The sequence below is a fragment of the Rhyacophila brunnea genome, unplaced genomic scaffold, assembly GCF_057557595.1.
Source record: "Rhyacophila brunnea isolate RB1 unplaced genomic scaffold, BYU_Rbru_1.0 scaffold_6, whole genome shotgun sequence".
NCBI lineage: Eukaryota > Metazoa > Arthropoda > Insecta > Trichoptera > Rhyacophilidae > Rhyacophila > Rhyacophila brunnea.
In genome coordinates, this window is record NW_028233276.1 from 42,117,755 (window position 1) to 42,189,843 (window position 72,089).

At 31.8% G+C, this 72,089-nt stretch overlaps 1 protein-coding gene across 1 annotated transcript; it reads left to right on the forward strand.

Annotated features, from left to right (window-relative positions):
* Positions 1–3,045: 3,045 nt before the first annotated feature.
* Positions 3,046–40,466, forward strand: LOC147065700 (uncharacterized). The gene is made up of 4 exons (XM_085956905.1): positions 3,046–3,163; positions 32,596–32,665; positions 35,308–38,885; positions 40,114–40,466. The coding sequence occupies exons 3-4, from the start codon at positions 35,353–35,355 to the stop codon at positions 40,292–40,294; spliced, it is 3,714 nt and encodes a 1,237-aa protein (XP_085813031.1). The 5' UTR covers positions 3,046–3,163; positions 32,596–32,665; positions 35,308–35,352; the 3' UTR covers positions 40,295–40,466.
* The last annotated feature ends 31,623 nt before the right edge of the window (positions 40,467–72,089 follow it).

Consider the following 72,089-nt stretch of genomic DNA (forward strand, 5'->3'; position numbering starts at 1 on the left):
AATGAGCTGAATATTTGTGACATAAACTCATATATTTTGTAAATAATAGATATTTATTCAAACGTATCTAACTCTGTTTTAGTTATTTGTTATTATATCTAATTAAAATTATACTTAATTAATTAATATACGTGTTTCGTAAACCGGTATGTCAAAGATGGTGTTTGTTTTAAACGAGAATATTGTGAAAAGTTATGTGCAAAAAAATCGGCCATTTTGGATCATCTGTCAAATCGATAGTTTTTTTTTTATTTTTCTCGATTATCGTCAAAGATTACCGACAATCACCGAAGACGCTTCGTTCCATAAATACGCCAAGCGCGTAGGCCGTATTTTGCGGCTGTCGGGTACCGTCTGGCTGATGGCAAGTGAGAATAACATTTTGAAATTTTCATCTTGTGTTTTTATTTTATAATCAGCAACTTGCGTACGAATATTTTCTTCTGGTGCTACTTTACGAGTCGGGCGCTCTCCACAAATAGCCGAGTGGAGTAGACTTTATTTTCGATTTCAACGGGCGGAGCTTTTAAAGTTATAATATTCATTATTATAATATAACGATTAATGCTTTAAAAAGTTTAATAAATTATTCAAGAATTTAAGTTCAAAATAGGTTATAGTATTATTAAATAATTTCGATGGAGAAAAATAGATACACGCAGTATTTATTTTACTTTTTAAATTAAAACATACCTTATCCTGAAAACGTTTTCTCAATTCTAAAATGCTACATATAAATGCCAATGTTGTATGCGTATGTTTTGCATATATGGGTGGTTCACAATAATAATTATGGATCAAGTCCATCAAAATAAATCCTCAGATATTTGGACCTAAAGTTAAAACTCCTTTTGTAGAATTCAGGAATGTTTTCACTGTATATTCTTACCATGTTTTGATAGTACCTACGTACATGGATCAATTTTAATAAATACCTAGTCGAAACATAAAGTAAGTAGATTCAGGCTTTATTAATATTAGAAAATTAATATTAGCAAATACCTCTTTATACTGCTGAAGGAACTGTCAAAATGGACATGATTGACATTCAGTTGTATGTCTTATCCGGTATTGATAAGACATAAAACTGTATTGTCATTTATGTGGAAAATTGAAGAGCTACGATTGTGATATTAACACACAAGATAGAAATCTGTTTTATCTTCTAGCCACTGAAACAAAAACAACGAATTTTATGAAAATTGCACTTAATCCATAATTATTGTGAGACATATATAACTACTTGTGACTGACACAAGTGGCTTCCATAAAGCTATATGAGGCTACTATTTGCAAAAACATAATTCGCGGGAAAATGAAATAAACTGTTTTACAGATTATTAAAAGACTAATTTGTTTATGTCTTAGTTTATTTGTAGTGTAGTACATTTAAAATAGAAAACAAAAGGAAACTTCTTCAATTCAATAAAAGAATCTATTATTTGCATTTAATGTTTGTATCACGCTCCGTTTGAAAGCGAATGTTGGATTGAGCCGTTTCTGCAACTTAACAATTTTAATTAATCGCCTATACAAGTATGACACCAATGATATACCATTAAAATGTTAGTCACATGACCCAAAAGCTTAATTTCTATTTGCAAACGTAAAATTAGCCGTATTTGAAACTATGTTTGTGGAATAAGCCACATTTGGAAGTTTCGCGTTACCTAAATTATCGACCTACCAACTTTTGGCAACAATCCTACGATTATCATTAAAATATTTATTGTCTCTAATTTGAAGGAGATTTATAATTATTAAATATATTTAAAAAAAATCTAAATATTGTCACATTAAGTGAAAAATGATTTCTTTTATTGTGTTAACTGTCAATTCGTGGTAGAATTGCATCGTATTATTGATTACTTTAATAAAACGCAATTTTTTTAGTACTTATTCCAATTTTATTATACTACACTTATTATTCAGTTAAAAATATCCCTCTGAGGCGGACGAAACTGGTCCAGATTTATTTAATAATAAAAGTGGAGTAAGTACTAAAAAATGCGTTTTATTAAATTAATCAATAATAAAAAATATTTTTTTGAATTGTCAGTATTTATTGTTGTGAACAGATGTGTGTTGGTAGACTGTTGCATAGTATTCCTTTCGTAAAAACAAACACTTATTAATACAACCTCCACACCGTCGAGGCCCATATTCATCATAGTAGGTAGTTAAATTTATAAAAACTTTATTTGCTATTAAGAAAAGCTAAATTAAAAATATATAAATCCTACTTAACCATAAGGGTGATAATATAAATCTCCAATGATAACTACTAAAATTTCTTTTATTCAATGAATAATTCACAAGATTTAAGGATGTACTATTCTAATTATTGAACATACATAATTCTGACGCACCACAGCAATGCACAGGGTGCGATACCCAAAAGACGCAGGTTCGATCCTGCCGGGCGTCTTATTTTTTTCGAAAAAAGATTTTTTCTATTGGCTATATTTTTTAATTTAGTTTTAGTTTTATTTTAGTTTTCAGATTTATAAATGTAAAATTTGTTTGTTTTTACTAATTAATCTATACAACAAAAACATAGAGAAGTGCTTGAAAATGGCCTGAAGTTTGTTAGTAAAAATCTTTGATCGATACTAATGTGGAATCCAAGACCGCCCCTGGTCCATTTCCCGGCGTATGGACGGAGGGCTTTGGGCGGGCGGGGAGTCGATCCAGGCAGCGATGGTCTCCACGCCGCCGTGCCCAGTCTCCGCCGGTCCAATCCGACTCGTCCGGATATCGATATTGACCAGTACCGTACACATTATATAAACCGATCGACCGAACGGCGTGCTCCTTACTTGCTACTAAAAAAACAAACACCTTACAATGAGATCCCGGAACCGCATTTCCGGACACGAGAACAACTAACACAAAACGCCTTAAAATATAAAAAAAAAAAACTAATAACACGAGAGATAATTATTTTAAAATGACATTAAAACTAACCAACCATCTATGATTTTTAATACATTATATTTTGTATAAGTTATAATAAAAATCAATATATTAAAAATAATAATATATAGTGTAGTTTCTTGTTAAATAATCCTTCGAACGTTATAAGTATACAATTCTAGGTACTTTATACCTAAGAAAACTTTCAAGAAACTTTGCACGTGAGGATATCAGTTTAGTGATTAAGGTAAGCTATACATATATAAATGAACTATTAAGAATTATTATTTTAATAATTTATCATTCAACTGTTTATGATAGTTATCACATTTTCTCTTGTGTTACCAGTTGTTTTTACCTTATCACAAGACATGTCAAATACATTTGTTTTGCTAGAGCGTGGCAACACAGTACCGATTTAGATTTCGACTATTTATAATTATGTTATTACCCATTATTTGTTTATTATAGATTTATAATTTATATATTATTTCAACCATAGTTTTGTTGTATTCTAAAAACAACCATATTATTTGATACCTAATTTTGCAGACATATTGTATAAAGCGCGCCAAAATTAATAAAAATATTAAGCTTAGAATATTGTTACTAGTTTTCGATATAGCATTTCCAAGATGTTAATAACACTATTCAAAAAAATATTATAATTTAATTTAATTTTAAATATACTTATGCCAAAATAAATGTAATACAAAAATAATAATTCTTATTTATATACAATGTTTTTTTTATATAAAACTTAAAATGCTTTCCATTCGATGTTTATTTATTAAATTCACATTGAAATCTCTAAAAGTAGATAGGTATTAAAATTTTATTTTTAGCTTGCCTATTAAAAAAATATGTATGGAGAATAATGATAATAATTTTGCATTTATTCAAATTATTTTGCTTTTATTTAAAAATGCTATCCGTTTCAGCTATTTATGCGTATTATTATTATCATATAAACAGTAGGTATATAAATAGTGATTTAGAAAAAAATATCGCGTTTGTCTAAATGCAGACCATTTTCATAAGGATTTTAATTATATTTATATATATATAATATAAAACACGATAACAACAAATAAATCAACAGACAAAAATATATAACATGTCAATTTGAAAGATTTTTTTAAAATAAAACGCTATTATATGAATAGTATTTGATGCATTACATTTGAAACAAAATTGTCCACTCAATTATTTCCATTAATATAATATAATCAATGATTATCTCAATATCATAGACTTATTGTCCACAAACGCATATTGAAATATAAATAATAGCTCGTTTTTTGTTGATAATAATTGTGAAAGTTAAGAAACTTAACTCAGAAATGGACAGAGATATTTTCAAGATACATTAAAACCGAAAAAACAATATACACGAATACACTTCTAAAACTTTAACCTTTCTTTAATCTTTTAATGCTTGGATTTTTACACCAGACTAAAGCTATTGTGACCATTAAAACACTTTTAAAATAGTATTTTTAATGACAGAAGAAGAAGCGTTCTGCGGATGGATTAATGGTGTCTACTTATAGGATTGTATCGCATAGATAAAAGCTCGGAAATTATTTTATTATAAGTAAAGTCACTTTTCGTTTTCTTTAAAATTGAGGGAAGTAATAATAATATTGTGATTTTTTTTTTTTGATATTGTTGACGGCAAAAATATTCGTCCTACAATCGTCTTTGAAAATACACAGAGAAAACAGGTGGCCGTTTTTTTTATCATACGTCAGTATAATGAACTGTATTTAACAATTTGACCATGCTTGTACATTGTGGTTTAAAAATATTGTACAACAAAATAGTTAATAACAATGCTCTCTTGTATTTAACTTATATTTATACAATCTTATTTAGAATAATAATTGGAGGACAACCAAATTATTGTGTCAGTCAGTCCTCGGCTGTTCTTCTTCAATTATTCATCAGAAACATTTCCTTAACATCCTCCCCCAGATTATCTTAACGACTAAACCTTGGTGTACCACTATAACTTTTCCACTTACGGTTTCCATACAGTTAATAATAGTTATTTATAATTATCGTCATTCATATTTTTGTTCCTCATTCATTAAATGATCCGCCCATCTCAGTCGGTGTGTATTAAATGTATTTTATGGAGAGTCGAGGATCCTTGTACAGTTTTGTTTATTCTAAAATATGTATAGAATTCGCACAATTTCCGTTTAAATTTTTATTAGATAAAGATTTAATTTTAGTTATTATTCAATCAGTTTTGTTTTGACTATTATAATAAGTAATGCATTTGCAATCTTGTCATTTGATTGACAAATACGCATTTGAAATGTTATTATTATGATTTGAATTTAATAGTTTTATAAAATTAGAAACTAGCTTTGATTGAAAACTCATATTTTTAATAATATAATAAAGTAATAAGTAGGTCATTCATTACATTATTTAATCAAAATATAAAAAAAAACTGAACTGTCATTGCAAATATAAAACTTGGAGAAGTTTCGAAGTTTATTAGAAAAATCCTAGAACATATTATTTTCTTAGATCAAGGGATTCGATCATACTTACTCTTTGGACGGTTCTTTAATCAATTAAGCCCCGAATTCAGTAATCAAGTTTTTTTTTCAGAAGATACAACATTAATACGGGACTAATTTGTAATGTGTCTATGGTCGTAATAACCGATAGTCTTTACATCGATTCTGTTATATCAGATTGTCTCGCTCGGCTCATATCCCATTATTTTTTGTTACCCGTTTCAACTATTAAACCTTTTTTTTTGCAGTGTGTTGCATTCATTTATACAGCCAATTTATTATTACAGAAAAATACGTCATACTAAATTAAAATTCGCCTTTATAGCATAACTATAAGTAACAGTGGCGAGCGGTGGGTTTTGCTTGTAGGGATATTATCTGAAAGAGACATAAGTAATATACATACACTTTATTACATCAGTGCTTCACGAAGTCATGGTTCGCAGGGGTATTGGAGTTTTGCAGATGGCCACGAAATGTCTCCATAGAACTAGAAATATTTATTTATGAATATTTTTTACAATTATATTATATATATATATTATATTTAAGCTCAAGAATAATTAATCGAGAGGATATCAGACAGTTCATACAGTTCATATTTATATTAAAACATGCAACCACGTCATTATTATTAAATCATTTTTGTGGACTTCACGCGCACCTATCGTATATTTTTCGTATTTTATTTTGATTGTTGAGGGGGTCAAGATGTTTTTTAAGTTTGGGAAGCACTGTAACTACATACTTATAATATTTTTACGGTTTTATATTCTATAAAAAGGTCGCTAGTAGTCAACCATAAACAACAAACATTAAGAACCCAATAGTTAGAGCAATATATTATAATATATATTTTTTAAAGTATAGTTAAGTTAAATTTATTATAAAATTGTGCAATAATATAAGTAATCGTATTATATTGTAATTTATTTAATATTTCTGGAGATGCTTCGCATTTAAAGTATCTATTAACCGTACGTCACTGATAAATAGATGCACAATGGTTTAAAACTGTGTATAATGTACGATAAAAAAACTTCATACAAACGCAAACAATAATATCAATTATTATAAATCCAATCAACAAACAAACACCACAAAAAAAATATACCACAAGCACCAATTAAAATTAAATACACGGAAATAAAAATACAAAATAACACTACTAATTATGTACAAAAACCAAGCGAGCCGAATAATTTGCGCTGAATGTGTTTATTCAAACAAAATCTCCATTAATTTAATTATGCAGTTACATAAAGTATGTCAAACGAGTTTGAATATGCTTGGAAGCTTCTATAAATAATCTCTCTATACACAACTACAATAGACTTCACAAAAAAGTCTTTGGAAATGCGCCAATATTTCCGGGCCTAGTGATCGGACCGGCCGCAAGTATTTACACAACTTTCTAGCCTGGAACTATAAAAAATCTCCCGATGAAATTCCCGTATTTTTAGTGGGGAATTGTGACATTGAATTCGATGAAATTGGGACACAATGACGGATAGCGTAACCCAATTAATGAAGTTTTACGTATTTTTCAATGCTAGAGCCCTTTCGTAAACACATTTGATAAATGTAAATAATATTGACATGTTTGTTTTGAAATAGATTATATTATGCAGAAAATATTTTTAGATTAATAATTCATATTATTAATCTAAAAATATTTGGATGAATTTTCTCTTCTTGGTCGTACACTCATGGCTGAGGATTGTGGCCACTTTTTAATTTTGGCATCCTTTGAGCGACCAAGACTTTCCATCCTTCTCGATCGACCGCTTCTCTCAGGGCAGACCTAGTCAGTTCTTTTACTTGGGTTGCTCCAGCGCGCAGGCGCTCTTCCTCTGTTTTTCCTTCCCTGGAGGCCATCCAAAACCACCAGTATCTCCAGGTTGTCTAGTCCACGCTAGAAAATAATATGTCAAAAAAACTGCAGAATGCTTCTTATACATACTGTCGAGAGCCGTTCCTTTATCTGCAGTCTCTGGATGGTTGACAGGTTCGTCCTGTGTTCCGTCCAAGAAATACGAAGCATTTGGCACCAACACCACATCATAAAGGCATCGATTGCCTTCCGCTCCCTTCCCTTCAGGGTACATGACTCGACTTCGTATAAAAATATAGAGAACACTAATGTTTGTATATGCATCATTTTTTTGACAATATAATGAATCGATAAAATTTAAAGGGATGTTTTATAATTTATGTAATATTAATAATTTTAATGCTGACAATTGAATAGATACAAGTGCACCAGTAATCAAGTTGAGTAAATCGACTTCAAAATTATATAAGTATGCGATTTTGTAAATGTGTCTTATAATTAATTATGTTTGATTTCATTTCCACAATAATATGAACATCTCTTTATCTTGGAAGAAAGGCAAGTACAATCAAAACATTAAAAGTGTATACGTTGGTATGAAAAGATTAATTCAATTTTATACACCACGTCTTTTTTTACAAATTATAAGTTCAAGACGTTCACAACTTTATATGGGGGACGACGAAGAAATATATAATAGTATTTGCAATGTTTATATAAAAACGAGAAACATAAAAAAGTACACTGAATGAGCTGAGTGGACCCTATTTTAAGAATTTATAATACAACGTCCACCTCCCCCAATCAGCCACTCCCAACCCAAACCTCCATTCAACCCTATATAAGTGGAATATATATCCGAAGCGATTTGGTTGAACACGATTTAAATGATGTTCGATCCTCAGTATTATACCGTCATTTGGTTCTCTACAGAGTGGAAGTTGTATTAACAGATATTTGTTTTTACAAGAAATGGATGTTAGCAACGCTCTCAACCTATTGGGTCCATATTCTGGATGCAAACACACATTAAAAAACAACATGTGTTATTTTTTTTTTGCCAGACTCGGTATTCGAACCCGAAATCCATGACGATGTAGGACGACACAGTTACTGCCTTTCCAATTGACATTGCCAACGGCATATTAGTTCTGCATCTGATGCTTTTCCTGCTATCAGGCATACACCTGTCAATACTACAAAGCGTGGCAGATTTATCATTTAAAGCGAGTATAAGTCGAAAACCACCCACGGTGGCCGCGCGGCTTAATCGTTGGACTATGAAGCCGTGGGTCCCAGGTTCGAATCCTGGGTCTGGCAAGCACACAATATATTGTTTTTCAATTTGTGTGTGCCAGGGTATGGACCCAATAGGTTGAGCAAGTGGCTGACATCCATTTCTCGTAAAAAAACAAAATCTGTCAATACAAACATCCACTCTGTGGAGGCCCATATGATCCTATCAGACATGGTCGGAAAAAAATGTCGAAAAAATACGTAGTCAAATATAGAAAACTGCAGGGATTCCCAACACCGTGCCCCGCCACTATTCAACCATGACAGAATTTTTTAAATTTCAATTTTATTAATTACAATAAATTTGCCTTAAAAAGAATAGGTGGCGCCCGCCGCCCTACCGATATTTTAAAATGTGCTCTAGGTTAAAAACAGATTGGGAACCACTAAGGTTTATAATACATACAGTATCTAATTAAAATTATATAATAGTCCAATGTTGGAAATAATATGGGTATATTATTAAATTACATTTTTATATTATAACGCAATTACTTACATGTTTGAATCGTGCTTTATGCACATAAATATTATTGCATGCATGCAGTAATGTGAGAATAGTACCTAACTATTTTTTATACTTGTTTTATTAAGCACTTAAATAAATGTCAATCACAATAAATATAGATTATGAATTAATTATTGAGAAACAGATACGGGTGTATTAGTTAATGGTTCATATTTAGTTGTATTTAGATCCGTGCTACATTTGGTTGTAAATATATAATAATCTAATACAACAATTTGAAAGTACCTACTTGTTATTTAATTGAAATATATTATTTGGTTGATTTCCATTTTATGAAATTATAATATCAATATTATTATTAAATCAACAATTTTGGTTGTTTAGGTGATAGAAAATAAATAAATTGAGCGCAGAATTTTTAATACCTCGTTACTATACGAAAGAATTTGTAAAAAATAACATTTTAATGTATTTTCAATTATTGCTAATGCCTTGGGCAGTGTTTACAGTATATTGGTAAATGCGCATCTGTTCTTTTTTACATAAACCGTGATTAATTTTGTTTATTTCAAACATTATTTTCGTTTGTTAAAATCTCTCGCATGTCCGATTCTAAATGAATGTATTGTATGCTTAAAATTACATGTCAAAATATTTATTACAGGCCGTGTTTTATTTTCGGCAACGGGCGTGTGAATTGTTTGAAATAAAAATGGCCACGCTGATGTGGGTTAATGCATCGGTGGACGTAATTGCGGGGTGAGGGAGCAGGGTGCATTTTGTAATTTGATATTAAAACTTTGGCAATAAAGTGTCGGCTGCAGTATAGTGCAGCGTCGCTTCACATAGTGAAATGCAACAGTTTTTGTTTCAGGTTTATCCATAGATTAAAATATACAAATCAGTGCAAAGTTTTTATAAAAACATATTATTATATTACCAATATCGTATACCGCATGTTTCTTATGGCGATATAATTAATATTCTATTCTAAAATTGCCATATACAAGAAATCAAGAAATAGTGTATTTTCCATTAAAAAGTGTTTAATATCAATATTCAAATTTCGAACGAAAACTAAATAAATTAATAAGCAACAAATTTCATTTACATTATATTGTCGGTTGTTTTTATATATTAGTTTGTGTAATCTGATCATATTATTAATTATTAAGCAGAATGAAGATTGTCATTGGAAAATATATAATATTAAATAATTTATTTATGACATGATCTATATATTACCTACATACATATATTACATACATAATACCTAATAATATGTATAATGAAATAATCATAAATAATCAAATGTCATATTAATATTTTTTTTATAATTTAAATGCAGTTAAAAGGGTAAATGACAATTTTGAACTGATTATTAGGCCTCTACTAAGTAGACGTCGGGGTCACCATTATGGGATTGGTTGTAGGTAAGTAACTAGTGAAACACGTGAGGGTACTTTTGATATCAGTTTATAATTTGATTGTATAATAATGTTAATTTCGACTCGTGTGCGTGACTGTTATGCACCTATATTGCGTCCCGAGGTCTATGACGGACTGAGTTCAAGCGGGACGCTACAGTTATATTAAAGGCTGTATTTAATGAGTTGAATGCTTGTTAACCATTCTCCCAACCCAATATATAGGGACTCTCTCACAATCGAACACAAATATAAAAAAAAAACAACATATTAGATTTTTGCCGGTTGTAGGATTCGAACCCAAGGCTCACGACTTCAAAAGCCGATACTTTGCCACTACCCCACTGTAGGTTTTAAAATACAATAAAATATGTTGTTTCTTTAACTTGTAGTAAATTTACTAAAATAGAGAATAGTCTTTCTCATCTAAGTTTGGCATAAGTAGTTATAATATAAGTCAAACTAGAAATTATACATACTTCAGTGCTCGCCATTCATAACCAAAGTTATAAAAAGCTATTCCTGAACGTATCTTATTTGTTACGCCATGTTATATGCTTGAAATGGTGTTGAGACATGTGTAATTGAGGGAACGCATGTGTCCCATATTACATATGCTAGAATAACGCAATTATTCCAAGTATAATTTTTCAGAACATTTCTTTTGGTAATTCTATTATTGGTACAGCTCGAATAAATTTATAAGAATATTTTCTGCTAGATATTGTTGTGAGGGGTAAAAAAACAAAGAATATATTATAAAATAAATTTCATGGTAAAATTTAAACCTTATGGAACCGTGAGCCTTAGATTGCCAACCGCTGCCAGAGTGCACATTTGATGCAGCTGTCTCGGGAGCGTCGCGGCGTCTAAATATACCGGAGTGAGTATCAACCGACGTCGCACAAATTAAACGAGATATTATTTTCGTCAACAAAAACAAAAGCCGAGCCTCCTCCCAATGATGCATGCATCACGGCCTTCTGTTATTCTGTGATGCTACGTAGCGACACTATTGTTTTTCTTTCATTTGACTAACATTTAATACGTGCGTCACTTGTGGAGAGTTATTTGTTGCATCTAAAGCGCGCATCAAATTGAGGTGCATGTCATGGTGCATGTCGTCTACTGTCACACTGTCGCGGCAACAAATTTAGTCTATGGTTTCATCATTTTGCAGAATATCAGTCTGATAACATTTTAAACACCAAGAACAACGACATTACCCACTTTTTCAACGTAGCGGCAGCTCACTGTGACGTCACTCGATAGTCCGCGACATGCACCTCAATTTGGTTCGCGCTTTATTTGTTGCATCTAAACGTCTATTATCATCAGGCAATAAGTCCTTTATCCAAATAATTATATACAACATAATATAATTGTACATATTTATAATACATTATTTTGTATGCATATCTACTATCAGGTATATTTTCCCACAGAAATTTGTGTCGAACGGGAATATACAACCTGTGATACAACCTATATTTTCCAAAGTAGTCATCCACATAATATGTCATGCTACAAAACTTTGAACACACCCTTTCCATTTAAACTTCATTTTTAGTATCATTCATCTAAAACCCTGAATACATTAGTACTATTTTGCACCCTTAAAACGAATAATATTAACTCTATAATATTAGGATGTAAATAATTCTAAAGTTTTAAACTTAATGATAGTAATATTTCTGCAAATACATTAATAATCAGAACTAATTTTGCTCACTTAAACAAATATTGCCAATATTATTTAAACATATTATAGGTTTTTAAGAAATTAATTAATATATACAGTACTTCAGCCACATCATGAGAGGACACTTGTATATTATAATTCTCCAACTAGTTATCAAAGGAAAAATCAATGATAAACGTAGAAGGGATAATAACGAAGAATTACGCGGCTTAAGAACATCAAATATTGGTATTATTGCTAACCGTTTCAGGTAGCATATGATTGAGCAAAGTAGCTTTGAATCTATTCACAAGTATAATACTATTCCACGTAGCTATACTTGTATACATAGTGGTGACAGAAACAATTAAATTCAAATGTATTGATGAAACAATTGAAAAGTGCTTATTAAAACTCCTGCGGTTATAATATTTACAATCAAAAAGATGAACTTAGTTTTAATAATCATCGAAAAAAAGCTCATTTCATTCTTGTTAATATCTAAGTGACGTCCGTCACTCGGGGAACTTTCCACCCATCCGCGTCACTGGTTAATAATATTTAATAAGGTTTGTTGCGCAACCGAGTAAGTTTCACCAAACTAATACGGCGTATGAAACCCCGTCTCTTCCAGGACAAACTATAACTGTCTCCATGCAACGCGTGGTTTTCTATTTGTTAGATGAGTTGGGAAAAGTTTAACTTTACCGACGTCTGCTTAGACATGTTGTATGCATTAGCTAGCGCCTCACTCGGCGTCGCGACGGATGCCCACTCAGCGAGTTGAAAAGCCTATCTTCTTTGAAAAACAGCCTTCGATCTCGGCAGAGCAACCTTACACGTCATTTATAGAATACATATTTTGTTATTTTTACCGACGTCTTCACTACGATTTATCTTCTTTAAGCGGGGGTATATTGTTCAGGCCTCCCTTCTAATTATATTTCTTCCTCCTAATCCTTACGTCCTTCCCAATACTCGGACACGGTTTAGTTTTTTGACATTCTCACAAATATCTAAACGACTCAGTTTTAGTCTATGTCACTCAAATTTGAGGCATTATAATGTTATATGTACAGTGTCCTCGTACATCGCATTTATCGTAGAGGTGTAAATTGCTTTTCCAAATATATAATTAATTTTTCTTTTTATTATTGTGTCATTCTTGAACGGAGATCATCTGCTACCCGGGACAGTTTGATAGAGATACACTGATGTTCTTAAGCCATGAAATCGGTGTCGTTCTGAACTACTTTCACCGTTGATCTTTCTTTTAATTATAAGTAAGGGAACGCTATACTTTTCGCCTCTCATAATGCGGCCGAGATATTGTCGTTTTCTGGTTTTGATACTACACAAAACTTATCAGTTCTTACCCGTTCGATTGAGAACGTCAAAATTTGTCATCCGGTCAGTCCAAGAAATTTTGAGGATGCTTCTATATAACCACATCTCGATAGAATCAAGTTTCCATGAGTTCAACTATCATTATTATGACGTATAGTTACTTATTTTTGGTCACCAGTAAACGAATGTTTGTCAATTCCCGCCTGCCCATTGAGAGCAACCCGTTAAAAATATTATAGATCACCTAAAATGTATCATATATTATGCCATTTATCGAAATACTGGAAGTATTTTTGAAAATATAAACATCTTCTCTGCAATCGAGACATAAGTACTCGAGGAAGAGTGATCGAATGCCATTTTGTATTGGTACTCGTTTAGGGAGTCGAAACATGGACCTGAAAGGAACATAACATCAGAAAAAATAAGGCTTTCTAAATGTGGCTGTATCGGTGTCCGACGAGTATTTCTTGGACTATATGATTTGAGTTATCCCATCTCCACCCGCCATATATATACAGCCGCTGCTTAAAGAAAGAGTTTTAGAAAATAAAAAGACTCTTGACATGCTCTGCTTTCTCCGTCATATTAACAATGGGGAGGATAAAAGACGACCCAATAAACTAAAAGAAGCTACAATCCAGCGCAGAAATGCGACAAACTTCAGCCATATCTAATTATTTAGAAGAATGATTTATTTCGTTTCATAATGTAGAGAAAGGTAAAGGGTAGCAGAGACGCAATCACAAGAATATTCTCTTGGTTATATAATCTCCGTAAGTAGCTCAATATCCAAGGTGTTAATTAATTGACACCAATGGTCCAAGATATGGAGATATTATACTGAAATTAAGTGGTTAACCTTCAACGAAGAAAAATAATTTCACATTTAAATACCAATCGGTATTATTAATATATATTTTTTATCTGACATGTCTCATAAAAAGATTGTGATAAATTTAAAAGGATGAAAGTATAAGGCATATGATAATTTAATATATGAGATGTTAATGTCAGATCTATTTAAAAAAATGCCTAACCACAAATATTTATATGTTCTCCAAGTGTTCAATATTTTAATTTAATTTCCAGGAAAGGTATCAGATATCGTGTTTCAAATTGAAAATTATACGTACACGGTATCGAGTATATTATTATAAATAATAATTACATGATAAAAAGAACTCATATAAACTTGACAATTCTATGTATTAATAAATATAGAATACTGAAATGTCATTTTGACATTTCATATTGATTTCCGTAGTAACGCACGTATATATTAATAATTTAGTTGCTCCTATCCCTTTGCAACGATTTTTTTCCGAAATAACTTTCCATACAAAACAGAATTAACTGAAAATGAATTCAATTCCGTTTAAAGATGCCTAAAAGTATTAAAAGAATGCATTGTTCATAATATTTGTACATATATTCTAAAAGTTTTAAAGGTCTAGCTAGTCGGAAAATTAGTTAAAAATCAAAGCAAGATTGGACAAACAAGAAAAAAATTATACTGGACACACAAGAAAAAATCTGTACCGGACAAACAAGAATACGAGCTAATAACAACATGGTAAAATACTCATAAATTGCTTTTGTTGACAGTCTGCTAATCATACTTAATTAACTGTCTAGTATAGATGGTAATAATGTGTATAGTAATTATTATAGCATTACATTATTTATATACCATTTTCGTCATCGGATTTTATAGCAAAGATTTCCGTAACGAGACCCTTTTAGATAAAAGCGTCGAACAGCGATAACGTTGGGTTATGTTGAACGAGTATCAAAACATGTTAAATTCCTGAAATTATTTTTCTTATTTTCTTAGAGCTTCGTTTACCATTTTTTAGTTAAATGATAACATTATTGTAATTGAATCGAGTAGTCTAGGAATATAGCAACATTATATAATATATAAAATAATAATTTGTGTACTCGTACATATGATGTATGTCATAGAGAGTTGATTAATTAAACTGAATAATTGACGTAATAAATTATCGTTTTTTAATATAACTTACTTATTATACGAGAAAATACGACAACTATTACAAGAATTGTAAGATATTTAATTCTGATTTATAAAATGACAATTATTTTTCAATGTGAAAACCGACAACAATAAATCTATTATCGTAGTAGTATCGGTTAAAAACGTCATGGCTTCCTGCACTATCAGCAAAATCCAATATTCGAGCCGGTATCCCTGGTCGTAACGATTGACATATTACTCTAAGCAAAGTTTGCTCTTAGCTAATCGGATTCCTTTTGACATTCTTAGAGCAACGTTTACATTCACATACCTACACTACATTTTCACCATAAAACATATCATCTTTTGATAATTGCCTATGCAACGATCCCGAAACGTCGAGTAATAAAGGAAGAAGGACACGCGGTGGAAACCCAAACATCTACTATGATAAAAAAACAACCGTGAAAGTCTCAAACATTATATAACGAATCTATTGAACATATTATTATATAATTCGGAACAGATCAAAAATAAACCTTTCAAATTATTTAAAAAAATATATGTCTGTCTATTGATCGTGAATTAAGCCAACCAATGTACTTTAATAGTTTATTAAATAATCTGTAAGTATATAAAATAACCAATCATACCGTATTTTACTATGACTTTGAGGTTTTTTATTAAATGCGTTATATTATCTAAAACAATAAGTATATAATTATTTATTATATAACAACGATTGTTAAATTAAAGTATCTTGTGTATTATTCAGTGAATGAAAAAGTGAGTAGTTTAATTAAATCTATTATTGGCTCATAAGTTTCATATAGACAGTATTTTTTTAAGAGAACGTTGTACTTAAATTTGAAACATATTGTTGCTCCTGAGATTTCATAATAATATTAAATGGTTATTATGTTAATCCTTGTGTAAAATAAATCATATTATGTTTACATATTATATGAGAAATATGTAAAAAAAACCCACAGCCAGATTTGCGTTTATGTATACGAGTAAATAGAGATTGCAAAACCGGTATTAAATTATTTATCGATACCGAAATACCGGTTTTAAAAAATCCAAAATACGGGTATTAAGAAAGCATATGCATTTATGTTGGTCGAAAATGAATTTAATGTTATTTTTTCATTACTACTGTATTGTATATTAAAATTAGTTTAAAAGTTTTATGCTGCCAAATCGACTTAAACCAACAAAAGTTAAATAATAATACAACAAAATCCCTCAAATACACTACTTATGAAATTCTCGCGATGAATTAACATGTTTCGTAAAATATGTTAGCATAGCAAACATTTCCAGTTAATCTATAACTTACTATTGATCTAACGTTGGTAGTACATCCAACAAACGTTGAATTTGAGAGAGAGTTTCCTGTAAACGAACTTATAGTATTTGTAGAAATTTGCACTTCTAAAATATTAGGATCAATACATATTATTTGTGTCGCTACATTTCAAAATCAGCCAAGTCCACCTTTAGGTATTTTTGACTTTTTTATGAATTACTGAAGAACTACTGCTTTCTAACATTTCTGCATTATCGAAATGTGGAATTTATTAATTTTAAATATTCCATACTCGAAATAATATAAACTTTCACCTTTGTGACTGTGTATTTGAGAAAACAAAAAGCTGTTTTTCTCCTATTCATCTATTATGGACTTGGCTAATTTTGAAATCTAGCGACACATAAAGGTCAACATAATTCATGTAGGTAGATACTTTAGGGTGTCATAAGTAGTGATTTAAATAGATTTTAATGGTGTTTATAATAATAGTTTAATAGTTATTGATAGGTACTTATTTTTTCTATAATATGTTTTGACAAAATCCAGTATTGATACCGGTATTCAATAAGAAATACCAAAATATCGGTATTAATATATTCTTTCGGTATTGCAATATGTATACAAAGTCGAAGTGAAGTGAAGTTACTTATGTATCTTGTTAAAAAAATACAACACGTATCATAAGATTTAGTTTAACCTTGTTCAAAATAGACTATGTTTTGCATTAAATAATTATAAATGTATACCTATGAGAAAGGTTGTATAAAATTTATTTAATTTATAATATAAATAATGAATCTAAGATTACGTCTGTTCAAGGAACTAGGACAAGGACTTCAAACTGTTCAAGTATCATAACATGAATTGTAATTGTTCACATCATAAAATCGATTGTTTATAATGTTTTTGTGGAACATTTGCTGTTTACGGAACCTACATGAGCTTTGTCCTTGAGAAGATTGCAAGTGTAATAAATCCCTATTTAGTGTCCAACCTATTTATTAAGCATCTAGTGACTGTACAGTGTACTCTTGTTTCAGACGTCGTACTAATAATTTATGTTAAATGCCTGACTTTACAATTGTAAATTAATTGAATCCAATAAAGTATTTTAACAAGACAAAATCATTAATTGCTAATGTTGGATAATTATAGTAATCTTTTAAAACCGTGCTGTAACAATACCTACAATACTATAATATGATGAACCTATTATTTAGGACTTGATGTCTAGGTCGCGAGGCGATATTGTATGTCCACCGGATCACCTAAGATGATCGTCGATCTCTTTAATATCAATTAATTATATACTAAGAAATATTTTTAACTAGTAGTTATGCAATTATGTATTGTTCAATTAATGACATGCAGCGTTCCCATCACAATTTACTGTCACCAATGTTTCCATGTTGGATCATTAACTTCCCAGTGTAGCCGTTTTCTAATACTATCTACGTCTTGTAGTTGAAGGAAATCTAATTGTTTTATATCATAAAGCAGTGAACGTTGAGACGTAAAAGAAAGTGAAACGTGCTAACGTCTGATAAACTTTCAAGGATACCGCAAATTTGAAAGGTTGCCAATAAATTAGTTCATGGAAATTATTTGGCATAGTTTTCAAACAGAACAGTATGTACAATCAGATTATGCCAGTAGTATATTGTTACTCGTGTTAGGTGACCAAAGTTGAATGACCTTTTTCTTCATACTAGAATATTAAAAATATTTAAGAAAACCAGTTGTACAGCACACAAACTGAAAATATATATTACTTATTTTATTTAAAGATATATTACATTTTCGTGTAAGTATGGTTGAAATTTATACATATTATCTAGTGCGTAAATTCTGAATGTTGGATCACAAATATAACGTCAGAGTACGCTATTTTACAACGTTTTTCTTAGCTCGTATTCCTATTTGTCCGGTGTTTCTTTGTCCGGTACAAATCTAGCAATCGATTTTTAACTAAATTCCCGACTCGCTAGATATTTGAAACTTTTAGAATGTATCAGAACACGATGCCAATGCATTTTTTTTTAAAATACTTTTAGCCATCTTTAAGTAGAATTGAATTCATTTTCAGTTAATTCTGTTTTGTATGAAAAGTTATTTCGGAAGAAATCCGTAATCCAACCCACTATTATTGGTTGCTGAGGGGGTGGTCCTAGTAACTAAATTATTAATATATACGTGCGTTACTATGAAAATCAAAATGACATTTCAGTATTCTATATTTGTTTGTTTGTTGCAAAATAGCAAAAAAATGATTTGTTAATAATTGCCTTATTTGACCTAAATTACTATTACATAGAATTTATTGTCAAGTTTATATGATTCAACAGAAAATTTAAAAACTTGGTAAATAAAAAGTTCTTTTTATCTTGTAATTATTAATATTTTATATTCAAGACTACATTCTTACATCTTGTTTCGACACCATTATTGGTTGCTAGGGGTCTGGGGTTCTAGCAACTAAATTATTAATATATACGTGCGTTACTATGGAAATCAATATGACATGTCAAGTACAAATTTTTTTGATCGTTTAAGCTAGTCAAGTCAAGTTTATATGGTTCAACAGAAAATTTAAAAACGTATATAAGAAGTTCTTTTTATCTTGTAATAATTATAAATTAATATTAATACTATTGGATCGCTATTTATATGTTCAAAAATTGACCATCGGCAATCGGCATTACTACAAAGTTTAATTTTGTGAACTCGACATAAACTAAGATGTACAACGGATTTGCATTGAAAAATTAGGAAAGTTTATGGTGCTAAATAATAAATTACCAATTTTCTGCCATAATATCGAAATAAATAAATAAAATAATATTTGTAGGTACTAATAGAAAATTATAAATAAAGTTTTCAGTTTTTCATCTAATTAAATTTAATAAATACACTGCTTCTTCAAATTTAATAGAAAAAACAGCTTTTAAAATATTATGTAGATATCTAATTTACATATTTTTAAACATATGAAAGCTCATTTTCTTTTTGACATCGATCAGTTTAAACTTAAACCTACAAATGAATGTCAATAAATTAATACAGAACACTTTTTTGTATTTAATATCTTTTATTATGTTGGAGTTATTTAGTTTCATTAAAAAATATGGTGATTATATTGAGTGAGATACGTTGTTATTGATTGCTTCAAAAACAATCATATAAGTATATTAAACCCAATATAAAAATTCAGAGTATTTAAAACTCGGAATCAATTTGAAATCAAGAAATATGATGAAATTCAGAGATCCCGCAAATTGTAAACCTTGGTTGAGATTCAAGTTACTTCCCAATTATAGTACTTACCATAATGAAACATTATTCCATATTCTTCGGTTTAACTTTGAAAATATATACACGTTTTTCGGAGTATCAACCCATCATCGTAATATAAATACGTGTAAAGCGAGTCCTTAGTATTAATATAACTTTATTTATCTCCGTTAAACTAAATTGCTCAAGTATCACAATGAAAATTTTAATTGAAGTGGTTATAATATTATACTGTAGGTTCGTTTGTTTCTTTAGACTTGATGAAAATTTATGCGATTAAGAAAATGGTGCCGCTGATGTCTTTGTTTATATTTATTATAATAAATCTCTTTATAGCTCGCCTACGAAAATCCGAAGCGATGTAAAATTTTAACGGTTTGTTTACCTGCGAAATATATTACACCTGGCGAACGTTAAAGAAGATCGTAAATGCATTTTGCATTTACCATTTCACTTCGGCTAGCTTGTATGGCAATTTTCAAAACGATGGCTTAGTTGCCTAATATATAAAAATCATAATAATAATAATATTCTAGTATTTTGTATGGAATTCATTATGGATCACTTTGGGTTTCACATAATATCTTCTATTCTTTTCACTTACTATTCACAAAAGCAAATTAGTTGACTTTGACACCATTTATTTTAAATTAATTTAGTACGAAGAAAACTTGAGAGTGGATCGATTGTCTGGGTCCCTTATCATTTGAAGTACGCCGTTGTGAAAGTCCTACATAATAAATAGTAGTTGAAAGTTAGAGCTTTCAATGATAGGTATAATATCAGCCGGATGACTGACATGGATGAAACCGGTGATTATTAAATTATCTTGAAGACGTACGGACTTGCTATAATCTATTGTTTTATTTTAATTATTGGTATCAACTCCTTTGTTCCTATGCTATGTTGAGTATGTAAAGTTTTGACGTATTGTTATACTGTACATAATACTTATGATGATTTTAAGTTTGAGATGAAGTTTTGACGTAATGTTCCATAATAATTATTGTTGTGATTGACTATTATTTGCGATATTGTGATTGTTCATCAACATATTCAAAATAATGAAAATTGTGATGAATGCGAGGTATTTATAATTCATAGGACAGCAATGGAAAATAAATATTCAAGTACAATAGTATAATATCTGCAAAAAAATAATAATTCATTTATATTTTTTTTAAAAAAAATCGACGTTTTTTTAAACTAAAAAAGAATACGCTAAAACTATGATTTTTTTAAATCATTTTGTGACCATTGAATGAACTTATCAAACTATATTTAAATGCTAAAAATAGTTGTAAAATACGATGTACTAATAAAAATCGGTGTGTGTACTTAGGCGTAATAAAACAAAAACGAAACTTGTGATAACCTAGATTCTTCGACTAGCTCTTAATTATCTTGTTAAATTACACACTCAAGAAAAACGGTCGCTTATTGGAGTGCCTTTGGTTTATTTCTATACACTTTAAATTATATTAATAAATTATACAATTATTTCTTGTTGTTTTTATTTTTAAAGTAACAACTGTCACTCTGACGTTTAAACGTTTGTTTACGTAAGGAATTGTAAATAGCCGACAATAATAAATTCATTGCCTTGGCAACGGAACAATTCTACTATCAAACTTACGTTTGTATGCAGCTGACTGATTCGCAGCTGACTTCATACTGTCGCGCACTTTCGTAACGGTGTGCATGTGGAGCTCTCAATTTGACTCTCTACCAAACGCCATAAAAGAAGTATAACTTCAAAAATCTATCTTCTCAAAACGCACATTTTATATGGTTTATTAAATAAATTAAAATCTTTTTAATAATGAAATGTATTAAATAGGAGTTTTTAAATACATTCGCAGAAACAGTACAATCACCCTTTAGTAATGATATTCTAATGATAAATGATAAATGAAAATTATTTAAATGTCAAAAACTGCTTAAAAAGATCATCCAATTTCTGTATATCAAATAAAAGCATCCGTTGCAAAGCTTTTCATTTGGTTGTATACAACGAACATAAAGTTGCACTTCCGTAAGAGAGCAAAAATAGAGGCGGACTTTTTGACACTACTATCATTATTGACAGTCTCGCCTCGCTGTAAACGGTCGTGTAATGGCGCAAAATGAAAGTCCCAGTTTTTATTGGCACCGATCCAACTGGAATACTCTTTTTTTATTACGTCTGGGAAAATTATTATATTTTGCTCTATTTCAGCGAGCCAGCAAGCCGCGCTGTCGAGCTATTGCGATACTAGCGACTCACGAGGTAGCGGATAGGCGTGACACTATTTATTAGTGCTCGTCTTTGCACTTTTAAATTAAATGCATTTAGCCATTTTTAAACTCGGTATTATATTATTGTTTATTATTTTTTATAAGACCCAGCACTCAGAACTGCACTCATTAAATATTATTCAATTCAATTCAAATTTATTTATTTTTACATACCTACCATGAACATTACAAATTATAAATTTAAGACGTTCACAACATGACATTTAAAAACAAAGAAACAGTGTAAAGAAGAAATAAATAATATATGCAGTAACATAACAACGGTATGGAAAGTAAAGTGAAAGGTCCAAAAAAAAAAATTATAATGCATGGAAGCACACCGAATGAGCTAAGTGGACCCTATTTTAAGAATTTACAAAACAACGTCCACCTATACTCATCCTCATGTAGGAAGAATAAATCAACATCCGAAGCGATTTGGTTGAACAGAGTTATTGCCCTCCCAATTGGCATCATCAATGGCAGGTTAGTTCTGCTCCCCGGGAGGACAAACAATTTCTAAGCTCCCGATTTCTAAGATAGTTATCAGGGACACACAAGTCAATACTACCAAGAATGGCAGAGTTTTCATTTACACCACGTATAAGTCGAAAAAAAATACGTGGCCAAATATTGATATCTTCTCGCATTTAAACTACAGTATGTAAGCATACCATAAAGAAAGTCAGATGGATAAAGTCACGGATAGTATTCATTATAGATCCTATAGAAAGATTATTATAGATCCACCAGTATAAGTTGTGTGCTAAGTAAGGGCACCACATGCTAAAATTTGACATAATTATCATTTCATACTTTTTATAATATTGAGATGAGATTAGTTCTAAATTCGAACACTCGACGATTCACGATGGTATATATTTTATTCTACTATGTACTATGAGACTTGTATGGAGTTTTGAGTTCATTTATTTGAACTTTTATGCGTGATTATTGGAAAATCGATTTCCATCACAAATATTAGTAGTTATTGATCTAATTTTAGATAAACAAAACTTTCCTCCAGCTCTTTCTCTCTCGGCGTTGTCTCCTTGGTACCAACCTTACATAAAACAACGATTATGTATATTCCACTCTTTACATAACACATTTGTTTAACGTATGGTATAGGTAGTGTGACACCCCCGTATGGTCCCCATTTGGAGATGTCTTTGTGTATCTTGAGAGGCCCGAATCGGTATCGAAGCCAACAAATAATAACGGCTGATTGCGAAAATAATTAAATAATGTTTAATATCTGTCTAATAAATATCTGACCGGCAACATTGTCAAAAAAATACGTATGGCAACGCCGCATTTTGTGCACAGCTCGCAAGTGAGACGGTTTTTTTTTGGCGGGGAGAAGCTTCCTTGACAGCACGCAGAAAACACTGCTCGCGCGCGCTACGCATATTTCGTCATCCAAAAAAAATAATATATATATATATAAAATGTAGTAATCTAGTATATATTATCATCAAATAAACTCGCCGTTTCTGATCACAATTCCGGTGTGTTAATTATCCACCTTTACAACCCAAATCCAGACGAAAAAACCAGATACTAAAGATAAAAGTGACAGTTTGTTTTCACATTCAAAATGGAGGGAAGTGATAGTAGGTATTTCAAAAATATCTGCTAATAATAGTGGCTAAGACCAGTGACATCCTGTGGGGGTAGACAGTTACTCGAAGGGCGGCAAATCGAAGAAAATCATTAAATTTTGTTTATATAGAAATATCTACCTAAACTTAATAATAACAAAAATATATATCCATTAAAAAAACAGCACATTGGTTGGAAACAAAATGTATTAATTGACATAAAGATTTAACAGTAATGTAACTTTTTGTCGGGTTCGCGATATCTAGTTTACTTCCGTTACCCTTCGACGTCCTTGGTGACCAGAAACCACACGTGCAGATTTGCGAATAATTATAGTCTGACTTATTAGTTCTTACGCACGAAACTTGCGTTGGCCGTCGAAACTAAATGTACACCCCCCCCCCCCCCCCTTACAGAGCATCCCACCTATAACTCTTGGTCCAGGATTTTAGTCTGTATCGAAACATCGCGCCGTCATCGATTATCGATTTAATAATGCCTATACCTTTGCGATCTCAGACTAAAAATATCATTATGAATGTTGCCAAGTTTTGTGAATAAGAAAAGCGACACTGATCGCCCTTAAGGCTATACCTCAGCTGAGGTATGGTCTAAAAAGATCGTAACTAGGCGATGCGCGGATTGTGAAAATGGTCGAGGGTCAAGGGTCGACTATCGCTCTCAGACTGGCAACGCGGCCAAAATTACGTGCCAAACCGTTACGAAACCACATCCTGAAGCGAGCCCCAAGGCTAGGATCTTTGTCGGGCCCCCTACCTATCGCCAAGGTTACAGTAGCGTTTTCCAAATGGCGTTCACGGTAAAATTAAGGGTATTTAGTGTATTTATAATACTTACATCCACTCTAATTATGGAGTTACCTATCAAGTAATGACACAATTCAAAATTACATCGCACTATCAGATAGTATTAAAGGAAAGAAAAATTAGAGCAAATTTGTGATGTCTGTTTATCTCACTTATTTGGTTGACTCGCCATGCCGGGGCCACCAGTCTAGAGCTCTATCAGCCCCCCCTTGTGGGGGCCATGTCTATCACATTATGTTTTAATCATTCATCAGATTACATACGGTTGGAATAATAAATCGAGTATTTAATCATCGCCAAATGCTTTAGAATTTTCCCATATTAAGATTATTATTAGGTATATAGGTAAACGTTAAATAATTGCTTTGTATTGTGTCTTATTCACTAATTAATAATGCAAAAAGTATTAATAGCCACAGAGTTTAGTAGTACCTTCTTCTAAACTAAACATATTGAGGTATTATACTGGTTTCTTGTGGCTCTGAATAAGGGTTATAATTATTTATATAAATGAAAAATATTACAATAGAATATCATTTTGTCTTTATTTAATGAATAATTCTTATTACGGGGCACCACTGACATATAAGTAGTAGTAGTATTATATTAGGTCAGCAAGTATTGTAATAAAAAACTTTTATCTCAGTTCCGATTATGTTTTTATATCGCCCGCAAAAGAAAAAAAATACCCCAATCATTTTATTATGTACCCTACTAGGATTTTTTTTGTAACTTTATCCAACTATCAGATATCGAAACGAACGTACAAATTGGCACGTGGCACTACCGTTTGATAACGAAGATTAGACGGCTTTCTGCACGTGCGAGTACACCCTTATTATTTTCACTATGTATCTATGCTAAATTTACAATTGTATAAAATTTATTTTAGATAGTGTCTACAGTAAGTTTTTAAAGTTAGAGTAACTTGTGACTCATTTAATGAAACATGTCATTAAAAAAAATCGGTTAGTTAGACTTTAGTCTAACAATTTAGTCTGACAATAGTCGTTTGATAATAAGTTTATTTTAATCTATTCTTAGAGTAGGTATAAATTAGTAAGACTTTGTTTACATTTATTTTCTCACTATATTATCAAGACCATAAAAATAAGGAAACGGTAGTTGTTTTTGAGTCAACAGTTAATTATATAACCAACACACTATTATCAAAACTCTCTATTATTTACCCAATGCCTCGCTAGTGAGAAAGGTGTTTATTGAAATAACCGGATCTTGTTGGTTATTTATTAGTAGTCCAGATGCTTTCTTGAAGGTGAAATACATACGCAATTGCAACCTCCTATCTTCGACGTCCCCCATGATCATCCTATTTTCCAGGTTCGTCGGATATTTTCAAGCAATGTGGCCGAAGAATCGAACAATTTGTTTAATGCATATAGTTATTTTATATTAAGCTCTTTTCATATAAATATCTATATCTCATGCATATACACACTAGAAAAAATCATTTTGTAGAAAAAAAAATACGCCACCTGACGGGACTTAAACATATTGTATCTGCTGGATTCGCGCCAATATGATTTTCCAATTAAGCTACGGGCATCTTATTAAAATACGACGATTTAAAATGGTAGTTGTTACATGAAATGCTTATCGAATTGCGTTGTTTTCAATTGATGTATATTCAAAAAAATATAGAATGTTACATTCTCAAATCTTGTGTCTTATTCGTTGAATAGAAAGAAATAGTTTATTAAAATAAATATATATATATATTACATATGTGTGTGTACGCTTGCTTAGCCGTATATGGAATGCGGAGCATCCTTAATTTGATGTCTTCATATGTAGTCCAGATGTTAATACCTAGTCTTTTGCTTTAATTTTAATGTGAAGTATAATAAATTATAAACTAAGTATATAATTGTATTGATTTATCTATCTGTCTACCTGTAACGTATAAAAGAAAATGTATGTAAATATGTAGGAGACAGCGATACAGGCAGAATGCATCATAAACGGGGTAAGGTGAGAGAAGATATTATACTTTCACGTAAACGCTAATAAAATAATAGTTTTTTTTAATCGGGTCGCGAAAGAAAACAAATCATAGGCTACTCTCATAATAATATGACAGATGCTTACAGTGTATCGCCACATACAAGAATGTTGATTTTTGGCACTGCCACCTCGTAATTTTTAAAAAAATGTAAAATGACAAAACAATCATTACACATTGGTTAATATCAATAATGGTGTTATTTAAAACAACATGATTTTTACCATTACATTAATGATATAGTATTGATTGAAATATTAAAAGCTATTTTGGTTCATTTATATTTTATAATGTAAATTAAGCCCAAGTTATTTTACATGCTGAAATTGGTAGCCATAAATTTGGCTATCAGACAAAAACACAGGGCCAAAAGGAATGATAAAAAAAATGGAAAAACATATTGGAAAAAGAGTAGCTATTCATAATGAACGATTGATAGTGGAAATTGTTACGCCCTTGCATTATTAATATCAAAATGTCAAAGGATAGGTACAATAAGTGTGTTTCTTTTTATCATGGATATCATTAAGTCGGCAGTGTGCCTCGTAATAATATTTCGTACAATGTATTTTATTTTAACAATGGAAACAGTATGTACGGGTGCTGATTATTTATTGATTCAGTCAAATGGAAGACTTATATTATGAGCTATCATTATGGAATACGTATTAGAATATTAAAAACGTTTCAAAAAAAATAACACACACGTTTAATATCAGATTATAAAAAATGAATGGAGTTTTTAAAAAATCAATATAATAATACCATTTTCGATCTCAATAAAAGCATGTGGGTCTAGGACGACTTGGCGCCGGGACAACTGAACGCAGCGCAATTCGAAATTAAATAGACGTTAGGTACTTTAAAAAATATATTTAATATTATTATTTATACTTAAATTATTATATTATGATTTAATAGTTGCTGAGAATTTAAATATTCACACGTAAATAATGATTTAATGGTGCAAATGTTTAAGTTCCAACGAAAATAGAGTTTTTTTATTTTATATAAAGCCTTAGGCATGGTAATTCTCAATCCGCAATAAAAAACATTATGCTAAGAGTAAAATGAATTAAAACTACTAAGTAGATAAAAACTGATTAAAATATCTCGTCTACGTTCTGTATACGTGTCTACGACAGTACGGTGTCCAATTATCCTGGCGTCCAGTTGTCCCATTCCCGAGCATGTAGACTTAACAAAGATTTGTATTAAGGAATGTTTGTCATGTGTCTATGATCTAGATTAAAATATGTAGAACATAATATACTATTTTAAAATATGACCCATTTCGGATATGGATATTCTGCCATTAATTCAACATCAGTGCTTTTTTATTCCGAATATTATTAAACACATCATATAAGTATAATATAATGTAACATACGTTCAGTTTCATACCTTAAGGGTGACTACATTAAAAATTTATGAAAAAAATCCATTTTTTTATTTAACATTTTTCTTAATGACTGCTTTCACCGATATTGTCTACTCCTTATTTCTTATCTACTACTTATCTTCTCTCCCAGTTATTATTGTTACCCACCCTAACGACAATGCTGGATACACTGTGTTTTTCAAAGATGACAAACCATCAATCCATCATAAAGCAATACTAAAGGTTTGATTATAAAATACATCTGTCGCATAGTTTTATTAGTAAATTATTCTACAATGGCACCGTGGGTACAGTAAAAATGATTCTCAGTTGTGTTGGTAATGTTTTCCAGTATTCAAACAGGCATTGTAGCAAACGTACTAAAGCACATGTGAATCGTCTATAGTACAATGCACTGTAGAATGATTGACACCAGTAATTTCTCGACTGCGCACGGTATCTTCATTGGCAGGTTTTATGAGCTCGGTTTTGTTTTCCGTTCAACATATTCATGTAGCGTAGAAATAAAGGATCCAAACAGCATTAGAAAAGAGCTACTAATATCAATTCAACCATCTGTTAGACCGATTGGGATATCCGATCGACACAAAGGCCAATTGGGTTGCATTTAGACAATTTACGGCGTCATACTAAAAAACGTAAAAATTTATAGAGATATAGAATTACAAATTAAATATCTATTTTCCGTAGTGTCAAATTATAGCAAACTCGGTAAAGAGCTGACCGCAATAATAAATTCCGCATATTCGTTTTTCACTTAGTCAATCACCCATTGATGCAAACGCCAGATAATAGCTGACTCGATTATTTCAATAAAAAGAATATAATTTTGATTGTGTAAATAGCGAATAATAATTCATCGGAAATGTCACCCGAATAGCTATACGTTTCCGGTCTGTTACTATCTCAATCTCCGTATCGTCCCGCACAGCATCTCACTGTACTGAGATGCGGCCTCGAATCCGTATCATAAGTTAAGTATTATAACATAACTACTGTAACATAATATTGTACCGACCGTTACGCCGCAAATAAAACTCGTTTCTGCATCCATCTACGACTTCTCTCTCCTTCTGACGACTTCTTCATCCACAACACCATGACTCCCAACTCGATGGCTACCACAGTGATGACTACCCACAGATTTCTTTACTCTTACTTCAGATTTATGGCAGTTTTGTATTAGATTTTGTTATTTATTACAATTTCCCCTCTACGTGCCCTTCTCTCCCAAAGACACTGTTAACTTACAGTTATGTAAATTCACTCATGTCCATGGCGACAGTAGTCTTTGGTAACTACTCCTAAGACATTCCCAGTCATAAAAAATGATGCTTTTCATCCAAACATACGAAAGACCGAGTTCGATTTAGTGAGGAAATTTGATTCCATGTAGAATGATTTACCTATACGACACATGATGAGTTTTCATCAAGTAGGTAATATTTGATAGATATAATATTTTATACATTTTGAAGTGAACGAAACCGGTCCTGATTATTAAAAGAATGTATCATGAGTATAGCCCCACATCTTGAAGCGGGCCCCCAGGCCACGATGTTTGGAGCCCCCCCTCCCCCTTCAACCTATCACTAAGGTTAAGGGCAGTGTAATGTTCTACAGTAGTTTTCTCCAAATGGTATTCACGGAACTCTAGAGTTCCATGTACAATAAAGGGTATTCCGTGTATTTTTTAGCGATGTTCGGTAATTTTAAATAAATTCACTTGAATTGTCGGCTCTCGGCATCATATTATAAAGCACTGATCGCGGCCCCGTTTTGTGATAGCCATGTGATATGCGACACTTCGCTATATTGGATAAATAGTCACTTTTGTTATTCAGGAAACACACTAAATATAAGACTTTTTCAGTGTTAGAGAAATTGTGGTATGTTTATATCACTTAATTGGTCGACCCGCCATACCAGGCCCCTAGGCTAGAGCCTTGCCAGACTGTCTCTTGTGGGGCTATAATCATGAGTTGTCACCAAATAAATACTGAATCTCTTGAAAATAATGAAGGTTTATTTTATTAATTGGGTGAATTTAAATCTATAGTAGAACTTTATTGAAAAAATATTAGTCTGATAATAATATGTGAATTAGTTTTCACATAAAAACTATACTATAGATACATCATTGTTGATATAATATTATGTTTTGCAGAGTACCTTGACAGTGAAATAAAAAAGATTTTAAATTAAATATTTAGGGCTTTGGAAGGATAGGTTAGCATGCAAGATTGTGTAAACAACAATGTCTGGAATTGAAAATGCAATTAAGAAGTCTTATCTGGAAGTAATCAACGTACAACGGTCACCTAATGGCGTCTTTAAAAGCAATAGGCTCTTAACAATAAAACTGGGGAGATTCTGCTCAGGCCTTGGTGATCTAACCATTTCAGAGAACGCGTTTCATGTCGGAAGCTTACTTTAAGTTTAACTGTTTTACACTATATTTTGTCCAACGCAATTAAAATGCCATTTGATTGTTAATCTTTGATGATCGCAGTATCAAAAACAATAATATCTTATACAATAATCATAATAATATAACCGACTGATCATTATTCACTGTAGCGGCTTGACGACTTTCAATGAGGTGGGGCTTAGCCATTAATTATTAAATATCCATACCTACATACTTTCTCATATTATACATTATGTACCAAGCTACTTATAATAATATGATTTTATTAATGAGAAAATTAGTATTTTTACTTACCTATGGGTCATTTGATTCGCTCCCCAGTATGCGTTTACTATGGCCAATGCATTCACATCCTTTGTAGAATGAGATTTGTACCGCGGCGATGGGATGGGATCTTTTAATACATCTATGGATGGGACTGAGAGCCTCTGGTCAGCGAAAAATAAATGCCATAGCTTTCTTAATTTGTACGTAGGTGTCAACGTGAAATTGGGCGTATTTAATTAAATTAATTATTTTAATACCGCCTAATCATCATTATGGTATTAAATAATTTACAATCATTGCTTTATTTATTCGAATAATAATAAAAATCTCTATAAAATTAACGGGTTTAAATAGATAAAATAAATCTAATAGTTCATTAAATCATATAATCAAGTAAGTAGGTATATTATGACAATAATAAAAATATTTGACGTGTATTTTTAACATGATACCGATGTGGGGGTGGTCCCTACGAACCCTTAAGGTAGAGCTGCCCCTGGTTATTCAGGTATACAATGTTTTGTATTAGAAGCAGACATTTTCATTTCGTATTATCAAGTTTCAATTTTTATAACACTTCCTCAGTATTATGTATCTAATATAGTTTCACACTTTATATAAGTAAAGAATCTTTAGAAGGGCTTAAGATATATTATTATAAGAAATAATTTTTGCTTCACGAGTAAAGTATTGCTGAACTTTTAGAAACTACGAGAAGAAAGAAGGTTTAAGAAGCTTTTAGTAATATAACTATAGGTTAGTTATTAAGTAACTTTAAGTCTAATATTTATAGTTTAATAATAATTAAACATATATGTAAAGTTCTCGTATAAGTCTGTATAGTATTTCACATATAACCAAGTACGCTGAGAAAGCTTCGGGACGAGCTTAACTACATAAGAATATATGAAAAATGTAATCGAGCTCTATTGTAGTAAATTCACATTTTTGTGCTTTGAGAATTATTATTAGATGCACTGAGATTGAAAAAAAACCATTTAGCTATAGTGTTACAAGCGTATTTTATATAAGCTCACATATTTTTTAAATAACAAGCCACCAATGTTGAGATTATTTAGATACGAATTCACAAAAAATAATTGCAAATTATAATACGTCAAAAATTGGTCGCCATACTATTTATAGCCGGCATTTTTAATGCGTCAACGTATGCATTATTATTTTTTCTATAAGTATTAGTAATTTAAGCATATTATAATCTCAGAAGTATAATCAAATAATGTTGTAATACAGACAGTTTACGTGAATTCATTCAGTAGTCTAAACCAGTGTTTATAAACCTTTTTACACTTGCGGACCACTGAAAATAAGAAATGCGTTTTGCGGACCGCTAACGCAGAAAGAAATAGTAATATTTATATACCTAGTACGATCAGAATTTTCCGGCGTTGTATGAAACGACTATATTGCAAAACAATACGTGCAAGTGAAACGTGTGATCACGGTTGATTTCGTCACATAAACCCAATAATCTATTGAACAAAAACACAATGTACAAACACTTGCAGGTGCACGGGTTTTGAAGATTTTATTAAAACTATTAAGAACCATAGTCAGACGGATGCCAAAAATTTGCGGATTACCACAATATTTCGGCGGACCACCATTTCAGAAACGAAAGTAATTATTTTTTTCTATTTTTTTCCAGTCCGGAGTCCACAGCCCCCCTTCGTATTGCTACGTTCAGCCCTCCTAGATCAAGTCCTCACGACAGTCAGGTTAGTATTTCTTAAAAATCAACCTATTTAAAAAAAATGATAATCATTCGTTAACTTTACTTTCTAATATTACAGATCTATTATAGCTAATAGAAAGAGAAGTATTATGAGTTCATATAAATGAGGAGATAGAAATTAGTATTAGATTAAATATGTGTGTGATATTTTAATGTTACACTTAAGAGCGTACATAAGTGAAACGGAAAATAATTTTCAACTGTATGTGGAACGAAATTTCGGCCGCGTTGCCATTGTCGAGGCCGATAGTCGAGGTGTTCATTTATTTTGCCATGGCGTCGGATGAAAATATTCTTAAATCGTGTATAGATGACTAAAAAACTTTACGTTTGTACTTAAAAAAAACATGTCAATGAATATACTATTATTATTACGAATATAATAATAAACATAACATAAAAAGGAATTTTTATGACAAATTATATTTCGTTCGGCTCGCCTCATTTTCGAATGATACACGATCTTTTTAGTCCATGCCTCAGCTGAGATATAGCCTTAATTATTGTCCATACAAGTTTATGCAGTCCTGGTATTTTTGAAGTTATACTTATTTTGGGGCGTTTGGTAGAGAGTGAAATTGAGAGCTGTGCGCGTACACTATTACGAAAGTGCTGTATACAAACGCAAGTTTGATAGCAGATTTTTTCCGTTGCTTAGGCTTAGGCAACGATTTTTTATTGTCGGCCATTTGCAATTTCTTACGTAAACAAACGATCAAACGTCAGAGTGACAATTGTTACTTTAAAAATAAAAAAAAACAACGAGAAATAATTATATAATTTAATAATATAAGTTAAAGTGTATAGAAATAAACCAACCGCGCTCCAATAAGCGGCTTTTTTTCTTGAGTGTGCAATTCAACAAGATAATTAAGAGCTACTCGAAGAATCTACGTTATCACAACTTTTTTTGGTTGTTTTGTTACGCCAAAGAAGTACGTAAGAACTTCTAACGCGCATAAGTACACACACCGATTTTTTTTTAATTGCATTTAATTTAAGCGACAGTACTTGATTTGATTGGTGTCGATATTTAGTATGAAATTGAGTTATATAATAATTATGTTCTTATACATTATGCTATATATTATAGAATATGTTCGAAAACTAGAGAAGGTCTTCATTCAGCAGTGGATTTGTGTTGGTAGAGGATGATGATAATGTAGATAGATATTGCTTAAAATTTACTATTGCGGCACCGGATTTATACGTCAGTTTTCCCCTTGAAATATTTTGATTTATTTTTGTTTGCCAATTTTTTGCAGCAGAAGACATTTCGATGAAGCAATTTAAATGAAAAAAAACGCTGAAGTTATTAACTGGCTGCAAGATTTATATTGGTCAGAGACTGTTATGTGTGGAAAAAAGTATTTCTGGATACATTTAGCAAGTCGTAAATGTTACATATCAAGGTCTCACAATCTTAATGTCCGTGGCGGGAAGTGAGGAAATGTAGTGGTTAAAATATCTCTTAGGCGAATTTTATTTTAAAATAGTCATTTAGGATCAGTTTTTTTTTTTAAAGAATTATTAGTTGATGCAAAATCATTTTTCGGGCGGATATTAATGAATAAATTTAAATTTTATTTGATTTACTAATAACACATGTTCAAGTTTTACTGGGTTCTTATATTAGATGCATATAAATAAAACCACGTATTCACTCAATTATACTTATATTAGGTATCTAGCTATACAAAATATTGGCTAATGGTTTGATTCAGTTTTTTACAATATAATTTCTTTGTTATTAAAGAATTAATATACTTATGCATAATAATAAAACAAATATATATTAATATAAAACACGTGTCTATTTAAATACATACCTTAGGTGTCCCTGCGTTTATTAAACATCATCTCTAGATTGGATACATATTGTAAATTGTACGTAAAACATTTATCCGTAGCACCGTTCCCCGTGAGATTTCTATCGAAAAGGGATGACTATATAGTAATACGGTCACTAATTTTATTAGATTCAATATGAACATTAATTTAATTTTCATAGTCGATTTTGGCAAAATTCATGAATTCAAGAATGAAAACCTAACCTAACAACAAATAATCCAGTATATCGGTTATTTTCAAAATTTATTTGCCGCTAGCTTCCTGTAAGCCGACAAGAACCGTGTTTTATTTTGATATGAATTTTATCGCAGTACTATACGACCCAAAGATGTTGGACGGTCTTTAATATACGACCATATATTTCCGATATGAAATTTCACGGTGAAGTGTGATACGGCGAACTGCATACGTACAAATTGCCAGGCACGCTCTAGATTACCAGATACCTTAAGTATACATACAACAGCAACCGAATTAACATTACTCTTTGGAATTTACGTTTATATTTACTGTGTCAGGTACTCATATTACTGGCACTCATCTGGCATGCGAACTGACGACCAATGTCTGCCATTTAACCCAAAGCATAATAATATGGACTCTAGGGTCTATAATATGTCCAAAATCTAGACGAAAATTTGGAATATTAAATTCTAATTTATCTGTATTCATTAAAAATTACATATATAATATTTTACCTAAATATTCGGTGTTATAGTAAGTTTGCATAATCGTAAAAACACTGTTTTAGTACATTTATTTTTATTTTTTCAGACACCGTCGTCTCCCAGAGAGGCACTCGTCTGTGTGCAGAACAAGATGGGGACTAAAGAAAAGAAACCTTTCACATATACCCCAGGTGGACTTGACCTTTCAGAGATAAGATCAGAAAAAATGGCTAAAAGGCTTATGACGAATGCAATGAGTCCCGGAGTTCAAGAAAGACCTAAGCCACCACAATTTACACCACCAAGCGATCCAGAAACGAGACGTTCTTCAGTTCCAACATCGGCACAATATTGCAATTTGCCCGTGGCGGTGTTCCCTTGCATTCAAATTCCAGCTAATCCGAAAGAGTTGCTGCGAAAAACTGGCAGTGCATATAATGATGACGAAAGCAATTCTGCACCTAAAGATAAAGCTAGTAATGTTGATTCATCACAAAAAACACCAGAAAAATCTCCAGAAGCAGACACATTAACAATTGAAGAAAAAATAAACAGATTTTCACCTTCCAAAGAAACGGCCTCAGAAAAAAAGTCTACGAGTACTGAAAATGAAAAGATCACATCTTCAGTAGAGAAAGAAACACGATTAACAACATTTGATAAATTTGTAAATGAAAGTGATCCAAAAATATCCGAAACTAAAACGAATGGATTTGCTGCAAAGGCTGCACTTGTATTATCAGATGATGAAGAAGAAGTGGAAGAAGAGGAAATAGAAGAAGAAGAAATAGAAGAAGAAGAAGAAGAATGCAGCGAAGAAGTAGAAGTAACAGAAGATGAAGAAGATTTGATAAAAACTGTTGCTAGTAAAACAGAGAAAATAACAAAATCTGATGATAAAGTAACAAATAAAGTAGTTCAGACAATACGTACAGAAACAACAGTTATAAGTACATCGAAAGATAACAATTCAAATAATGAGGTGATAACCAAAGACGACAAAGTAATAATCAAAAGTGAAAAACACATAAATTCAGAAGTAAGTACAGATGATGAAGTGATGAGCTCAGATGAAAATGTCGCAAGTACAGATGATCAAAGAGTCAGTAGTGATGAGGAAACAACTACAAAAGAGAATAAAACAATATCTGCAGAAAACAAGGATGATAATACAATTAGTACAGATGCTAAGATAACACAAGAAGATGAGAAAATAGTAGAGACAAGTGATGAAACAATAAACAAAAATGAGCAAGCGGTGATTGCAGAAGATCCTTCAATAAGCGGAGATGAGAAGATAATAGACGCAGAAGAAAAAGTGGTGAAAGCAAATGACAATTTAGAAATTACAGATGATAAGAAGATAAATACAAATGAGGAGAAAATACGCTCAGATGAAGAAATAGTCAAACCGAGTGATGATACGGATGATGCTATTGAAAATGTAACTGAACAAATAACAAAAACAGACAAAAAGATAATAAGCACAGATGAAAAAGTAGAAAGTGTAGTTGATACTGTAGATAGCGCAGAGATTCAAGAAACAAAAATTAGTGACCAAATACCCAAAACAGATGAAAAGATTGAACTTATTGGTAAAAAAATGGAAGAAGATGAAACCGTTATAACCAAGGAAGAACATATTATTCCAACAATATTGGAGACTAAAAAAGAATGCGATACGGTTATATCATCACGATCCACGCCAGAAATCGAAAAACCAATTGTTTGTACATTACAAATATCACCACAAAATAAAATTCTAGAAACTATTACAACGGACGTTAAACAATCACCGAAAATGATGATCGGTAAAGATATGTCAAAAGTAGATGGACATAAGACAATTGAAATCGATACCAAACAATTTGAGTCTGTTTGTTCAGACTTCACAGAATCTAATAAGATGACAAGAAACAGTAGCATGTTTATGACACGCGCATATTCAAAAGAAAAAACCTTTGATTACTCTACTAGTCAATCTATGCATGCGCCTGCTCCTGATCCAATGATTCGACATTCATTCACAAGATCACCATCTAAAGATCGTACAAGTGTTGATGGTTTGAGAATTTTAAGTGATCTTGATAATATTCCTAGCTTAAATGTATGCCCAAAAAGATTTTCATTTATGAGGGATAGTCCTCCAAAATCAACGGGGGAAGACCCATTCAGTATTTTGACTGGAATTTCTCCGAACGATAACAATTTCACCCCAAGTATATATCAACAAAGTAATGTAGAGGTACCTCCACCATGGGAAACAGATAGGCAAACCACATACACTTCTATTGAGACAAAACGTGTCGTCAGGGAGAAACCTGTAATGCCTGCTGGAAATACTTGGAAAAGTATTAATTATAACCCTCATATTAGAACCCCAAGCTGTTTTCTGCCACAATTACAAGATGAAAGAGTTGACGAATCTTGGAAAAATGACTTATGGAGTAATAGACAATCTTTTAACCAGACAGCCACCGAAAATACAGCACCCCTTAATTACGTAGCAAAGGAAGATAGTGAACCTTCGTGGAGAAGAGAACTGAGAGAAATGTCTTTCCAAAAAAGAGATTCTACAGTACAAAATGAGGAATATACAGAAGCTGAAGAACCGCCATGGAGAAAGGAAGTGAGAGAATTGTCTCAAGTGAGAAATCAAAGGCATTGCAGTATGCCGCGGACAGATTTTGAATCATCGAGGCAATATTCTGATGAAACTCAAAATTATTCTACATTTACACGAGAAGTAAAACGAGCATATACTCCATCGCCTAGCTCTTTCGTACCAGAAATAAAACCTAGATTTGATGCTCGTATAGGCACTTACATGCCGGATCCTACACCTACGATCGATACTTGTTCTAGCTCTTATATGGCAGATACTAAGCCTCCATTTGATGACTGTGCTGGGACTTATATGCCAGATCCTACGCCTACATTTGACGCTCGTTCTAGCCCTTATATGACAGATGCTAAACCTCCATTTGATGACTGTGCTGGCACTTATATGCCAAATCCTACACCTACATTCGATGCTCGTTCTAGCCCTTATATGACAGAGCCTAAGCCTACATTTGATGCTCGTTCTAGCCCTTATATGACAGATGCTAAGCCCACATTCGATGCTCGTTCTAGTCCATTTATAGCAGAAGCTGCTCCAATATATTATCCACCAGGTAATTATACCACAGAGGTACAACCATCGTATGCACCAGCCAATACTTACACAGCAGAGGTTCAATCATCTTATGCACCGCCACCTGCGTGGAGTCAAACAGTTCGTCCGAAATCTTGGCGAGAGCGAAGCGCAGATTTGGCAAGAGAGAGAGAAAACGAAATTCCTGAATGGAAAAAAACAGGCATGCTGCGTAAAAGCGTCGTCAATTCTTTCTTAAAAAGTACGCAAGAAACAACTACTTATCAGTCCTCTACTATGAATGATAATCAAAAACTGCCAGAAATTACAGTGGAAATCGCCAGTCAACCGGCCAGTAACAGAGTTGCACCGAATACAAACAATGGATACAATTATCCATGGGAAACTTCTTCGGAGTCAAGTGTAGCATTTTCTCCAGAACCATTCCATTACGAAAGAACATCTACACCACAGTCGAGGAATAGTCCATACAGGCCCAATTCTCAATACTCAGCATATAGTTATAACTCATCTCCCGTTGTCCCGAGGTAATTTAATATTGACTATTATTTTGATACAATTATTTATGAAAGTATTACCATTATCGACTGCCTAATTATTAACTATAATAATGGATTATTAATTTAAGTTCAAGCCTTACATTTATTAATCAATTAACGAAACACTATCTTACTCGAATAATTAATCGCTCAAAAATTTTCATGTCTGGACAGATTCACAAATTGATTACAAAAATTGTGATCGTTATGATATTATAAAGAAAACAGTATCCTTGTCTTTAATTAGAGTAATTATTCATATTTACATACAACTGCATGTGTTATTTTTAGGGATGTCATTTCATAATCAAAATTAAGTCTCTAGGTAACGTCAATGTTATATACATTTTATTGACAATTCTGCATAGTTATAAGCGTGAAATATTTGTATATCTATTCGATAACCCAGTTCGTTTTAAATCTCAATGTCATGTTGTAAATGTCTTTTGGTAAATGCCACAATGTTTTTATTTTAATTATATATCGACTGTGAAAAGGAAAAAAGGCGTAATCCACACAAATCAAATTTTACAGGAGGCACAAAAACGTTTTTGTTATGGTTTTCGGTCAAAGTTAAAATACAAAATAGTCATAACCTTGAAGTACATGATAATTAATAATTTGGTTTTTTACCCCTTATCTGATATTAATTATTGAGTTAATTAAAAAAAACCAACAAAAATGATGGTTAAGTCGTCTGTCACTTCCTCCTTTTTTTTAAAGATGGTTAGCTAAATTTAGAAAATAAATTGGCATTTTTGCAGCTTACATCTTTCGGAGAAAACGTGCATTTAGTTGTGTACAACCAGGGAACTCAGAAATAATATCTGTTCTGTGTGTACAACATTATTATGCAATAAAACATATTTTGAAAAAACTAAGGGTTACGCCCTTTTTCCTTTCTACAGTCGGTTTATAAGTAAACAAAGAATTGTTTATTAAAAATATACAGAAATTAAATTATAACTTTCGTCTGCGCTTAATCGTGTGCACTATTCATTATTTTAGGATATTTAAGGAGCCATATGCCATATAAAGATTAAGAATTTAGGGTATCCTTGGTAATTTAGTATGTAATCAATCTGTAGACTTTTTAGAGAATATTTTTATATACTATCACTATTACGACTTATCTGAATCCAGCTATAGTATGGAGTAGAAGGTACCCGAAAATATATATGTGCATTTTCTTGAATATTTTTCTGCCTTTTTACAGGGAGTACGGTATGCTGAGTTTCCAACCGCCTAGACGCTATGAAGTTAGAAGTTGTCCCGTACAATCAAGATCCTTCAAATATCTGCAACTACTTACTGGAACCGATGACAGTTACGCAGACAATGATCCGTACATACCACAACCGGCTCATCATGCCTATCTTCGGCCTGACACTTATTGAATACCTTTAACATCTAATTGATAAAATAATACTTACAACCGCTAATGAAGAATTATTTCTTTTTTAGAAAATCACCCAGACTAGACTGGGAGAAATGGCCAAAGATTAAAATAAGTAGATACATTAAACTAAATGATAGTGTTTGCCTTTCAAAATAAATTATATTTTTATGAAAGAAACAAAAATAAGCATTTTTGTGAAAGGATATGCCATTTATAAAAACGGCATTTTTGTTGTTAATTAAACAGAAATACTAATAACTAGACTGTAAATATTTTCCTCTTATTTTTTTTTAATTTAAAACGTTTTATTAATTATTTTTATGGAATTTATTAATAATATATTAAATTTAATGAAGTGTATATAATAGACTTCGAGGATATATTTTTAAGTAAGAATTATTGTAAAACTTGCATTTTAAAGCATTTTATAAAATTCTATAAAAAAATCTTTATTAATTACTATAAATTGTTGATCGTATTTGGCTCTATTTCATACTTGTAATTTATTTATGAAAAAATATGACTGCCTTATATTTGAATCAATGAATATTGTTAAAAGTATTATTGTTATGAAAAATATATAAACTTTTTCTTTATTTTCTTATAATTTAAAAACCTTTTTAACTCTCTTATTACCACAACAAAATCTTATAACATAAAATCTTTTAACTAAACCTCTTACTATTAATATTTATTTTACTTTGGCGTTGTTATAGCGCTTTATTGATTAATCTAATAAAATATTTCTTGTTATTGCTTTACTTTTAAGCATTGAATGTATGTACGTATTTATTGGAAAATTGTTAATATGTATTTTTATATTGTCTTAATTCAATCTATCTGTATGTAAGTTTTCTTTTGATATGTGTTTTTATGATTATGAGTGGCATAATAAATAGTAAACGTTCTTTTACAAAATGTTTTGTTTATTGACAGGATATAGACTATAGCAGTCGTGGCGAACCTATGGCACGCGTGCCATCAGTGGCACGAGAGATAATTTTTCATGGCACGCGTTTGAAGAGAAAATGAATCTAAGTATATTAATAATAAATGACAGATCGCATTGTATAAAAAAATAGCAGGCAAATAATATTGTTCAAGGATAAGCATTACGTTTAATGTAAATATATAAATGCATAGGTTGGTTCGTAGGCTTTATGCGTCGCATATAATATTATCGCACTAACCTCATCAGGCGGCGGAGGAAGCCGCGCCGCGTACCTCTGATGTTGACTGATTTAAAATGCTTGACACCACTACAGCGAGAGAGCGCCTCATCTGATTTAATTTCTAACCACACACTTGGCTGCACCAGATAAGAAACTAAAACTTGGAGGAGCTAGTACCTGATAGTAATTTTGGGAGACACTTTCAAAATTGGTGGACCGAAATGTATGGAGTAATTGAAAAAAGTGATAAAACTAAATGTGTGCTATGTTCTATGAGATCTAGAAGATCACCAATAGCATTCTTAAAAATCATCTTTCACCATGAAAAACAGCTCAGCACGTCAGGAAGTTGAAAAATAATATTTGGAAAATTATGTCACGCGTACGTAAAAAGGTTTGCCAACACTGGGCTATAGAGTTAAGAGTAGATATCGAGGGTATACTGACAGAACGCGTTAACTCAGTTTTTGCTGTTTTTCTGTTTTAAATGCCAAAATGTATACAATTTTACGCTCTACGTCCTGGTAAAACGCATAAAGGCATAGGATATACTGGTGAGAAAATAGAAACATTATTAAATCATATTGTTATTTTTTTATTCTGATAGAAACCATGATAATGACCTAATGCGTTCAGCGTATACAAAATACAGGACATGTCGTATATTGAATTTGCCATAAAGTTTAGTCTTTATAATGTAGAAAAAATGTTTTTAAATCATCCTTTTTCCATCCTTCAATCCTTTTTCGATTATCTCAGAACTTGTTTTAATGACTTAAAGCTTTCTGACAGTATACCCTCGATATCTATTCTTAACTCTATAGTCCAGTGATATGTTTCATAAATTTGGACTCCGGATGCTCGGATCCTCTCCAATAAAAATTATGTAATATATTCTAAACAATTTTTTTATTTCATATAATTATATATTATCTATTAATTTTCTTATTACTACATGAATTAGTACAAGTGAATATGTACCTACCACTTGAATTAATTTTATACGAGGTAATCAGGCAAAGAGGCTTATCAGTGTAGTAAAAAGTGCACAAAAAGTGCAAATTTATTAAACGTATACTCTACCCAGTTAAGTTAAGATAAGGGAACAGACAAGGGTTAGCGATATAGTAGAGTTCGCTAAAAACCTCAATTGGAAATGGGCTAGACACATAGCTTGAAGAATGGACACTCGTTGGACAAATCTAGTGATCCAGTGGTACCCAAGAGGTACAAAGCGTCCGCAAGGTAGACCTAGAGGCCGCTGGATCGATGAAATGATTGTTCTGCGGTAATACATGGCAACGCAACGCATATGACCGAGATATGTGGAATCAGCTTTGAGAGGCCTTTATGATGATGATACCTAGTTGAGTAGGTACTTAATTACATTTATATTTAATATATAAACGAAGAGCTTTTCATTTGTATTATTAAGTTTTATTTTTTATTATTAACATTACTTGAAGCTTTTTTGTATCAACACAAGTCATCTGTATTTGCTATTGGAAAAATGAAACACCATAAATATGACTAATAATTACAAGATAAAAAGAACTTTTTATGTACCACGTTTTTAAATTTTCTGTTGAATTATTACGCTTAATATGCTTAAATTTGTAGTTGATATGAAGTAAATAAAAAACAAACAAACAAACAAATATAGATTACTGAAATGTCATTTTGATTTCCATAGTAACGCACGTATATATTAATAATTTAATTGCTAGAACCACCCCCTTAGTAACCAATAATAGTCTTTTACTTTTTACGGATTTTACAGATGGCTAAAAGTATTAAAAGAATACATTGGCATCGTATTCTGATATATTCTAAATGTTTCAAATGTCTAGCTAGTCGGGAAGTTAGTTAAAAATCGATTGCAAGATTTGTACTGGACAAACAACCGCCGGATAAACAAGAATACGAGCTAATAAAAACGTAAAATTGAGAACATTTTTGACACGTTGCATTTGTGATCGAATTGTTACCTATTTCCGATTTCATCTGTGTTCGATCCCGGTGAGCTGTTATAATATTATATTCGATTTTATTAAGCCTGTGTGTTGTTTATGTTTAGATCTTGGACTATGGTGGTGTTAATTTAAAAAAAAAAAACAAAAACCTGATGGATATATAATGTATTGACTCACTGAAATCAAAATTAAGTATTGATTTTATATGTTTTCGAGGGATTCGAAAGATTTAGTGAATTCTAATGGATTTAAGTTTTATACTATTCCATTTGAGTCGTTTTTGGCAACCCGGGTTTCGTCTTTCGGCATCTTCAGACACTAAATACACTCACGAAAATGCAAATATACACTGACAGCAGTGATAACGAATAAAATTATTAACTCTAATTTATATAACAAATCAATACAATATAGTACGTAAAAACTTTATAACCTACCTATTAAGTCAAGGATCGCAATAAAACATATATCACAAACAAATTATGAATAGTTGAAGTGTTTGTATAAAACTCCCTACCTTATCAATAATAATACACTCGATAAGTGTATATAAATAGTCAAAACTCACAACAATTCCGATAGAAGACTATTTGTCGCAGAATAAAAACGAAAACACTTAAGTATTTATAATATTGCTGAACATTTTTAATTTGTTTTATTAAAATAAAATCTTAAGCACATTGTAAGAATATATTAATATTCTTACATCTTGTGTCGATTTGGATTCAAACTTTTGCGTGCCGGGCGACAGTTCTAGCCACGTAGGTAAGATAAGTAAAAACAGTAGTAACTAAGTACCTACGCTTTTAAACAAACAAAATACAAGATGTGTTCAAAATGAGAATTATCTAGTACAGCGGTTGCCAATTTTCTTTTCATCAGGAACACATTTATAGCCAAAATTGGAATGACGTGTATTTTTTTCTCGATAAAACTTACATAATGCAGACAAAGAATACTACACATATAATTGACAAATACATATTTATTATGTTCTAATAGATTTAAGTTTTGTACTATTCCATTTGAGTCGTTTTTTGCGACCCGAGTTTTGCCTTCAGCATCTTCAGGCACTATGTACTAATTGTATTAATTGTTTAACTAATAACTTTTAAAGACTGATATCATATATATATTTCATTAGTTAACTCCATTAATTCCCAATACATTATCATTGTTCCCAGAATGGACGATTTTACACCTCTTTTCTAGTATTTTTATTATGTATAATTAACTAATAATCTATTATCAGGTTTTGACGATTTATATACGCTTATCGAGTGTATTATTCTTGATTAAGGTAGAGGTTTTTTTACAAACACTTCAACTATTCATAATTTGTTTATTATACATTTTTTTATTGTGATCCTAGAGTTAATTGTATTCGTTGTCAGTGTATGTTTGCCTTTTGGTGAGTGTACATAGTGCCAGAAGATGTTGAAAGGCGAAAACCGGGTCGCAGAAAACGACTCAAATGGAATAGTATAAAACTTAAATCCATTAGAATTTAAATTGAAATTCCATCAAGTACCTTCGGTCGATAGTATTACTATTATACATATCTATTAGTTGTATATTTGTAATTTCCTGTCAATAACCATATTGTATTAATGAAGTTTTCAATATTATTAATTATAATGAAACAGTTAATTATAATTATTATTAATGGCAATAATATACTTATACTTCCTTATATTAAAAATGTCGTAAGTATGCAAAAATGTACAACAATAGTGACATAAGATTTCTTTAAGTAATTTTTCATAGTTATAGATCCATAGAAATCTAAGTTAGATATCCAAAATATTAATTAATTACCGGTATTAGATAAATTTGCATCGGTATCCCGCTAGGTGGCAGCACACAATATGTATGGAGTTTTAAGCATTTCTGAAGTAAATTAAGTTACTTATTAAACTAGACATCGACGAACATATCCAAACAACGAACACAAAAATTCAATTGTAATTATTTTTAATAACCGATAAAAAATATTATAGCAATTATAGTTTTGTTTATTTTAATATATTATATAAAATGTAAAAATGAGTCCGTGCAACAGGGTTGGGAATCCTTGGTCTAGTATAATACTTTCTTTTGACCATGTCCGATCCTAATAGGATCATATGGACCTCCACAGAGTAGAGGTTTGTATTAACAGATTTTGTTTTTTACGAGAAATAGATGTCAGCCACTTGCTCAACCTATTAGGTCCATACCCTGACAGACACAAATTGAAAAACAATATGTTTACTTGCCAGACCCAGGTTTCGAACCTGGGACCCACGGCGTGATAGGCCACCGTGGGTGAAATGGGTATAATACTAATGAAACTAATATCTGGTATAAATAGTAAACCTCATTTTCATGTAGATTTGATTGTAATATATCTACATAATAAATCTATAAATTCATGGTAATAATAATATTATGTTCGTTTAACATCGGCCAAACAATATTCCTGGTAAATAAAGTACCTAAACATAGCTATGGAGCTTTTAACCAAGCCGTGAAAATATGATGACGTCACCCGTCTCAAACGACATCTAGCGGGCAAACATGGAAATGCTTTTCCGTGTAGCGCAGCTTTCCCTATCTGACACCATGTTGACGTCTTACGAGGATTATAACAAGATCCCCAGACGTTTCGGATGTCTTTGCCGCTCTTCCGCCATCCTCTGTAAAGAGGTGGCCATTTTATGAACGCTACAAAATGGCGCCAATTCCCAATTCAAATGATGGCGCTACCTAAAGTATATCCGTACAATGTATGGGCACTGATCAACGACAAAATCGCATTGTGTCTCTGAGACATTGTTGGCTCTATTGAAAAATACTGAAGGAAATGCATGGATTTTTAGGTTACCTATTTGAAGATAGATAAGTATGTCATAGGAGTTATTTTTATTTACAAAAACTTTGTGTTAAGTAGAGTAAACTCAATTTTGGCGGTTATAAGATTATGAGTCCATAATATATCTCATCGACTAGTTTTGAGATTTTATTTCTTAATGAATTTTCATTTCAACAAAATGTTTTAGTTATTTATTTTTTTACTATTAATTAATAATATTTAAATGTATTTAAAAATAATTAATACTAATCTAATTATGGGTGATTTATTTTAATGCCTACTAAAATATTATATAATATTATAACATAATTGGATAATAAAACTGAAGATTTTCATAAACGAATGAAACTAAACATAAGTATCTACTTAACTGAGATGTCATTAGTATAATTATTAAAATAAAATAAACCAACTATTAAAGAAAGTCACTGCTTATTAATACATATTTAGTATTATGTACAAAACAGGAAATAACTGTATTAATTGTTTAAATGTATTTCTTTTTTTTAAATTCGGGAATGAAGGAATACTTATTTAATTCACTAGAATTCTGGAATGGCTTATTGATTTGTCAAGGTCGCGAAGGAATTCTTTTTTAATATTATTTGTCATGATTATTTTTTATACTTAGTTTGTACCTACTCACACTATTGTATTGTAGCTTAGATTTTTTTGAGACGAGAATTCTCAATCATAGCCGATGTATTCTTATATTATAAATAATATAGGTACTCACGTCAAGATAATACTCTGTAGGTACTCAAATGATAAAAAATATTCGTGGTGTTAAATGGGTCTATAATAACAAACATTTATATAGCACTAGCTGGCCCGGCGAACTTCGTACCGCCAAAGAATCAAGAAATATTGTGTTAACTTATTAGCTGAACAATTTAATTCAGTTTTTATGAATACTCAAAATTAATTAAGTTCAATAAATGTGCAAAAATCAAATCAAAATGAAAAGTATTTTAAATACATTGAAATGAATGTAATTCACGTGGCAGCAAGGCATTTGCTTTATTGAAGCGAATAGATATGATTCGCGTAGCATTGTTGCACTTCTTTCTGTTAAACTATTTGGTGGATGGGTTGCACTCGGGTCGATTCGCTTCATTGAAGTAACTTGTGCTATACGACATTTTTCGTTTTGTTGTCAGGTGCGAGAACGAACAAAGTGGATGGTTTGCCGACACGTTATCATGCTACGTACAATTGACCGTGAGAGAAACATTCATTTTATAGATTCAGGCCACAAACACTCAAGGATTGGCCTTGTGATTTGTTGATCGTGGTTAGCAATGATGTTTGGGAACACTTTATTGATGAGGTCGTCCTTCGTTGAGACGAAATTGCAAAAATTCAGCGGAAACGAAATCAATCCATTCGATTCGTCGACAGGAACACGGCCGTTACCGATAGTCAGCAATTGCTTGGAGAAATCTTCGGCAGATGGATCGTTTAGCAATGCAACACATGTTTTTCGTCAGCTGAAGTTTCTTCACATAGCGTCACAGAGTCGATGATTTGAGGCAAGTGTTTATTTCATCGGCAGCGGTCGATCTTGGAATGACTGGTAGTGTTTGGCGGAAATCGCCAGATAGTAGAATCATTGCGCCTCCAAAACATCTTGATCGCAGATCTTTCATAGTTCGATTGAGTGCTTCCAATGCGCGTTTGTGCGCCATTGTGCATTCATGCCAGGTGATGATTTTACTTGCTTCCAAACCTTTGGCCATTGCTGAGTATTTAGCAATGTTGCATGTTGGTTTTTGAGTTGTTTGAAGGTTTAACGGCAATTTAAACGCTGAATGAGCCGTTCAGCATCCTTATAGCAACGTGGCCGCTATCCCGGAAGAAGCAACTGCTACAACAATTTCGGATCTCGCACGAACAGTGGCAAAATCATGAACATGAGAAATGTCTTCCCAGTTCTACCGAGCGCATCGAGGAAAAATAAGCCACCATTTTCATCATCAATTGCCTTCACTAACGTATCGTACACTTCCTTCTTTTGGGGGTTCAACAGTGGTACATTCGTTCGAACTGATTGGTTGAATGCATCTCAATCATATTCATGTTCACGTTCCAATTCTAGATTGAAAGAGTCGTTTATTCCACGATGTGGCGTTGGCATTCCTAACTTGACTAATAAACTGCCGCACATGAGGTAACACATGTCTTCGATCAAAAGCAAAGCCTGGTTATGTATTTACTTATTCACTCCGAGATCGGGATTCCCTAAACTGGCACGAATTTAATGTAAAATGTCTTCTGACATGTCATCCTTGTACTTGTTTCACAGTTCAGGTGGATTCGATGGGAAGCATGTCGAAATAATGATAGCAAATAATGTGCGTGTCTGACTTGGAGATGCAGAAACAATAATTATTTCAGCGATTGTCATATCCCAATGAGTATCGTTTTCAAGTAAATTGAGCCGTTGACATGCAGCATGAAATATTGGGCACACCACACCATTGACAGTTCGAAGTGATTCAAATGATGTCGGCCCACGAACATTCACCGGAAACAACCGCAAGTAGAAGCATTCGTCATTCTTCGGATGAACTGTGTAAATGGGACCAAGAGCATCAGCAAAACGCACATCCGTATGATCAGGAACTGCATCGCCTTGCTTCTGACATTAAAATTTCTTCGATGAAGCGTTCCAAGTGTAATAACGTGGCATCTCAGAGTAGAGCAACGTTCGTGCAAACGGATCGTTTTGGCAAATCGAAAAGAAACTGGTCAATGTTGTCGCTGGAGGTGTTACAGCACGTTGAGCAACATTCGATGCATTAAAATAAACTCGTTGATCATTCTCCAGATGCACCGCCAAATGTACAACGGTGTGATGACGTTCATGAATGGGGAATGAGAAAATACGCCAAATCGCTTTATTGCAACTCACATATCGACAACTTGATAGTGTGTGATTTTATCGTTGGTATTGGGAGTTTGAACACCAAAAACCGCCATATCGCTGCCTTCGGTGACATATTTGCAGATGTATTTGGTGGACTTCACTGAATTGCAATACTCCACGTTGCAATACGCCTTGAATGTTTTGGAAAGAAGTGGCAAATACGGAACAATCCAAGTGTTGTCGACTACGATATCGTTTCTTTTCACTTTCGTTGTGATGGTTCTACCGTTATCATCGGGTGATCGACGCCGATATAGTGGATAACCATCGTTTGCAGTGATAGTCTCCGCCGTCAAATTCTGTGGATAACGCTTGTAATACTTGCCGTCGACCATGCACGGTGATTGGGGGTTGATGGCGCCACACGGTCCGTGAATTATGTTAGTAATTACAACATCATGCAGGTCTGGATCGGTTTCGGAATCAGGAATCTCGTCGCATATGATGTCATCTATTTGGTCTGGTCAAATTCTTTCAACTAACTAAAAAAAAATTTGTGCATGCTGTAAGCCTCGTTTTTGCCATTCAATCGAATACATCCAGCATCGAGTATCCCCAAAGATGCGATGATTAACAATGTAGTTCATCAGCGACAGGATTTTTTGTTTGAAGACACGTGCGGTGATGTCGTGCTGATCATTTGATGTTTGCCCGGGGGCAGCAATTGAACAATTTCTATCCATTTCGGATTGCACGTAAAGGTGATGAATAGATCTGGACGACCGTAATGACGAACATAATATTATGTCATTGCATATTGCGCATATTCATGCATATGACGCGGGCTGCCAATGTACGTCGCCAGTAGAATAGTCAATCGACCAACATTAGCTGCATCTCCTTCGGTGCTGATTGCATCGCGTAAATGAATATACTCCTCCGAACGCAGTTTGGCTTGGTTCAACCGAATGAAAGTGAAGCGCTCCATCTCGATTTTGACGTACAAAACGAACAACAAACAACGAACAAATGAAGAACAAAAAATCAACGAAATCAGTCAATCAGTTCTCGAGATGTCATCAAAAAAGCCGCTCCATACGAAATGTATGAGAAAATGAATTTTCTTCACATTTTTTCCGTGATTTTTTCGTAACTCGTATCGTTTTCAAGCAAATTGAGCTGTTGACATGAAGCACGAAATGTTGGGCACACTACACCATTGATAGTTAGACATTTCGACTATCATTCTTTCTTTTGTTTGTTTGTTTATTGTTTCTGTCATATATCAGAGATGGCGTTGCATACGGATTTAATTTTTTTGTGATTTTCTTTTATTTTAGATTGCACGTTCATTGTTCAAAATGTCAAAATGTATGAGAAAATTAATTTTCTTCATAATTTTTTTCCCCGTGATTTTTCTGATGTTTTAATAGTTATTCTGATATTCGGGGCTGAGACAAATCCAACAATGCAAAGATCGTAAAAATCGGTCTAGCCGTTCTCGAGTTATAAATGGTGTAACTAACCCGACTTTCTTTTATATATAGATAATAATAAGAAATTCCGTCATAAGAAATTACTGTAAAATTGCCCATATATCCCTATGAAGGTTCATATATTGCCCATGCCCATTGATTTACGCACGTCATGTTTTTTTCAATGTTTATATAGATCATGAGCATGGAACAAGTGAAAACTAGTAAAACAACATATTGTCACCTAGTTCTAGACGATATTTCAGAGATTATTCGAATTAAAGCTCAATCCCAGTGTAGTAATATATTATGGTGTTGGTTTACATGGTCATAATTGTACATATAAATTTTTATAAAGATTCCAAAACAAATAAAATAAAAAAACGTAATTTTTACTTACGGTAAGTAAAAAATGGCATGAAAATAATATGGTAATATGCTTCGTCTGGAACAATAATGATAATAATTGATCTGTATATATAGTGTTTCTTATTTTGTTCATTGTTGATATTAATAGCGATTAATAACTTTATACCGGGCCAGCATGAACTTTTGACAACGTAAAACTAACAAGTCATTTAACTAGCATCAGCGTTTTTATTACAGGCAATGCTATAGCAATCGCATGCTCTCATAAAAATGCCTCGTAGCCGTTAGACACTGCGATCAGCTGGTCTCTCAATCATAACCATAATCATAACAGCGACTATTATGATTTATAACACATTGACTACTGACTAGATAATTACTTTTTAATTACCATATTTAAATAGCATGTTAATTATATCGAATGGCCACCTAATCGTTACGCGCTGGGCGCATCTTTAGCGTCCAATGTATTAACCTAGATAAACTGTGGCTCGTGTAAGGTAGTGATAAGAGTCTCTCTCACTTCTCACTCGACACGGTCACACATTTGTTCTGACTCTCAGTTATATTAACATCTCGGTACATCCCCACTCAGTTCAATAATATAGTCAATCTCATCAGTACATCCGTACCCGCGATTATCACATTACTTTGTCATCTTTATTATTGTATTTATTTATTCTTTTATAGATAAATAAACCTTCTCCCCGAGTTATCCAAGTAACTACGACTTTATCTCCACACTCTGTCATCCCCACATATATATTGGATATATTATAATATTTAGATGATAAATATACCGTTTTAATATATTAAATTGAATGAATGAAGTATTGTGACGCGAGCTTCACAATTTAAAATTCTCCTATAATACGATATAAAAAGGGAATAAATTCCACACACTTCATAAAATATGCTATCTGTCAATTGCATGCAGGCTGACGGATTTCGTTCATTTCACAATGTGTGTGTTTAAGCGGGGATAAAAGGAAAATGCATGAGTTGTCTCGTTTACACCAGTTATTAGTTCATGGAAAAGTGCATTCTAAAGAATCGCTGACAGATGCATTCATTGAAATAATAATTCGGTGATAGCTCTGCAAGAATCATTGTCATCCAAAAATGAGGACATGAGAATCACAATCACACAACCATAAATCGAATTTTGGATTAATGACAAAAAACTTATTCAATGAGGGTTATTGTCTACATCAGTGACAAAAACTCTATACTAGGCGATTATTAAGCCGACTTTCTTAAGAAAAATAATTTTAATTGCATACTGATGTATTTAAATAATCACTTATATTCTATAAAAGTATGTTTGGATTTTATGTCACGTGACCTCAGCATGTCTACTGTAATGTATGCAAAACGATAGGCTCCGATGGCTAAGTCTAAAACCTTTGATGACTGCAGCTTTATCCAAAATAATTAATAATTAGATAATTTCAAAAAATCTGTGGCATTCAATCACATATACATAGATATAGATTATTTAAAAAAATAAAAAATAATTTTATTTAATGATTTTTTATGAGTATACATGTTTGGGAAAATACATAATTTAAACTCATCGCTCTATTTTATATCGTCAGTAAGTTATAAAAATTTCATCGAATTAGTGTGTCGTTGTCATTAGTGTCTACCTATTCATCTATAGTAATAATATCATAGCGTGGGCGTACAAATTGCGTGTAAATTGAGATTTTGATGTCATTATTATAGTAACGTAATATTATTGAATACATTATAAAAAATAATAGTAATGAAGAACTCAAAAAATAAAGATTTTACAACCATTTTAAGAAAAACAAAAACACAAAACATTGATTATCTCAGAACTGTGTATTTGGAGTTAGTGACTTCTGCCTGTACGCCCACGATAGTATCTTCATATTTCCCGTAAGTATTCCTGGCAAGTGTGTCCTTTTTCTCTGATCTCTACAACCACACGTAACACACATAAAATGCGAACGATCTCTTCAGTAAGTAATTCCCCATTTTCGCTCGAAGCCAAAACATAATATTATAAACCTCCATTGTCTTACGGTAATTCTGAGTAATCGTTGTAAATTATTATTCAATTGAGTGATGTATGGCAGATGGAGTAGTTACAGTACCACTCAGTTTATTTGAAAATGTGGCGGGAAACTGTTGTTGACAAGTTTTCATAGATACAATAAAATTGAGGTACCTCGACTAGTAAGGTGTTTTTCTCGCGTCAAATTGACAAACGGATTGACGCGACGAAGGAAATCCATTTCCATCAGTGTCTTTGCGATTGACATCCTCTCACTATATGAAGAAATAACCGACGCCGATAACTTGTCACTATCAATATAATATTATATATGTATACTGGTATAGTACCAGTTGTCGCTTATTTTCATGAAATATTATTAATATTATTTTTTCGTAAATATATATTTAAAAAATATATCTACGTACCTACAGGAACAATACAAGGACGTTACAATCGACTTTTGAAGCGATCATAATCATCAGTAACGTAGTCCAAAATGAAATGGATCACTGATTTTGAAAAATCCCAGTATTATATAATTCTATAATTTTGTCGCACGATAATTATGGTCGGCGAATAATAATATAATAATCTTGACTTGAATTAATGAGATTTTTTTCATAAATATTGCTTTCATTTAACTGAGCTTTGCCTTATGATACTATGTAATTATTGTATAACTATATATGGTGCCTAGAGTTGGGTTATTTCCCGAGAAAATCTCAATTTCGAGATTCGGGATTTCCCGAAATGAAATTTTGAATTCTCGAGATTGGGGTTTTCTAGGAAAGAATTATCGAGATATCTGGAAATTAAAAAAACCTGTATAAATCCTAAAATCAGTGTAAAAACAGACAAATTTAAAAAAAAAATGTTTTTTTTATTTATGTAAGAAGACAAACAAAATAGAAGTAGGAAAACAAAAATAATTCAAAACATTATTTATTAAAATGGGATTTAAAAAAAATGACTGCCAATCACTGCGTCTGACAATAGCGTACGCTTTTGAGACACATGATGTTGCAAAAATTGCGCTCATTTTGAGTCGACGTTGGCTTATTGTGTTAAATGCCACGATCGGTCTTTGAACGTTTTGTGTTTTCTGTCCACTTTCTTCGTTTTTTTTCAATTAATATTTGATAATAAAGAAATCCCGAGAAAAGATTCTCGAGATCCGGGATTTCCCGAAATGTTAAAAATTTCTCGAGAATTCTCGTCGGGAAATTCCCGAAACCCAACTTTAATGGTGCCTATATAATATTTATAGCCTGAAGATCTTGAAAGTCAAAACCTCGGTCACCGAACCAATCTTTATAGAAGTGTATAATTAAGAAGAAAAACGTTTCTAATAGTACCTTTTTTATTATGTCCGATCCTAAAAAGATCCACATGACGTTTGCATTAGCAGATGTTTTGTTTTTACGAGAAATGTTAGCTTCTTGCACAACCTACTAAATCCATATTCTGACTTCACACATTCGCACATCAAAAAAGAATACGTGTATTTGCCAGACCCAGGAATCGAATTTGGAAGCTACGATATTATAAACCGACGCGGTAGCCGCTCGGTCACCGTGGGCTAATAATTAATATTAGCAGTAGTAAATCTTGTTTTATTATATTTAACATAAAATTTAAAAAAAATTGATCTAATTTATATCTTTACGAAATTGTATATAAGTACTCTATATTTAAAAAATACTTTATTTATTATATTTACGTGGATAGGTAGATGTTTGTGTAAATATGTATCTGAAAAATCTTATTATGAATTCGTATTTTTTTTAAAATTTGGTACATTTTCATCTTCTTGTAAAATAACATAGTAAATATTACGCTAAACTTTGCATCAGTGTTTTAAAAAATAATAACCTAACCTAACCTAACACGTAAATTATTTTATATCATTTTTTAAAAAAGTGCTGATCAATTGTAAATTTAAGTTCGGGCCCGCCACTGATTTTCATCGAAAACTGAAAATGTCAGAGGACATTTTTCATATTATTATTTCCATAGTGACGCACATGTATAACAATTTTGTTGCTAGGACCCCTTAGTAACCAGTTAGGTATTTTGATTCAATGTTTTTGTTAAAAAAAATAAGGAAAGCTCTATATATCTATTATTATTAAAAATCTTTCCATTAAGGGTACCTACTGAAATACAATATTTTATTGTTTATGTATTTATAGTAGTATGGTTATATATTTAAGTATATTATGAATTTTGTGTCAGACTAGTACCAGTTATCATTGCCCCAAATATATTATAGATTCGTACGAATTATATATAGCTGTAATAAGACTTGATTATTCTGAAGATATTGGCAGTAAATTTCCACGGTCCTCATATTGCTATCTTGCAGCTTAATGCACCGATAAAATGCATGTGCAAGTGGATAAAATTGTTCCCTGTATCGTCCGAGAAGAGATCGTTAGGCCAGTATTGCGTGCGTTTATCGCTGAGTTAACATCTTTCATCGCAAGGGTGAGATAGAGTATATTGCGCAGTATATTATATTAAATCAAATAGGGTGGTATTGGATTTTTGGTCTTCGAGTATTAACCGCAGGGTTGGGGTGAAAAAAAAAGAAAAGCGCCAAGGGTTGATCGTTGTTCAAGATATTGGGAGGTTATTTCGACCAACCCGACATACAAATATGATATACCTATACAGGGCTTTTTTTCCATTTAACGCGGTGGAACGGCGTTCCGGCACCTTTTTTCACGGTTTTATTTCAAAATCAATTAAACGAAAAAATATTTGCGCTTAAGTAATTACAATAATAATTCGTTAAAATGATAAAATAAGGTACAGGTGGAAGCCATTTTGAATGTTGGCGTGTTAGTGTTAGTGAAGTAACCGTATAGTTTAAATAGCAAACATGCGTATGTAACTAGCTTCATACGTATGCTGCGTATTATGATTTTGACAGTTTGACGTTTATCGCATGGCAGCATCTGCGTATATTGTTATTTACGTTTGTTTAGTCAGTTTGTGTTACGATTACGTGTTGTGCAACTATTTTATATATTATTTAGTGCAACCCCAAGTTTAAATATGAAAAAAATTTCCTGTTACTTCTCAACCACCGGCAGCGGCGCCGATTCCGCAAATAAAAAGCTCAAAACAGAAACGATGACAGAAGATATGGAAATATCGGTACATGTAGATGTTCCTGAATCATCTCTAGCTGATCTCGGGGATCAAGGTCGAACTCAAAACGATTGGCCAGACTGCTGGTCATTAGATCAAAAAAACGATTTTTGCTCAAAAAACGAATGGTTGAACGTACACAAAATGAAACTTGGCTGCACAATTTGCAGAAACGTTGGAACTCTTGGAACTGAAACGACAATGGGAATGAAAATATCCAAAGAATGGGCCAATAATGAAATCACGTATTCTGGGAAAGAGAGGAAGCTACAATTGGGGTCACTTCGAAAAAAATTTTTCGATCACAGAGGATCTATTGCACACAAAGCAGCGTTAAAAATCATTTCTGAAGCCAAAAAAAAGCAGATTGAAAATACTTTTTTAAAATCGTTATCTCGCGAAAAAGTAATAACAGCAAACATTTTTCGAACTGCATATAAAGTAGCTAAGGAAAATCAATCATTCAATATGTTTGAAAGTGAAATTAATCTCCAAGAACTAAATGGGATCGAAATGGGTCATATTCTCCATTCCACTAACGCATGTGTTAACATTGTAAATCATATATGTGATGAAATGAGAAAAAATGTTTTCAAAGAAATTGTTCAATCGAAAAATATAATTTCTTTGATAATTGATGAGTCTACCACCATAAGCCAAAAAACCACCCTCATTGTGTATGTTCGATGCTGTGTCGAAAGTGTTGGAATGAATTCACCAATTAATTTGTTTTTGGATTTGATTGAACTTAAAGACGTAACGGCAAAAGGAATATTTGAATCATTACTCCAATCTCTTGATTTATATGGGATGACAGAAGAATATTTAAAAAAATATTTAGTTTCGGTTGCATGCGACGGCGCTGCTGTGATGTTAGGTTCTAAAAATGGAGTGAAAAAATTGCTGACAGAAAAATTTCCTTCAATTATAGTTTGGCATTGTACTAATCACAGATTAGAATTATCAGTAAGTGATGTTGTAAAAAAAATTTCAGGGATCAATAGATTCAAATCATTTATTGATAAACTTTATGTTTTATACCACGCGTCGCCGAAAAATAATAGAGAGTTGCATTTATGTGCAGAATCACTAGGCGTTGAGGTACTGAAAATCGGAAGAGTTTTAAGTACCCGATGGGTGGCATCTAGTTTTCGTTCAGTTTCGGCTGTGTGGAATAATTATGAATCCCTTGTGCGTCATTTTGAAGAAGCGATGAATGACCCTACAAGAGATAAAAATGACAAGTGTACTTACAGTAGCTTAAAGAACAAAATAACATCAACAGCATTTTTATTGGATCTAGCATTGATGTGCGACGCTCTCCAAGAATTGTCGGAACTTAGTTTGGACCTACAAAATCGCAATGTGAACCTTTACATTGCAAATCGAAAAATAAATGAACTCGTTCAAGTTTTTGAAGAAAGAAAACAGAATTTTGGACCCTATTATAAATGTGCTGCAGCTGCTATAAGCAATCTGCATTTTCGTGGAGTTTTACTTCACGAAAAAGTTTCTAAAAATGATCCTCCTATTGATCCGAAAATATTTTATTCCACGTTGAAAACGTCAATTGAAAAAAGGCTGCTAGATAATAAAGATGTTGAGTTTGCACTTTGGGCTCGCGTACTTTTGGAGAGATGGAAATTAGAAACATTTCGATCAGGCTACAACTAGATGAACGAGAAATGATTCGTGGATTTCGCGAATACATTCTCGAAAAGACATATTCTGAAAAACTCTTGCGTTTGGTATATGCTCTGAATTCTATTCCCATTTCTTCAAGTGAATGTGAACGGGGGTTTTCGCAAATGAATCTTATTATTACCCCAACAAGAGCTTCGTTAAACACTAAAACAGTTTCGGCACTCTTGTTCATCAAACTCGTGGGACCACCCTTGACACTTTTCGATCCTTCAAAATATGTTGATAGGTGGTTACTTAAAGGAAGACATTCGGCCTTAGACTCTAACACTAAGAAAAGGAATCGAGATGATGTATCAGACGAGAATTGGAAAAAACTTTGGAAATCACTCTAAACTTTTATTCAAGTTCATAAATAAATACATTACATATGTATTTACAATTATATTTTAAAGTTAGTCTTATTTAGTCTTATTTGTACAATATATTTCAAATATAATGTATGTATTTTATTGTTTCTGTAGCTTTGTTTTGACTAAAATAAAAAATTATCGTAAAAATCAACCTTTTTTTGTTCGCTTCGTGGCATAGCTCCTTTAAATTTCATTTAAGTGACATTTGAATATAATTTTATTTAGTAAAAAGCTTGACATGAAGTGAGTTCCGGCACCTTTTTTTTTAAAAAAAAAAAGCCCTGTACCTATATATGAATAACTACTTACTGTTGTTAGAAAAGTCTTTAAATTAAATGACAGTATATTATAATATAAGCTAAGTAACGTAATACAACTTCATGTATATTTGAAATTATTTTGATTTAATAAAGATTTCGTTGATGGCATACGAGAACAAATAGAAAAGCGTCGTCTAAGATTCATAACGTCGTATATTTGGTAATTTGGCATCATTGTTAGGATCTTCCGGGTTAATCCGCTGTTAGAAGAATGCCTTACCTAGTTCTCCCCTCCCCTATTTTGGTAGTTTTAACAACACTACATATTTCTGCCAATATATAAGTATTAATTTTGTTACTCGATGTCTTTTTAGATTGTTTAAAGTCTGCCATTGACCAACAAGATTTAACAGCTTTTTGCTGTTATGTTTTATTTTCAATTTATGGTCAAATCTTCATAACTTTGTTATAGTAACATATACTAAATTGACCCTCCATTTGAGATTAGACCGAAAATGGCCTCTGACAGTCATATAACAAGGAGTTGTCTGCAGACAAATATTAATTTTGCGTTTTATTTAAATATCAAAATTTATCTTTAATGCGTGTATCAAACATTTTACCAAGCCCCATATTTGGAGAAATCAAAATTCAGCCTTACCCTTACCGAGGCGAATCACCTGATTTTACTCTAAAAAATAATTTGATAATTTATACTTACAAAAAATATTGTAAACTGTAAACTGTATTTGATCTGTAACATATAATTCCCTTTCCACCCAATTTGTTGGTTATTGAACTTGTCCTACACTCCAGAATGTGTGAGCACTGGTACATGTATTGCATGAATGCTTTATGTTTTAGGTACATGTCTAATATAATAATACTATGTAACATAAAGTATAGTGTGCATATCCTATAAAGTATGGCCGTTGATTTCACGGTTATTCGAAAATGCTTTTTCTCATTCATTAGGATGTACAGTAAAAGCTCAATGGCCACAGAGACGGAGAATTTTCATTAACCGTATGCTTCAGGGTTTGGCAACCAGTGGTTCGACGATACTAATATAACACTTCCCTCATACCTATTTCAAATCATAACAATGCTAAAATACAGAAAATTTAAATTGTTGCAAATTAGTACCTGGATGACAAACAAAAAACACACTTTAATTAGTATTTGTAAAAAAAGGAAGATATATAAATATTTTTAAACTTTTTTAATGTACACGCCAGTTTCGTAACAAACTAACTTACTTAATATATGAATTTTATGTATAACACGTTTGCGAACAAGCATTTTCTGCCATGAGTTTTACAAAGCATACTTGTTTTTCTCGAGTGAATGATAAACTTCTGCATTTTTTTACGCTTCATGTTTTAAAGGTACCACAAAATACAAATATAATCTAAAACACTTCAACAGGCCATGATGCCTAATGACAGTAGTGTAGTGAATCAGTAGTGTATTTAGTAGTAGAAGATAAACAACCATAAACCCCAGGCTTTGATAAAATCAAATAAATATATTGTGACCTCACTGAAAAACGAACGTGGGGCCCCCAGATGAAATGTGAGTTCTTGCACACTGGACTACGAGGGCCGCAACACACTTGACAGGAAGACAGGTAGGACGCATAAACTGTATTTTGTTTTTAATCTTTTTTGTTCTAACCATAGAGGTATTAAATAAAAAGAGGGGCAAGAAATCGGCTTTCTCATACAACTGAATGAAGCAGGCCAACAATAGCCGACAACTTACGAGAAATAGCGATGCGATAAAAAAAATGCAGAGCATCACAGAGAATTTACTTTGGTCATTATAACGTAGCCATATAATATAATGTTAACATGGAAATTTTGCCGCAAATTGATTACCAGCCTGCCTGCCTCACCATGCTTTTTCACCATACCAGCCTGCTTCACCATACTTTCATATAACCTGCCGCCCCTAGGTTCTAACTCAATAATATTTTTCATTTGGTTGTGTTTTTATGAGCCATGTTTGTTTCGTATCTCGTACTATATTTTGAAGGGTTGAAATAAGTAATAATAAAAAAGTTGTTATTTTACACTTCTTTTTTCTCTCACAATTGCGGCTTTATTATTAAAACTTATAGCTAAAATATATGATCCATACTTTTAAAAAGGTTGCCAACCTTCTGAGAATATTTATGAATACTAATATCTAGTGATTTAAATACAATTAATAAACATACAAAAAACACAGAGTTTTTACAAAGTGTTAATAAACCATTCATGGCAATGATTTCAAGAAAGTCAAGCATTTAATTAAAATAACGATGGAAAATATGATATTTCGGAAAAAAATGAATTTATTCATTTCAGGGTAAATGGTGTTTGAATTATTCAGTATGTAATTAATTATTTACCAAACCAAACACATGTAAATTTACGTACATATAAAATTTATTCCAAGTAAAAATTAGTTAATTATACCTAAATTTAATTTTTATTAAGATAAATCATACAGAAACCAGGGTATTATATTGTATAAAAGTATCATAAAAATCTACATATTATTTTTATGGTGATAAACGTATGATGTATTTTTTATAAAAAAAAAATGAAGCATATATGATTTCGTCTATGAAAAGACTCATACTAAATTTTACCGCTCAGCAATCACACGCTGAGCTTCCTATATGGGAAAAAGAAAGGTCGTTTTAGCAAAGTGTACCTTTTTATATGGGAACTTTTATGGCAACCATATAGTGCCTATAAATATTGAGTATGCGTTATAACTCTATACTCTATATTATATAGTTCATATACCCCAGAATTACACATAGGTACGATAATATTATAAAATATCGCTACACAAATATGTACTTGCTTAAATACATCTTAGCATAACATTTATTTACCGTATACCTAATATTATGACAATTTAATGTACACATAATTACAAGATAAAAAGAACTTTTAATATACAACGTTTTTAAATTTTCTGTTGAATCATATAAACTTGACTTGACTAGCTTAAACGATCAAAAGAATTTGTACTTGATAGAAATAATACTGAAATGTCATTTTGACATGTCATATTGATTTCCATAGTAACGCACGTATATATTAGCTAGGATCCCAGACCTCTAGCAACCAATAATGGTGTCGAAATAACTTTTCATATAAACAAAATTAACTGAAAATGAATTCAATTCTACTTAAAGATAGCTAAAAGTATTAAAAAATGCATTAGCATCGTGTTCTGATATATTCTAAAAGTGTCAAATGTCTAACTAGTCGGGAAGTTAGTTAAAAATCAATTGCAAGATTAGTACCGGACAAATAAGAATACGAGCTAAGAAAAACGTTGTAAAAAATAAAAAATAATCAATGTAAGTATCCATAATAATTGTAACTAAGGTTATTCTAAAAAGGATTTATAGATGTGTACGTTTTCCTGACCGTCTAGGCTGCTGAAAAACACCCTAAAGTGCTACGAAAAATTTTTTAAATACAAATGTTTATCATTTCTAATAATTAATGTCTCGCATACAGTAGTAAGTCATATTTTTTTCATTAATAATGCACTGACGTAATCATAGTTTTGTTTACTATTTGTTTTTGGGTAAAGGTTGTTTTTTTACTTTTATGATATCACCCACAGTATTTAACAGAAACACTGTAATAAGTAATTCATTGTTTCAATTATATTACTTAATTTGGTAACTAGCAATTTTGATTTATATGGATACATATTTATTAAATAACACGGAACCGTTTTTATGGTTGATTATTCGTTTGAAGATATTATATTAGTAATTTATTCTATGATATAATTTGTAATTTTAATTTGTTATCACTTTCTGATGGACATCTAAGTTTCGTATCCGGAAATTTTTACGTAAACAGTTCACCGTAGGACACTTATTCGTGCGCCGCAGTACGTGAAACATGAGTTCGTGTAACATTTAGTCAAATGACGAGTTCTTCGTTGAACATTTCACCGTGGAGTATATTTGTACGTATACTACAACATGTGGCGAATTTTATGAGATGTCTTTACTAGGTTAGGTTAGCTTAGGGTTAATCTAATTGAAACGTTCTATTTGCAAACTATCGCCGCATTTTGTAAGATACGTACAAATGTATTTCACGGTGAAATGTTCGACGAAGAACTCGTCATTTGATAAAATGTTATACAAACTCATGTTTCACGTACTGCGGCGTACGAATAAGTGTCCCACGATGAACTGCATACGTACGACAGTGTTGCCATATTTTGAAAGTGGAATTATAGTACAGTGCCTTCAAAATTATAGTATTTCAGCAAAAAATATAGTACGCGTTGAGTGACCAATAATTTTCTGCATTTTCAAAAAATTAAACGTGGGGTAATTAACGTCTTGTTTTTTTAGACAAAATATCCATGAAGGGTAATTAACGTCTCGTTTTTTTAGACACAATTCAAATATCAACTCAGTGGTTTCCAAACTTTATGTTACTACGCCTACCTTTAAAAAATCTAATCTAGGCGCCCCCCCTTATTTCATTAAATACACCTTTTTAAATAGTCAATTTTCGTTCATCGACAGATGGATTCTATTATGGACCCCACATCCTGAAGCGGACCCTCCGGGGCAGGATTTTTCAACCATATATTTAAAATATTTAATAGTTCCGAAACAAAGCAGCGCCGCAGGCTACTTTTTTTGCTATTAATAATAATGTGAAAAATGCATTAGAAAACTAACCAAGAACTCAGTAAATAGATTTCTGTTTGCTTTAATATATCTGGCGTAGAAATATTTAAAAGTTGAGACATGGCGAACTTTTTTTTCGTCATTTTGATTTCGTAAGCTCCAATTCTTTATAAATGCCTGACCCTTGTCGTTTAAAATCAGTGAAAGCATTATTGGTCCTTAGATTGATTAATTCACTCATTTTGTTACAATTTCAACCAAATAGACAAGTTTAACAACAAAATTATCGTTCCTAAACAAATTCGCCTCAAATTTCAACATCATGATTAATTTGACCCTTATATTTCATTTTTTTACGAGATAGCCATTGCGCTTGACAATAGTATAGAAGTGAGGGATTATAAAATTAGTCTCAATATTTGCAGAAAGGTTTGCAAACAACCTTTTATATGACTATGTTTGTGTAGTTTATAACTAGCGGCCGTTTTACTATAAACTATGCATTTGCAAACTGCAAACCTGTGGCTGCATTAATTGTGTTAAACTTTTCGCGCCTCCCAGCTTGGAAATCGCTGTGTTAAGTAATTTACGTCACCTTTTTTCAGACATGGGGATTATTTTTTTTTGCTTCTCATGGATTATGTTTGGCGTTGTTTTTCTTCTACTGGGAACTTTTTTCCGATTTCTCAAAATTATAGTATTTTGGGCGTACTATACCTATTTTATATCGTACATAGTACGCAGGCGAAAATTATAGTACAAATACTATAATTATAGTACGGTTGGCAACACTGACGTACGACTTACACGTAACCTCTAAGTTTATGTCAACTTTTCGGTGGCGAGTGCATCATTATTGACTGAGACAATTAGTCTTCTTTTACGTCGATAGATGTTACTACCTATATATATAACAATCAAAAGAAAAAAATCATAACAATTAAAAATAAATGTGACGCCATATAAATAATGTATTTTTGCATATAGTTATATTAAAAAATAGGAGTCAGAGTTATATTTGGTTCACGTAACAGTAGTGTGTTTAATAGCATTGCACGTATTGGTAGGTTCATATTGGCTTAAATTCCATTAGCTGGGTTAAATTATCGGTTTCTAATAAAAAAATATTAACTCTGCCATTTTTGAGTTATTTCTGATAAAAGCTGTTTTAAGGTACAAAACATATTATATTATTTGAATGTGAAGTTATTGTTGTGTTTTGTTCCATTAATATATGAATATTAATGCAGTGTATATTATGTTGTTCTAATTGTTATTACCCTTAGGTACCTTAATAATATTAGAAGGTCCCCATACTTTGTTCGATTGTAGGAAAATGGAGAAAGAAACCCTGGTATTAGATTTTAATCAATCAATTATTTTATCAGAAGAATTTAAAAAAAACTTTGTTATTATAATGTAACAGAGTACCATAATAATATCTATACTATATTGTTATACTAATTAATAACCGCAAACGGAGTAAATTTTAGAAGTTACTAAAAGTAAAATCCCAAATAATACATATGAAAATTGCTGGCTGTTTAGCTGTTCTTTAAAACGATTATTTTATTTCATTATTATATTAATTTCTTTATATTATATTCATACAAGTTTGCTAATATATAATACTTAATCATTCTTGTAATATGTTACACTATTCAATCTCTCGTAGTCGAGTAAAAGAAACCTTATCAAAAATATTGTATATTTGGTTAGAAAATATATTATTACGAAAGTTTTTTGTCATTTTCCGATTTATAGTGAAGTGGCTTTTATTTGATTCTTTTTTTAAAGTTTACCGGGATGAGCTTTTAAAATTAGTGTCGGCTCCATTTTAATATATTCGTATATACTCACAAATGGCTTGCAGGATTATAATATAGTTTGTAGGGAATGTGATGCATTATGCTATGTATTTATTTACGTTTAATTACTTTTCAGTTTTTTAATAAATCATTTTGAGAATGTATCATTCCATATTATATTGAACATATATAACTTGGAAACACCTCAGATATATAGGTAGTAAGGTACCTACTAGAAAAAAATACATTTGAAAAAAATACGATGCCTTGTGGGATTTGAATCTGTATATCCAAGTGATTGGTATCGCGCTAATATGCTTTAACCAATTAAGCTACAGGCCTCCTACCTAATAGCGATAATTTAAACTAGTTATTAGATAGAGCATATTGGCGCGATACCAATGGATATACGGTTTCAAATCCAGTCGGGCATCGTATTTTTTTCAAATGTGATTTTTTTCTATTAAGAATATAACTTTTCAGTTTGTTGATTTATAAATAATAATGTCCGGTTCATTATAAACTATATCAAAAGCGTACATACATAATATTAAATATTTGTATTTGATTGCAAAAATTAACACATTTAACAAATAAATGGCATTTGAATTACCGTCAGTTAGTAGTAAAGCAACGTTATATGCATAATACATAAAATAACATGGAGTCCATTGTTTTTTCAAGCGTTGATAAAGTTGATAAAGTTGATAAATCATTTACAGGCTAAAAACACATTTAATTTAATGAGCTCTTATTGTTTCGTGTCAGTTATCGGACATTGGGGGATGATTTTGGAAATATTTCCCTTGTTCATTTCTTCTCTGAATAGGGGTGAACCGGTTTCTGACATTCATGGAGTAGATGTTATTCTGCCACCTAGCTTATTAGACATTTTTATTTGAGTAATAAGATTTAACTAACACTTCTCGGGATTTCGCACCAAATGGCCGAAGTAAATTTGGTGATATTAATTTATTTTGGCTTTTTCATCCCCAACATCCTGTCTATATTTGTAAATTTGTCCTGTCATATTGCCTCTCCTCCTATGAATTAGGAAACGTTATTCAGGCCGTCTCTATAAAAATGTGAAAAAAAACTTTACACATAGACGGTATATACCACCATCATTATATTATTCATCAGCCGGGTGCAATCCACTGCCAGATAAAGGCCTCCTTCAGCTTTCTCTACTCTTCTCGGTGCCTAGTTCTTTGCTGCTACGTAAATCCACCTAACTTTATAAGCTTGTTTACCCAGCGGGTTTTAGTGCGTTTAATGCCCCTGAAATAATACATTCGGCACTAAAAGAAGAAGAGAATAATATCATATATTATACATTCATAAATATAGTGCAATGAAAAATGTGATCCATATTTTACCACGTTTTTACCACGTACCACGTACAATTTTTTTCTTGTTTGTCCAAGATTTGTATTGGACGATTGAAGATTTTTAACTAACTTCCCGACTAGCTAGACATTTGAAACATTTAGAATATATCAGAACTCGACGACAATGCATTCTTTTAATATTTTTGGCCATCTTTAAGCAGAATTGAATTAATTTTCAGTTAATTCTGTTTTGTATGTTTCCGAAAAAAAATCGTTAAATGTAATATTTACTACTCACTATTATTGGTTGCTAAGGGGGTCCTAGCAACTAAATTATTAATATATACGTGCGTTATTATGGAAATCAATATGAAATGTCAAAATGACATTTCAGTATTCTATAATATTTATTCAGTATTTCACATTCAGTATTTATTTAGTACAAAAAAAAATATTTATTAATACATAGAATTGTCGAGTTTATATGATTCAACATAAAATTAAAAAACGTAGTATTTAAAAAGTTCTTTTTATCTTGTAATTACTATTGTGGTAAGTAGGTATGTGCTCGCCTAGATTTTCTACTTTATTTATTATAAATATATTATATTTTAATATTACAAAAAGAAGAGTTATATTATTTCAGAAAATGTCGAAAAATATTTTTATTTAATTTACCTTCGCAATTCCGTCTTATGAAAAGATTTTTGAGAGTTTAGTCACGAATTCTATCTCAAACTTTTGTAGAGTAGGTAGATACTTGCCTAATTTTTATCAGAATCTTACCTCAAGAACTCATTTATGAATATTATACAAAATACCTGCCGAGAATATTTTCCATTTTATTTTTGACCCTTTGTAAATTATCCACGTAATTATTTCCCGAGTATCTGTAGAATTATATGCTAGAACTAGTTAGAACGCTAAATTAGAACATAAGTATTTTCATCACATGTCATGTAATGCTAAAATAAATCTATTTGTTTTTATCTGGTTCGAAAGTATCTCTGTTACCCCCTGCTTTCTTTACTTACTCTGCAGTTCTAAAAGTCGTTGTAAGACCATTTTTCATCTGATTACTTCAGCGAATCAGAATCTTTCAATGTCCTCGTTAGCCGTATCGTAATTATATATCGTAATTCGTATTATTATTGATAAGCTAGGGGGTTTTTTACAAACACTTCAACTATTCATAATTTGTTTGTTATATATATTTTTTATTGTGATCCTTGACTCAATAGGTACGTGATAAAGTTTATACGTTTTGAAGTTAGAGTTAATTGTATTCATTGTCAGTGTGTATTTGCCTTTTGGTGAGTGTACATTGTGCCTGAAGATGCCGAAAGGCGAAACCTGGGTCGCAATAAAACGAAAAATGGAATAGTATGGAATAAGAATATAACTTAAATCCATTACAATTTAAATTCAAATTCCATCAAGTACTTTCAGTGGATAGTATAAATAAGATATTTATTAGTTTGTCAATTATATGTCATATTGTGAACTTTTGAATTTGTAATTTGTAAAGTTCACTATAATTATGTAAATAAATAAATTTCAATTTGAATCTTTATATTTAACAATTCTTGCATATATTGGCCTTTTTACACGTGCATGGGTATACTGCACGCGGTACCTACTTATTATTGTGGCCATAACAAGAAAATGCAAGTGTAAACATGTATTATTGTGCAAGTTGCAAGACTGGATGCATGGATCCAAAAAGTTCAACGGTTTATGAATATTTACGCGACAGTTGTAACTTGCACAATATCGGTGCATGCGCATTAGCAATATAGGAGCAAACATGCCGGAAAAAATACGAACTATACCGCGCGGAGAATTTTGACGTTTACCGATTTTTACAACCGAGTCCAGTCAGAATCTGTCAAATAGCACCACACAACGACAACAGACGCGTTTGTTACCGCCTAAAAAATGAGATTGACAAAACAGTCAGCCTTTTTGTGTATAAATAGTTATTATCGCGATAGTTTAATTTACACTCTATTAGTGCCAGTAAATTTACACACATTTACTAAACTTAATTCTCAAAAATTACACACTATTGGCACTATATGGATATATTCATTAACGCCAGAATTAAATAATACATCGTATAAAAAAAACATCTGCTTCAGTAATATGGCTACTACATACAGTGGTAAAACGGACGTATAAATCATTAATATCCCGTGTAAAAAATGTCATAAAACCACAAAATACCTTGAATTTTTCCCAGCTGGAAGCCAGGTTTGATAGCAATTGATGATTGTTATATTAATTAAAACCCATGTTCTTGTCAAAACGATTGCCCCATTACGAAATACCATCGATTCGATATTACACGCACGGCAATAAAAATGCGATATTTCACCCACACCCCTCATTGTAAAAGCGTGGCTTAATTGCAAAGGGTAGTGGATTTTGACCTAACCCAACGTGTGCGCGTTCAATGGGCCATTGTTGAGTTGCACTCCCCAAGCCTTATAACCTGGCCCGCTCACCCTAAGTACTGAATATTTAGAATTTTATCTGAGTTATATTACATTATCGCTTGGTGAATTTTTATAATTAATATACGATACGTATAAATAAATATTTGTGATTTAAAATTACGATTTTTCATCATCGGAAATTTTTATCTAAATTAGATATTAACCCAGGGAATCTCAACTTTGCTATTCCCCGCAATCTTAGATACTGTGGGTGAACAAGCGTAATAAGCCTTCTACCAAGTGCATAACATGCAAATATAAGTTAATATATTAGACAAATACGATAAACGTTAAACCAATCTCAATTGAATGACAAAATATTGAAGTTTTTTTGTTGTGGATTTTATGATTAATAGATTTTATCTCGATTGACTAAAGAGAACTGAAGTCACACGAATATGTCATTGCACATGTAATGATGACTATAAGTGCTTTTTCACTAAGCCCAGACGCACATTGAACATAATCTCGACATTGATAGATAGTCATAAATCAAAACTGGGAGCAATGTTGCAAATTTATTCCATACGCTCAGGCGATGCCATGCAGCGACAGTGACGTCACGCGGCTACCCAAAATGAATGAAAAAGCAGCTCCTACACTTGTTACATTATGGTAATATTCCTGCGCACCACGTCGGGTGAAATTTGATGCTTGCGACACCAGCTGTTTTTTTTTGAAACTAAAATATCGCATTCGAGCTGTGTGCGGAAGTACATTAGATACATTTTATGAATACTAACAAAATTACAACGACGTCTTCGACCTCTTGTAGTTGACATGAGTTTAGATGTGCGAGTTTTGGGAAAATATCCAGTGCTGAATAAAAAAAAAAGTTTTATATTCCAATAGTTCAATTAAATTTGTTTGCATCAATAAGATTTTTCGTCAACTTTTTATTATCTCACAATATGTTGTATATTAGTGATAGCACGGTGCACAAAAACATTTTTCATTCATAAAATGAACACGTACAATCTGTACGAAAACACCAACATAAAGAAAAAATAGCCGAGACCGTCAGAGTTATTTTTTAAAAATCTAAGAATTAGATATTGATGTCATTTGTTTTGAATGAGCTTTTTACTATTGTGTGTTTATTATTCTAGGTTTGTACTTCAGCAAACAAGCAATATTTAATGATTTATCATTAAATTAATTTGTAATACACTTTTCTGTCAATTCATTAAAAATAAAATTTTATTTTGTGTCTTTCATAATGATGACGTCATTATTTAGGACAGATCCATAAGTTTATTGTTGTCGAACATGCATTAGTGAGTTGTATGCGTGACAAAATACATATTTAGGGGTGTTTCTCTTAGCAATAAAATAATTCCACGTCTGTTCACAGTCTCTATTAATAAATTATTTTCAGAGACTCTGCGTGTCTATAAATATAATATAAATAGTTTAATCAGTTTTCTACAGTAGAATGGCCAGGTAAATCATTGTAATGAGTCATTAAAATCAAATTCCCTTTCAGCCAGGTAAGTTGGTCTAAAGTAGGTAAATGATATGTTTATTTAAAACTAATATTAATTATAAACCATTATTGTCAATTATATTTAAACGTAAGTGTTATTGTTGAAGAAGAATTTGTTGTTAATGAGTACTTTAAATGTTTATGTTTAGTATTTATTTGGATTTAGAGCTATCCGGTAAGGCAGTGACGAGGGGTGGAGGTTGGCTGTTAAGATTCGACATAAATAGTGCAGAGTACCTAAACATTATCAGGCACACTTATTTATTTTCAAAAACTTACTTTAGTTTTTTTTATTTTAAAACTATGAATTAGTCAAAAATCTCTTAGGCGATACTTAGAAAACTTAATAAACTAAATTTTATTAATAAATATGGCCATAAATATGTAATTATAAGACGGGGTCCAATTCAAAAAAATCACATTTTATTACATTTTTTACAATAATTGTAAGTTTATCTTTGACTTAAAATAAAAAATATTTTGCTTTTTAATGTTTTCAGATACATATTTAATAATTAAAACAGTTGAAATTGTAAATTATCAAAAAAATGTCTCAAATTGCAAGCTTCGTATGTTTTCGCTAGGTTCCTCTGGTAGGTAAAAAACGCCTTAAACTAAGAATACAATTTGCAGATGGCGCCGGTTAGATTTTTAAATTCAATTAAACCCTACCTGACCAAATCAGAATACATAGTTAGGGTATGCGATGTATCTACTGTTTGGATTAAGCATGGTTTAATTGAATTTTAAAAACTCACAAACACTATCTACACATTGTAGTATTAGTTAAATGAAAACAGATACGTTTGACTGACTAACTTTAGTGTACACTATTTATGTTGGATCTTAATAGCCTACCTCCACCTTTCGCACTGTCGTAAGGTTTATAAATTAACTCCAGTAGGCACCACCCTCAGAGAAGATGCGTGGAAATCATGAAGAGGGATGAAAAGTGGTTGCGTTTGACCGACTAGAGAGAGGATTCGAGGTAACTGGTGGCCTGTTGTGTAGTTAGCTACTTATTTAAATGGACTGTCATACTAGTAAATAGTATTAGTGTATATTTTTGTGTAAGTACAGCTTGAAAAAAATTTGGCATTACCATATTTTATAAATCGGTATAAGCCTTTCAATCTTCAAACTCGATTATCATAAAAATTTAAAATCATATTTAGACCAAATCAGATATTATGTAAGCAAGTATATATTTTTTTATTAATACATGACATAGTTTGTGTTTGTTAGAATAAAATCTTCTATTTTGTATACCAAAACAATACAAGTGATGCGTTTGGGCAATCAACGTCCAATTCAGGCAATCGAATTGTATTGAAAACGAAAAAAACTGCACAAATGTTGACACGCGGATTTTAAGGGACATAGAATAAAATCGCCCAGTAAAACTTTTAGCTAGTGTAGAAACATTACAATAGGAACAGCGTGGAATGAATAGGGTAAATAAAATGAACCTTATCTGCTGTATATACAGCCAGTGCCGTAGTTTAGATAATAATAGGGTGATGTATTTTTAATAAGGGGACATTAAACTTCAGGTATGCACACATACAGGTTAGAAAACAAAACATGGGATTTTATGTTAACAGTGAGAGTAGAAATTGAATCAAAATTAATAAGAATTGTACCACGCAACCAATACTATTTTGTACTAATAACGCTGCTATGTTTTACATATTATGTTTTAAAGCATTTAACCAGAAGTTGAAATTCATTTGATAAAAAAATACTAAGTATTGTCAATTGAAGTATTGAAGCAAGTATAGTTGGGAGTA

Bases quoted from the DNA above. Each gene is read 5' to 3' on its own strand.
- LOC147065700 (XM_085956905.1), top strand. From the start codon at position 35,353: ATGGGGACTAAAGAAAAGAAACCTTTCACATATACCCCAGGTGGACTT. The intron at 38,886-40,113 runs GTAATTTAATAT...GCCTTTTTACAG, and splicing joins TCATCTCCCGTTGTCCCGAG to GGAGTACGGTATGCTGAGTT.